Source organism: Papio anubis, chromosome 1, assembly GCF_008728515.1.
Source record: "Papio anubis isolate 15944 chromosome 1, Panubis1.0, whole genome shotgun sequence".
Taxonomy (NCBI): Eukaryota; Metazoa; Chordata; class Mammalia; order Primates; family Cercopithecidae; genus Papio; species Papio anubis.
This window is the reverse complement of record NC_044976.1, coordinates 169701941-169774029: the sequence shown is the minus strand read 5'-3', so window position 1 is coordinate 169774029 and position 72089 is coordinate 169701941. Positions and strand designations below refer to the sequence as shown.

At 34.1% G+C, this 72089-nt stretch overlaps 1 protein-coding gene across 1 annotated transcript; it reads left to right on the top strand.

Moving 5' to 3' along the window:
- The first annotated feature begins 32614 nt into the window (after positions 1-32614).
- On the top strand, positions 32615-61462 carry RGS18 (regulator of G protein signaling 18). The gene is made up of 5 exons (XM_003893380.5): positions 32615-32973; positions 33439-33540; positions 34595-34656; positions 54809-54975; positions 57925-61462. Exons 1-5 carry the CDS (start codon positions 32855-32857, stop codon positions 58180-58182), a joined length of 708 nt encoding a protein of 235 aa, XP_003893429.1. The 5' UTR covers positions 32615-32854; the 3' UTR covers positions 58183-61462.
- Positions 61463-72089: the final 10627 nt, after the last annotated feature.

Below are 72089 nucleotides of genomic sequence, written 5' to 3'. Positions count from 1 at the left end.
ATGAAAAATATACATTGAGACACACTAGGTGAGAAGAGCAAATCAATATCAGGAGTCATAATCCTTAAAGTATGTGTCAGGGACACTCTAATAGAAAATAGCATCCCGATGGTCAGCCCGAAATCTAAGAAATGACATCTTCATTTTGTAGAGAATGCTAGAGACATTCACTAGTATAGTGATGACATAAAGGACATTTTCCTAAAGACATTCAGCATCCAGTCATCTTTTTACGTGTTAAAGCTGAAAATAAGTTTGATAGATCATAATAATTGCTTTGGTTCTTTATACTACCAACTCTAATAGAGACAAAGTTTACTTACCATGAGTATATTTCAGGGGTGCTCTTAAAATCTAACACACATGCATATATTATTATAAGCAGCTTTTTAATATAATACCTGGGATAGATTATTAGCAATAATTAACATGGTAACAAATCAAGTAGCTGAAATTGTATAGGCAGAGCTAGCTTCCTAGGCATGGGGCTTATACAGTCGCACAGAGCCCAGTGCTTATGAGTACCAGCATTTGGTTTAATGCTCTGATGTCATCATCTTGAAATTTTTAATAATTTTTTAACAAGAAGTTCTGCCTTTTTATTTTGCACTGAGCTCCACAAATTATATTGTTGATCTTGCTTATGGTATGATGTAACTTGTGATCAACATTGTTCTAGGATGAGATAAGAAAGGTCACACTGTCAAACTGAAAGATTAACTAATTTGATGTCAAATATGTAGGTGTTAGAAATAGAGCCAAGTGCCTACCTGGGTATTGGCTATAGCAAATATTTCTTTGAAAGACAGTGAGAAATTTAGTCTTTAAAAAGTTACATGCTTAGTAAAGTAAATATTGTTATTTAAGATTTGTATACATCAGGGTATCAAACTTGTGCTTACATTTATGATTAAATTCCAAGGTGTTCTGAAGATTGCTTCAATAATTCCCTGATATTAAAAAAGAAACATTTTTTGAAGGATTAAAGTTAGCATAATCAGGAAATAAAGTAGAATTTTAAAAATTGGATGAGTTATTTGAGTAGACTTCGTCTATGTCAGGGTTTGTGAGCATCAAAAACTAGCTATTACAGGTAGCTCTTGGATCTTATGAGAGGAGTTAGAAGCAATTGAACAGTTTTACACTTATTCATTACATACAGGATTTACCCAGGTATTATTTCTGCTGCTTCAGCATTTTTTACAAAGCCTTTGGAAAGACAGGACGTGGGCTAACAATGGTAGTCTTTAAGTAGAGCATTTTCTTTTTTAATATAAAAAGCAGGTGAGAGAGGAAAGACTTTGTTTTGCTAATAAGAACAGAATCTAGCTTAGTAAATATGATACCCTCTCACAAATCCATAAAGAACTGAAAGTTTATGCAATTTTAAAATACCTCAGGAAATGTTTATGAATATCTTTTAATTCCAAGTCATTTAACTTGCATTTAAATATGCTAGCTTAGCAAAATCATATTGGTAATTTTGTTGGTACAAATGAAATAGAACTGAATGGTGTGGGATTTGGGGAAACGAAAGAAAATTAAAATTATTGCCTTTAGGAAAATACACTTAATAACATAAGAAACTTTGTATAAGTTTATCTCTCCAAAAAAATTGTTTTTGAAAGATTTGAATTCAAGCAATTAGTGGAGAGACCAGTGTGGGAATCCTTACTGCTTTACTTATCTGCAGACTTGGAGCAGGTTACATACCTCTCCCCGCATCACATTCTTCATTTGCAAGCTGGGGCTGGTTGTAGCACTTTTCTTTCAATCTTGCTTGAGGATCGCGTAAAAATATATGTAAAATGGGTGCCATGTGTATATGCACAACAGATGCCATCTCTCACCTTGATCTTGTATTTATTTTTATTTAATAAAATAATACATACATATTGTCACATGTATAAATATTTGCCTATCCTTTATGTCTGTCTACTAAATTGGCATAAAAGTGAACCCAGGGTACCACTCTTCCTCCTCTGTGCTCCCCTCAAGGAACTCTTAATCTCTGAACTCCTCCAATCTCCCCCAGGATCTGACTTTTTCTCAGGCTCTGGCCTAGGTCAGTTAAGGTGGGAAGAGAAATATATATATATATATCTTCCCAGTCCAAACTTAAAATCCAATTACTGCAAGGCAAACATATCTCATTATAACTAAGATTGTCTACCACTTAGCATTAACTTTGGTATGTTAATATGCTAAAAAGAGTCCCTGTTTTCCTTTATTAACTATCCCAGACATTCCCTTCTGTACTTCCATTTTGATAGGCCACGGCTTGCAGGTAATGTGACAGTGCCCTGCTCTGAGAAAAGAATAATCTTAGTGTCAGGAATCCTGGAAAAAAAAAAAAAACATATTGATAAAAGTGCATTTATAAATACAGAGTTTATGTCATACAACAAGTTAGTTGGTGAGATACATTTTGAACATTTAATGAAGAAATTGACTTTTCTGAGGGACATGGATGGTTTTACTGTAGAAAGGTAAGTAAATCAAAGCAAACTGTATAAACATTGGTCTGAGTGAAAGTAGACACATGTTTCATACGAGTCAATCTTTATGGGGTCCCAAACTCTCCTAAAAGTACAAATTACCTGCATTAGAATATTAGACCAAAAGCAGTAGAGTCTCATAGAAATGACTGAGGTGGTCTGAATGAATCAGAGAAAATGACAGTGGTAAAGAATCATTGGTTGAGCAGTAGTTTTTCTTTCTGAATCTAAGCATGTAAACACTAAGAGAAGTATTACAGAACAATTGTGTTCCATATGAAGTTTTCATTTATCCAACAATGACAAAAAAGGATAAGCAATGATATTGTGCTAAAAATTACTTGAACAATTTAAGACGGGTCTGTATGCTTTGTCATCAGAACAGCTCAGTTGAGATCATAAATTATATGGCTGAGAAGTGCTATAGCTTAGCGAGATTGATTTGTAATGTCATGCAACCCACTGCCATTGCACTGTGCATTTGTGTTTACTTAATGTTTATATAACAGAGGCCGAGAGAACCTATACTTGAACTTTGCTTATGTATTAATTTTCCTGAAGTGTCTGAAAGAGTAATTTTTATAAAGAAGCATATGTTTTGTTTTGATAGACACTACATTGAAGACCATGAGAAGCTACCTGTCTCCCATTTTGATAGCTCTCCATTTTACATCTTAGCAACATGCAGTGCCACTAATAAGTTGGAGACAGAGAGGGCTACATCCTCCTCCACAATATGGAAATTTAGGAAGTGTATTTCTTTACCGGTCAAAGTCTAATATTTAGATGGCTCTCAACAATTGGTCAATGAAAATAATATCTACTTAGAATTTTTAAAATACCATAAAAAATACTCCCAAAGTAAATTATCTTCCAAAATAATAATAGTGTATATCTCTCTATACATTCACATATAACACACACATTGATGCACACTCCAAGACACATATGTACGTGATACACTCATGAACATTTAAGCAAAATAACATTTTTTGCTAACAACTCAATAGCAAATATTTTAAATTTTAAATATAATGTACACAAATCTATAACTGGTCTGATATAACTGAATATATTTTAATGAATATGTTCTGCCTTATTCTGATTGATTTATATATGAATTCCCCAATTTAAATTATCCTCACCTTAAGAAATAGTTTATTGCAGTTAATGTGCATATTAAACAATGTCAATGGGGAAGGCACAGAGAGATCTCTTCCTCTGGCAAAGCATTTGCATTTAAGATTAAAAAGCAGTATACAGAAGTTTTATAAAATAGAAAACAAGCAGGGTTATTAAAAGGATTGTCTACAAAAGTTCAAAATACTGACTTCAAGTAACTTGGTCACATTGGTTACAAATCACTACTCCTTTGTTTAAAAATCATTTTTAAAGCAATTACTCCTTCATTTAACCTACAAAATTGTTGGCATAAAATCAATATTAAATCCTATAACTGATGCTAGATTGTCTAGAAATAAGTAATTTATGTTTTGTCTCTCAGTCATTTCTCTGGCGTGTCTCCACTGACTGAAGACTAATTGGAATACACCTAGAATTCATATTATAAAGCTATCTTATCCTATTGCTTGTATGCAAAATAGCATATGGTTATAGTAAAAATTAAAAAGGTAAATTGCTTGCATTCATCAGGTATTATGCATAAAACATGGCTCTAAATGCACTCGTTCATTAATATAGGCAGTGCATCTTTGCATTTTTATGCAGTATATGACATCATGATTGGTACTGATGAAATCCTATAATATGTAAATGTTACTCCATGCTTTTAAAAACACTATGGCTTACTTAGTCTTTAAACTCATTTAAAATATGTTAAAAAGTAAGTTCAGTTCTATAGAAATTATAATACAGAATTCAAATATTTTTTCTTTTGCTAAATCTAGATATTCATGTGTGGGCCAAGACCCATTTTTATATCATATTCAACCTAATAACTAAATTTATGTGATTTTCTAGTTAAGGATGATGTTTACAACCTAAGAAGACGATCCAAAATGCAAATTAAAACATTTCACATTCTGTTGAAATCATTTTAAAAGCCTTTCTTCAGGATACAAGATAAATTGCAAGTATTGCATGATCTGTGAAATGCTCAATGATCTCTTCTCTCCTTACTTATCCACCTGTATCTCAGTTCTCCAGTCAGCCCCTGCCTCCTTCCTTATTCCAGGGTCCACAGAACCAACGTATTTAGAAGACTGACAGTTCACTGAAATGTGTGCCCACAGTTAGTCCTTACAACCCTAACTCATAAGTCTACCTCTGAATTCATCTTCAACTGTAGAAAACAGCTGTGGCCATGCTGATAACATTCCACTCTAAACGCTGCATCTCTCTCCTTGTCTGCACGAGAGCAAATTCCGGTCCCGTGAAAGCTTGCTGGCTAAGACCAGGTGCAACTGGAGTTCAGAGGAGTAACTGCTTCAAGGCACAACATCCAACCAATGCTGTGTGTGTCAGGGGAATGAGGTGGGAGAGTGGAAGTTGTTCAATAGCCTAGCCTCTCCATCTTTCTGGGGAACAATTTGGAAGTATGTCCTACATGGTTCCTCATAAGGCCCCAACAGACCTACGCCCCGATGCCCAAAATAGACACCCATTTATTAACACATATCTTGTTTCCTTTTCTTCCTTACTGTTTCTTGTCCAGTGTTTTTTTACTTTTGTTTTCTGGACCAACTCTCACATAAAGTACCTGTCCCTAACTCTTTGTTCCTGGGTTTACTTAACTTTAAATGAGCAGTAGACACCCTGTTGGGTTGGAGCATCTATGTCCAATATAAAAACATTTGAGTTATCTCAGAGGAGGAGGCAGGGTGGGGGATTGGAGGGTGCTGTCATATCCAGGTATAGGCTCTTATGATTAATCTCTCTGGTATGGAATTGCTTGAAGTTCCTTGCATACGTCAGATTATTACATGCCTCTGTGTCTTCTATCATGCTGTTTTCTAATTGAGATGCTTGCTCTTCCTCTGCTTCTTCACTGAGATAACTTCTTATCTTCGAAAAAGCAGCTCAGATATTATCTTCCAGAAAGCTTTCTCTTATACCCAAAACAGAGTCAAGCTTCTTCCATAGCAACCAGCATGAATTTCATGTTAGAACCCTTAACACATTATATTGAGATGATCTATTAAGACGCATTCTCTTAGATTGCATTGTAAGCTCTGAGAAAAGGGGCCAGAACGCTTTGGCTTTGGGACTCCGGGGTAGCACACTACCTAATGTCCTAGACACTGAAAATAATAAATGGGTTAATACTTTTTTTCAAAAAGCAGTTATAAGATGTCAGGCAGTGTTTTAAGTGCTATACCTATATTAACTCATTCCATCATCATGAAAACTTTTTGAGGTAAATACTATTAGTATCTCGTGTAAAAAAAAAAAAAAAGAAACTGAAGCATAGTGAAGCTAACTGACCTGCAGTTCACTCAATTAGCAATTGAGCAGCCAAAGACAGGCTGAGGCTCAAATCTATGCTCTTTAAAGCTACCTGTCATTGCTTCTCTCGAGTTAATGTTAAACAATAACATCTAACCAGTAGAACACACAATTTTTTAACATTTTGGTATTTAATCTGGGCTAAACTCTGTTCTGTGTCTCTACATAGTTTTCAAAGGAAGAAACTAAAATTCACTCTCAAATCACGTGATATTTATAAAAGCCCTGGTAATAAAATACTTTCATCACAGCATTCCTAGAAAATTCATATGATTTTTAAGTAAGTAGTGTAGATTGCCTGGTGTACCAGAAATTTACTTAGAAAGTTTACTTGACGGTCTGAAAAACAAGATGCTCTGTTTACCTGTTACTGGTTTTTAGTGATTAATACTCTCTTGAGAAAAAATTCAATGATTGTTTATGAAAATATTTATGATCAATAATCAACTTTCAGTACATTGTTTAGTTTTGTAAATAAACCCAAAATGTGAGGCTGCTAGTACACATGCTGTTAATGGCAGTATACTCGGTGAATTTCAGAGAACAAGCCTCCAGTGGCACTGCAAGCCATGTTTCACACTGCGTGCATCCTGTTTCCTGTCGACAGTGCCTATAATAGGCACATAAACTAAAATTTACGCACTATTTAATCTGTAAATGTTCTGTGCCTTTAGCCCCTAGCAATGGAAATATGCCAGTAGCTTTCTCTTATATAATTCACTTTCTCCATCAGATTTCAGGAAATTTTAACTATTATAAAGTTATAAATTGTTAACATGATATCTGCATTTGTAGGCCCACAATAATCTTAAATCCAGGTAGTTATTTCAAAATAAAGTAATACCACTGTCACCTGACCAAAAAAGCCTACAGTCTACTTCCAAGATATATTTAAGTAAAATTAACTTTAAATGCACCATCTAAGTAAACTAGGAAAACTGTTTAAATATTTAGGAACTGCAGGCCAAACCTTAATGGAAAGAAAATACTTCTACAGGCATTATTTTTTAAAAAATGAATGGGATAAGTTGAAGTGATTTATTTTGCTAGCCAAACCATATAATTTAACATTGACCTTTACTTTTTACAAACCTAAATTTTTAACAATCTCTTTTATGTAATTATTTTAGTTACATTATTTACTCTCTACATTATTCTAAGTAAATCTCAATAAGCAAACAAGAAATATCTGTATTATGATGATTATTTAAAATTTTAACTCTGCATTTTTTCTAATAAATATTCTAGTAAATAGCAATTTTACCAGAAAATGAAAAGCAGAAAAAAAGAAAAATTAAATGAGAAGCCTATGAAAATGCACTATTTGTCCATTGATAATTATGAATTTATGAATCTCATCAAACAGATTATTTTTAAAAGTTATTTTCTAATTATGTTCCCATAAATCAAAGCAATCTCTCCAGTATAGAGAACTCAATGAAACAATATATTTCAGGTTTCAGGTGGAGAGTTTAATATTATTATAAATGCCTACAAAATACTCCTCACTTGCATGGAAGTTGGGTTTATCAAAAGTAAGGATCCTGTTTCTTGAAGGCTTCAGTCAGGTGTAAAATTTGGATGTGCATTTGACTCAACCATTTTTAAAGATTTGTTCTGAGAACTGGGCTAAACTATTAAGTATAATTTAATGAGAGTATCTTATTTAATTTTGTATATTAGTTTAAAATTACATCTTTTTTATGCAAGACAACTACTAGAAATAAGAATGAAAAATCGATTTACTTGCATACTTCTTTAGAATTTTCAACACTTTTTCCATGTAGGTTTAGGACCTTGCTTCTTCTATTTATGTGTCAAAAATAAGACAATGGCATTTTTGAACAAAAATATAATCATTGATGAGGATTGGAGAGATAGAGTTGAGCGGTTTTGGCTTTTAGGAAGTAGTTTATAATCTGGTATACCACGGATTTCTGAAGTGCAGAGTGATTACAAAGTGAAGGTGAATATTTTTGCGTATAAGTCATGGATGTAAAATAAATATGTAGTATTACATCATGCACTTATATATTCCATTATCTGAAACACATATATGCCATGATGAATAATGTACATACTTATTTAAAAGCATATTAAAATCACTGTAGTTTTTGTCATGGTGTATTTCTCAATCAACAGATGCTGAAAGTACCACAACAAGCATGGTGTATAATTATATTGATACTCAAATAGTTGGGAAAAACTGCTCTGAAAGGCTGTTGCTATCAGGCAAATTAGTCATATTTTCCTTTTCAGAGAATGTATCACTCATCTGTGACTCAGAGAATAACTTTAATATATCACTATATTAAAAGAACCACTTTGTACCAGGAGTAAAGAGGTAAAGAACGTAAATGACTTGTGAAGACAAAAAAAAAAAAAAAAAAATTCTTATTCTTTCCAAAGTTACATTTTTATTAGAGATCTGAATTCTAAAATGTAAGCATTAGTCAGAGAGACCGTAGCAGAAATCTGTCTGAACAGCAAAATGCATGTAGACTCCAAATCACTTCTACCTTGGATGTGGCACATTGTCATTCAACCAAAATCTCAACTATCAACATGATTTAATGTTACCCCCACCTTGTTCTCTGGATTTTTTTTTTTTTTTTTTTTTGCTATAAAAGGATATAAGAGGAAGAATCACCTTCCAAATACATCCAGGCCTCAATCTTCAAAATTTATGTGTATGTTAAGTTACAAGGCAAAGGGGAATTAAGGTAATGGATGAAATTAAGTTTGCTAGTTAGTTGACCTTAAAAGAGAGATTATCATGGTTTATTCATGTGCAATCAATGTAGTCACAGGCATCTCTAAACATGGAAGATAGAGGCAGAAAAGTCAGTATTAAAAGGATGCCATGGGAGAAAAACTGAAACTCCCATTGTAGGCTTTGGGAGGGAGCCATAAGCCAAGGGATGCAGGCAGCCTCTAGAAGATGGAAAAGGAAAGAAAATGCATTCTTGGCCAGGCACCGTGGCTCAACTGTAATCCCAGTATTTTGGGAGGCTGAGGCAGAAGACTGGCTTGAGCCCAGGAGTTTGAGACCAGCCATCTCTACAAAAATAAAAAGTAAAAAATCAGCAGAGCATGGTGACTTATATCTGTGGTCCCAGCTACTCAGGAGGCTGAGGCAGGTGGATCGCTTGAGCCTGGGAGGTTGAAGTTAGAGTGAGCCATGACTGCACTCCAGCCTGGGTTACAGAGTGATACCTGGTCTTAATAATAATAATAATAATAATAATAATAATAACAACAATAATAAAATAATAAAGAAAAATAGATTCTTCCCTAGAAGATTACAGTGGCTCACACCTGTAATCACTCTAGGAGGCTGAGGTGGCTGGATCACTTGAGGTCAGGAGTTCGAGACCAGCCTGACCAACATGGTGAAACCCTGTCTCCACTAAAAATGAAAAAAATTAGCCAGGTGTGGTGGTGCAAGCTTGTAGTACCAGTCACTAGGGAGGCTGAGGCAAATCAATAAATGTAATTCATCATATAAACAGAACCAAAGACAAAAACTACATGATTATCTAAACAGATGCAGAAAAGGCTTCCACAAAATTCAACAGCCCTTCATGCTAAAAACTCTCAATAAACTACGTATTGATTGGACATATCTCAAAATAATTAGAGCTATTTATGACAAACCCACAGCCAATATCTTACTGAATGGGAAAAAACTGGAAGCATTCCTTTTGAAAACTGGCACAAGACAGGGATGCCCTCTCTCACCACTCCTATTCAACACAGTGTTGGAAGTTCTGGCCAGGGCAATCAGGTAGGAGAAAGAAATAAAGGGTATTCAATTAGGAAAAGAGGAAGTCAAATTGTCCCTGTTTGCAGATGACATGGTTGTATATTGAGAAAACCCCATTGTCTCAGCCTAAAGTCTCCTTAAGCTGATAAGCCACTTCAGCAAAGTCTCAGAATACAAAAATCAATGTGCAAACATCACAAGCGTTCCTCTACACCAATAACAGACAAACACAGAGCGAAATCATGAGTGAACTCTCATTTACAATTGCTTCAAAGAGAATAAAATACCTAGGAATCCAACTTACAAGTGATGTAAAGGACCTCTTCAAGGAGAACTACAAACCACTGCTCAATGAAATAAAAGAGGACACAAACAAATGGAAGAATATTCCATGCTCATGGATAGGAAGAATCAGTATTGTGAAAATGGTCATACTGCCCAAAGTAATTTATAGATTCAATGTCATCCCTATTAAGCTACCAATGACTTTCTTCACAGAATTGGAAAAAACTACTTTAAAGTTCACATGGAACCAAAAGAGAGCCTGCATTGCCAAGACAATCCTAAGCTAAAAGAAGTAAGCTGGAGGCATCACGTTACCTGACTTCAAACTATACTACAAGGCTACAGTAACCAAAACAGCATGGTACTGGTACCAAAACAGAGATATAGACCAATGGAACAGAAAGTAGCCATCAGAAATAATACCACACATCTATAACCATCAGATCTTTGACAAACCTGACAAAAACAAGAAATGGGGAAAGGACTCACTATTTAATAAATGGTGCTGGGAAAACTGGCTAGCCATATGTAGAAAGCTGAAACTGAATCCCTTCCTTATATCTTATACAAAAATTAATTCAAGATGGATTAGAGACTTAAATGTTAGACATAAAACCATAAAAATCCTAGAAGGAAACCTAGGCAATATCATTCAGGACAGAGCCATGGGCAAGGACTTCATGACTAAAACACCAAAAGCAATGGCAACAAAAGCCAAAATTGACAAATGGGATCTAATTAAAGAGCTTCTGCACAGCAAAAGAAGCAACCATCAGAGTGAACAGGCAACCTACAGAATGGGAGAAAATTTTTACAATCTACCTATCTGACAAAGGGCTAATACCCAGACTCAACAAAGAACTTAAACAAATTAAAAAAAAAAAAAAAATCGAACAACCCCATCAAAAAGTGGGCAAAGTATATGAACAGACACTTCCGAAAAGAAGACATTTATGTAGCCAACAGACACATGAAAAAATGCTCATCATCACTGGACATCAGAGAAATGCAAATGAAAACCACAATGCGATACCATCTCACACCAGTTAGAATGGCAATCATTAAAAAGTCAAGAAACAAGAGGTGCTGGAAAGGATGTGGAGAAATAGGAACACTTTTACACTGTTGATGGGCCTGTAAACTAGTTCAACCATTGTGGTAGACAGTGTGGCGATTCCTCAAGGATCTAGAACTAGAAATACCATTTGACCCAGTCATCCCATTACTGGGTATATACCCAAATGATTACAAATCATGCTTCTATAAAGACACATGTACACGTATGTTTATTGTGGCACTATTCACAATAGCAAAGACTTGGAACTGACCCAAATGTCCATCAATGATAGACTGGATTAAGAAAATGTGGCACATATACACCATGGAATACTATGGAGCCATAAAAAAGGATGAGTTCATGTCCTTTGTAGGGACATGGATGAAGCTGGAAACCATCATTCTGAGCAAACTATCACAAGGACAGAATACCAAATACCACATTTTCTCAGTCATAGTTTGGAATTCAACCATGAGTACACTTGGACACAGGGTGGGGAACATCACACACCGGGGCCTATTGTGAGGTGAGGCCAAAGGGGAGGGACAGCATTAGGAGATATACCTAATGTAAATGACAAGTTAATGGGTGCAGCACACCAACATGGCACATGCATACATATGTAACAAACCTGCACGTTGTGCACATGTACCCAGAACTTAAAGTATAGTAATAATAATAAAGAAAATGTGATACATATACACCATAGAATACTGTGCAGCCATAAAAAAGAACAAGATCATGTTCTTTGCAAGGATGTGGACGGAGCTGGAGGCATTATCCTTAGCAAACTAACTCAGGAACAGAAAATTAAATACTACACGTTCTCACTTATAAGTGAGAGTTATGCGATGTGAACACATGGACGCATAGAGGTAACAACACATACTGGGACCTATCAGAGGGTGGAGGATGTGAGGAGGGAGTAGGTTAGGAAAAATGATGGATACTAGGTTTAATACCTGGGTAATGTAATAATGCATACGATAAACCCCCATGACACACAGTTACCTATGTAACAATCCCGCACATGTACGCCAGAAGTTAAAATAAATGTATAAACAAAAAATTTAAAAATGTGCTGGATGTGGTAGTTCTCGCCTGTAGTCCCAGCTACTTGAGAGGCTGAGATGTGAGGATCTCTTGAGCCAGAGAGGAGGAAGTTACAGTGAGTGAGATCACGCCACTGCACTCCAGCCTGGGTGACAAAGCGAGACTCTATCTCAAAAAAAAAAAAAAAAAAAAAAATTCAACACATGAATTTTGGAGGACATTCAGACCATAGCAGCCTCAAAAATTATTTTATCCAGATTATGAAAATGCGTGATGAACTATGCTTGAAGAAAATCTAAATCTAACTTTCCAGTGAGCTGAGCTCTAATGTCACTTGAAATGCTATTTCTCTCCAGTTTTTGGACTAAATGAAAAGAAAAATATCAAATTTTAGTATTTAAATCATTTTTATGAACTTCATGTGAAACATTTAAATACAAAATTATGAAACAGGTTTCAAATACAAAACAATGCAATGTATTTTATATATATATACATATGTATATATATGTTATATATGTTATATATACATATATATGTATATATGCATATATGTGTGTGAATATGTATATATAAATGTGTATATATGTATATATATAAAACAATATATATGAAAATTTTAGTGTTATTTATGTCCCAAGGATAAAACTCAGTCATGTGGAATTTAAGGCTCTCCTGTGTTCCTTAGTAGTCCACTTATAAGCAATATTTTAAACAAAAGCATTTCTGAAGAAAATCTCTCTCTCTCTGGTTCTCTCTATCACACACACACACACACACACACACACACACATATACACACACACATATTTTGATTATTGATAGTTACCTTCCTTAATTTTGGCATCAGCACTGTAACTTAAATTACCTCCTTTTAGCTATGTATATTCTAGTATTTCTTAAAGCAAATAAACAAACAAAACCTTTTTGACTATCATTTAAGGAAAATAGGCATGAAAGTTGCCAGGTTCCACGAACAGAATAAAACCTATGACCAAAGAAGGTTTCAACTAAAACTTTTCTCAAAAGTCATTTCTTGCAGACACTTCCTAAGAATAATCAGTAACTCATCACTGAAGGAAACTTGGAGTCATAGGTAATTACTGATAAATGTCAGAAAGTTCAATCAAGACCAGAAGGGAAATGTACAAACCTCAACAAAACAGCAACCATCTTTATCTTTAAAAAAGAGTGGTGTGAATGAACATGTGCCTGTGGAGATGGGAGGGAATTTCATTATCAAACACTCCAGGACTCTGTGTGAAATGTTTGTAAAATTAAAAATAACAAAATTATGAAAAACTTTCCAACAGAGATGCCAGCTACAATGCACACTTAGTCATTACTGGCCTCCTCTGATTTACCCGCTCATCTATAGTAAATGTAAACCATGTGTACAGGAAGAAATATCAACATTTGCAAATGGATATTTTGGATGCAATAATAAATATGCTAGAATCAGGATTTTAAGTCTCTGGGTTTTCTATAATTCCTGTATAAATTCTCAAAATATGAAATCATGAGTGTTTTATTTACCCATATTCCCACTTTTAAAAGCTACGCTGACAGCCTATTCTTTCTTAGAACAGAAGATGACGAGATGATACAATATGGTCTCTGCCCACGAAGAGCTTTTATTCTATAGAGTAGAAAGTCATATCCGGCATCTCACATGATGAGACAACATGAGAGAGTTTTAAAATCAAGTTCTTCTACTGTCCTTGTTTTTGTCTCCTCACTTGACTTTGGGCTTCCCTAAGTACTCTTGTTCGAAAGTCTGGATCCTGCAGCTCTTTCAGGAAGAATTCATTTTTATGATTATTTTATACCCTGTTGATGAGGTAGCTAGGTGGTCTTGGGGCTGTGACCTTCACAAACATTACACGTGTTTCTCAGACTGGGAACTGTGGCTCATGCCCATAATCCCAGCACTTTGGGAGGCTGAAGCAGGAGGATTGCTGGAGCCCAGAAGTTTCAGATCAGATGGGGCAACATGGTGAGACTTACCCTCTCTAAAAAAAAGAAAAAAAAAAAATCAAAAAATTATCCAGGAGTGGTGGTGTGCATCCATGGTCCCAGCTACATGGGAGAATGAAGAGGGTGGATAGCTTGAGCCCAAGAGATCTAAGCTGCAGTGAGCCATGATCGTGCCACTGCACTTCAGGCTGGGTGACAGAGTGAGACCCTATCTCAAAAAATAAAATAAAATAAAAACAAGTGATTCTTCAGTGGTAGAGGTGTTGTGTGTTCATTTGTTTTTGTTTTGTTTTGTTTTTATCTTCAGCCCCCTACTCCTTTCTCTGGCTACACCATTCTGAGTCTATTTCTGTGAAACTTTGATTCCTGATGTTTCTGTTTTTCCACCACATAGGTGAGACAGGAAAGCAGAAGGAAGTTCTCTTCCTTCAGCTGAGATAGTTTCAGAATTGAACACTGGCAAAATCCTTTTCTTTGGAAAATAAGCATTCATTATGGAGAAGGCTATGATCATGCCCAGAGCGGTTAGTCTTCTCCTTCCCTAGCCAGAGCCAAGAAGGGATATTTCTTGGACCTTCGTCATAAAAATCTGGTGGCATTTCTGGAATGAAAGGCCACAGAAACATGAGGGCTCCTAAGACTGTAGCCCCAAGGAGGCTCTCATCCTCACACTAGTCTTCACTTGACCTCAAGCAGTTCATTAAAATTACCACGTAAGTACTCCTATCAGTTCATAGTTCCAGCAGCTTTTGTTCCAGGTAAGAAGATTTCAGTTTCTATCCCTCTCTAGATGCACTTGTCTCTGCAGATTTTCAGGTGGTGGTTTGCCCTGTGACCCCAGTTCTCTGATGAGTCCAAGACATCATGGTTCAGTTATTTTACTGTTGCTGTAAAAATGGAAATGATGACTTCTAAGTATTTTATTTGTTGGGGCTGAAACTGGAAGGCACAAGTCATTTTTTATGTACAAGATTTATACATGCATTACTACAGTAACACAATTTCCAACATTCCCATTTAGAGATGATTTTTAAGAAAAATATCTCAGATCCTTATTTTTCCCTTTGAAAGGATAACAAAATCACAAAAATATGTAAAATACATCTGAGTCAAAACTTTAAAACACACCTGAAATACACACAGGACAATTTTAAATAGGACAATATTAAATAAAATTAGACACAATATAAATGAAATCAAAGTAAAGATACAATGTCTGCCACGCTCCTGCCACAGAATCCAGTACCAGACATTGACCTAAACAATAACATTAACAAAATAAACAAATATAGCCATGAAAATCCTGACACAAAAGGAAGAAGACTGAGTTTTTTAAGTGTGTAACATGTTATAGTCTCCACAACTTGAAACATACCATTCCTGCATTTTTATAGACCAATAAGATAAATACAAAGTTTAGAAATCGATTTAAATATGTAGAGAAATTTGATATCAAAGAAAAGAAAGTTGAATTCAAATCAGTGGGGAAAGATGGAATTTTGAAATTAATTATGGTGTGACACATGAATAATCATTAAAAAAAAATTAATCTAGATTCTTACCCTGTATTTAGGAGATAATAAATTCCAAATGCTCCAAAGATTTAAATATTTTTTTTTTTTTTTAATTTATTTATTATTATTATACTTTAAGTTGTAGGGTACATGTGCATAACATGCAGGTTTGTTACATATGTATACTTGTGCCATGTTAGTCTGCTGCACCCATCAACTCGTCATTTACATCAGGTATAACTCCCAATGCAATCCCTCCCCCCTCCCCCCTCCCCATGATAGGCCCCGGTGTGTGATGTTCCCTTTCCTGAGTCCAAGTGATCTCGTTGTTCAGTTCCCACCTATGAGTGAGAACATGCGGTGTTTGGTTTTCTGTTCTTGTGATAGTTTGCTAAGAATGATGGTTTCCAGCTGCATCCATGTCCCTACAAAGGATGCAAAGTCATCCTTTTTTATGGCGGCATAGTATTCCATGGTGTATATGTGCCACATTTTCTTAATCCAATCTGTCACTGATGGACATTTGGGTTGATTCCAAGTCTTTGCTATTGTGAATAGTGCTGCAATAAACATACGTGTGCATGTGTCTTTATAGCAGCATAATTTATAATCCTTTGGGTATATCCCCAGTAATGGGATGGCTGGGTCATATGGTACATCTAGTTCTAAATCCTTGAGGAATCGCCATACTGTTTTCCATAATGGTTGAACTAGTTTACAATCCCACCAACAGTGTAAAAGTGTTCCTATTTCTCCACATCCTCTCCAGCACCTGTTGTTTCCTGACTTTTTAATGATCGCCATTCTAACTGGTGTGAGATGGTATCTCATTGTGGTTTTGATTTGCATTTCTCTGATGGCCAGTGATGATGAGCATTTTTTCATGTGTCTGTTGGCTGTATGAATGTCTTCTTTTGAGAAATGTCTGTTCATATCCTTTGCCCACTTTTTGATGGGGTTGTTTGTTTTTTTCTTGTAAATTTGTTGGAGTTCTTTGTAGGTTCTGGATATTAGCCCTTTGTCAGATGAGTAGATTGCAAAAATTTTCTCCCATTCTGTAGGTTGCCTGTTCACTCTGATGGTAGTTTCTTTTGCTGTGCAGAAGCTCTTTAGTTTAATTAGATCCCATTTGTCAATTTTAGCTTTTGCTGCCGTTGCTTTTGGTGTTTTAGACATGAAGTCTTTGCCCATGCCTATGTCCTGAATGGTACTACCTAGGTTTTCCTCTAGGATTTTTATGGTATTAGGTCTAACATTTAAGTCTCTAATCCATCTTGAATTAATTTTCGTATAAGGAGTAAGGAAAGGATCCAGTTTCAGCTTTCTACTGATGGCTAGCCAATTTTCCCAGCACCATTTATTAAATAGGGAATCCTTTCCCCATTTCTTGTTTTTCTCAGGTTTGTCAAAGATCAGATGGCTGTAGATGTGTGGTATTATTTCTGAGGACTCTGTTCTGTTCCATTGGTCTATATCTCTGTTTTGGTACCAGTACCATGCTGTTTTGGTTAATAAATTCCAAATGCTCCAAAGATTTAAATATTAAAAATGAAACTATACAAGCGCTAACAGGACCCTTGGGCATGTTTCATTCAGCTTCATAGAGGATAGAAATCTCCCTAAATATAACTCAAAATCCAAAAGTAATAAACTCAAACATTTGATAAATCTAACTATATTAAAGAGAGAATTTTATTAAAACATACACTAGAAAACCATAAGCAAAAGCCAAAAGACAAACCGTGAGACAAATAGAACACAGAACATATAAAAAGTGTTAGCATCTCCAGCATTTAAAGAGATTTTACAAATCAAAGGAGACAGATCAAAACCTCACGGACAAATGGGCAAAAGCTATACAAGAGTTCACAGAAAAAAAAATACAATGGACTTTAAATATATGAAACTATACTCACCCTCGGTTATAAGAAACAGTGAAATTAAATACACAGTTAGAGACATTATAGGACACGAATTCTTGGAAATACTGGTGAAATCTGAATGGAGCCTATCATTTAGTGAATAGTATTCTACCAACATGAATTTCCTTGTATTGATAATTGTGCCACGATTATTTGACATATAAACTTTACAGATAGCGAGGTGAAAGGTTTATATAAATTCACTTTATTATGTTTTCAACCTTTCTTCATATGTATAATAATTTCCAAATAAAAGGTTATTTTTTAAACAAAAATCAAGCGTAAAACACTAAAACAAAACAAAAGAAAATGATGAAGAATCACTTCATATTTATTACATGGTAAAAATCCAAAAGCTCGACAATGCAATTTGTTGGTGAAGCCCTGGGGTAACAAACACTCTCCTTCATTACTGGTGAGAACACAAAATAGGTTACCTTTAGAGAGACAGATTTTCAGCACAGTATTTATCACTTAGCATTAAATTCATCAAACCTGCCTCTATCCCCAAAATACACAGGCACAAAAATTAAATGACATAGCACAGGGTTATTGACTACAGCCTATTTATACTGGCAATGTTTCAGAGCAACCTATATAATCTTGGACTATAAAATACTCATATAATTTAGTAGAAAAATAAGGGAGATTTGTATTTTCTGATATGCAATGATCTCCTGCATATATCTGTTAAGTAAAAGCAGCAAGGTAAATAAAAATGTTTACAGAACAGTTTGTGTATGGAAAATTTTCAATGGTAAGGTGAGAAATACAGATAGTATGTTGCATTTGTATTTTATGGTGGGAAACTTTAAATATTTGTGGTGTATTTATACTTATAAAAAGAAACACTAAAAAATACATATACTTATTATTCTTTGGTTTATTTTTATAAACCAGAGTTTTACATATATCTATATTTATACATAGATATAGAAGAAATATATACTTGCATCTGTATGAAGTGATACACATATATCTGTATGAAAAAAAAATATATAGTATGTATGTATGCATGTATGTATGAAGAGAATGGAAAGAGAAGGATGACATGGATAGAAGTAATATTATTATATATTTTGAAAAACACCAAGTCACATAATAATATAGGGAAAAAATAGAACCTCATATTTTGAATACATATCCTCGGTGGAATATATTGTAAGAACAAAAGGAAAAACAAAGAAAATTTAAATGTTATTCAGTAGCCTTATTTTGGTGGTAATATTGATACCGGTAATGCTAAATCATTTTATGTGTGTTGTACAACATAGAAAATAATAAGGGTTTTAGGAAATAATTTTCCAGGTAAAAAAAAGTCGTAAAATCAAAGTGTGAACTTTTTATTTCTTTTGAAAATACACTTTTTATTCTAGAAGCAATGACAACAACTCTACAGCAAAGAACACCCATAGTGCCCTCATTTTGGATTGTAAATATTATTCCCAAGTTAAATGGATTAGAGCTCCTTGGAAATATGACTGATTTTAGGACTGGGACAAGAAATATACAGATGAGCTTGAACATCTGGTTGTGCCAGAAATAAATGAAACAATAAAAAAGCTAATGGGTTAGTTCCTTAATGACCCAGGAGCCACCTTGAAGTTGCTCGCTTGGGCCAGGATAAGACGATTTGAGTATTAAGAAGAGAAATAACTGAAATTGATACCTAACACATTGACTATATAATAACCTATGAAGTCATAATGATAGTCAAAAAGCAAGAGAGCAAATAAAAACAAATAGAGACAAAATACCCTGAGTACTAGAGAAACAACTCAATACCATGAAAATTAGTAATTACGGGAGACAAATTATTTGTCTAGCCCTTCAAATGAACTGTATGTCAGAATAAACAAAAAGTCCTGGTTAATGAGGAAGTTATTCTTTTTATTTTATTTTATTCTTTTGAGATGGGGTCTTACTATGTCTCACAGACTGACCTCAAACTCCTGATGTCAAGGAATCCTCCCAACTCAGCCTCCTGAGTAGCTGAGACTGTAGGTATAAGCCACCACTCCCAGCTTGGAAAAGTTATTTTAAAAATCCATGTAAATCAAACAGAAGATACAGAATTAGAAAAGATGATTTTGTGATTGCTATCTAAATAATAGACTTGGGCAACGATCATCAATATATTTGGTAAAGGATAACAGTATTCATATACCACCAAAGCATTACATGCTGACCAGTGGGGAAACAAGCACAATGTTACAATGAAGGAACTGTGCTATTGCCTGCTGAAATCAATTAACTATCTTAGGTTCTCCAGTCATTATATTCTTCTTGATGTGACACATTATGAGGTGAACATCACCATCTGTGAGACATTCTTACCTAAAAGGGGGTAAACAATGCAATTAAGCCTTTAGATCTAACTTTCATTTATATGAACACAGGTGATGGACACAAATCTGTATGTCACCCAGTTACTTCAACTGATTAATGACATGAAAAAAAAATGGGAGGAGGTGAGGGAACAAAGTATGTTCTATTTAGAAATGGTTTAAGAAGCATAACAATGGCAATGTGTGGACATATTTTAAGATTCTGTCAAACTATATGAAGACATTTTTGAGTAATCAAATAAATTTGAATATGGACTGGGTGTCAGAATATTAAAGTTTTTTGTATGATAATGGCATTGTAGTTATCTAAGAAAATATCTTTCACAAATATATATTAAAGTTGTTTTAGTTGTTTTTTTTTTTTTTTAGACGGAGTCTTGCTCTGTCGCCAGGATGGAGTGCAGTGGTATGATCTTGGCTCACTGCAACCTCTGCCCCCCAGGTTCAAGCAATTCCTCTGCCTCAGCCTCCCAAGTAGCTGGGACTGCAGGCACGAGCCACCATGCCGGCTAATTTTTTTGTATTTTAGTAGAGACGGGGTTTTACCATGGTGGCCAGGATGGTCTCAATCTCCTGACCTCGTGATCCACCCGCCTCAGCCTCCCAAAGTGCTGGGATTACAGGCGTGAGCCACCACAACCGGCCTAAAGTTTTAAAATATAAATATTAATGTCTAGATTTTTATTTGAAATATTTCATCAAAAAAGTATAAAAGGAATAATAAAACATTGCTAATTTTAAAGCCAGGAGTTAATTGTATGGAGACTCAATATACTATTCTACCTACTTTCAAAATGCAGTGAAAATTGTATCATAGACTGGGCATTGTGGCTCACACCTATGATTCCAGCACGTTGGAGGCCAAGACAAGGGGATGACTTGAGCCCAGGAGTTTTAGACCAGCCTAGGCAATATGGCAAAACCCCTTCTCTACAAAAAAAAAAAAAAAAAAAATTATCTGAGAGTGGTAGCATGCACCTAAGGTCCCAGCTACTTGGGAGGCTGAGGTGTAAGAATCTTTTGAAACTGGGAGGAGGAGGTTACAATGAACAGAGATGGTGCCACTGGACTCCAGCCTGGGCAACAGAGTGAGACACTACCTCCAAAAAAAAAAAAAAAAAAAAACTGTATTACTTTTTTCTCAAGTTATTTTTTTTTAAATAAGTGAAATACATCAGAGTAAGTTAAAATTTTCTCTGTAGGACCTGTTGCTATCTAATAATTTTTGTTTTCCATGCTTTAATAGTTGCTGCAACAAAGAGTCAATCTGAATGAATTACCAAGGTCCAAAGCTGGAAGACGAAAATGAATAATGTGGTACTGGATTATAACTCAAAATATAAGTATACATGAGTCTCTACTGATAAAGTATTGAATAAATAGAGGAAAAAAGATAACTACCTTATGAAAATTAGAAATAATATGCGTAGATACGCTCCCTTTAAAGGTGAACCTTAATTCTGCCCTCTTCGCCTTTGAGTGTGGGTTGAACTTGGTGACTTGCTTCCCATGAATATAGTATGTAAAGGTCAGAAAAGTAACTTCCCAGGGGAGAAACCTATCAAACACAATTGCAGCCAGGTGATCCGGGTCAACTTCAGAGGAAAAGGAACCCCACAGAGGTCTAGTAAAGTCACAAGCAATGAGAGAGATGCTGAACATGGGAAACCACTAAAACATTTTCTCAGCCAAAAGTTTTAAGCCACTTGCAGATAAGCTTAGGAAAGGACTGGAGTTATGAAAATATTCTAGTTTCAACCATGCTAATAATATGCTGACAGTGAGCAAGTCATTTAATTTTTCACATTCTTAACTCTCTGAACTGTGGGATGACGTTCATTCACAGCTGCGATTGAAACTGCCTTTCTGAAAATTATGAATGTGAAAGAAATCTGACATAACTCCATCTTGCTTCTGACCTCCAAGCTGCCCTTGTTTATTCCTGGGCACAGGCCAAGCTTACTTTGGGAGGAATTTAGTTTACAGTTTAAAATCAAGATGATGACAGTCCCTTTCCAAAACTAACCCACTACTTACTCAGGAACTGAAACTGTCTTTGTAAAATTAACCCAATTTGCCACAAGGTTAAAATTAATCATGAAGCCAGAGGTCACAAGATTTGTAATCTCCCCAATTGCTCCTATAGATAACATCACTATTATAAAACTTAAGATTTGTGTTTGAGGTATTTTTCAGACCCTGTATTCTGATGAACCAGGTGGCACCACTTGCAGTAGTAACTCATACTAAGAAACTTCCTTCGCTGGTCTTGTGACCCCACCCAGGAACTGACTCAGTGAAAAAAAAGACAGCTTTGACTCGCTAGGATTTCATCCCTGGTGCAACAAATGAGCATTCTCCATTACCTAGGCTCCTGCCTGCCAAACTGTCCTTGAAAAACCCTAGCCTCTGAATTTTCCAGGAGGCTGAGTTGAGTAATAAACTCCCATTCTTCTTCTTGGCTAGCCCTGCAGTTGTTAAACTTTATTACTACTAGAATTACCACTGTCCCATTGAATTAACTTTATCTGTGCATTGGGCAAGAAGAACCCATCAGGTAATTACATAATTCTATGAATTTACAAAGGTAAGCTTTTCAATCTTTTTGGATATATTCAATGAAGTATCAAATTTGACAACTACATAAATAATTAAAATATGTTGTAATGTAAAAAGGACGTAAGAATAGTTTTGGGTATTACATATGCTTTAAATTTTCATTTTGGCAAGTCATTGCATGTGGTAGGAAATAAGTTATCATACAACTACAATGTATGTACATATAGTCAATTGCAATGACCACAAATAGTTATTCCTTTAATTCCTGAAATATTCACCACACCAATAGGCTATTACTTGCAAGTATCATTCAGACGAATCACTCAGAGAAATATGTTGCACTGTACCATTAATGTACAATCACCAAGATCCAGACTGCACAGGAAACTACAGCCTTGTTCACCAACAGTTAATTTGTAAGAAAAAGAAAGAAACTGGGCCGATGCAGTGGCTCACGCTTGTAATCCCAGCACTTTGGGAGGCTGAGGTGGGTGGATCACCTGAGGTCAGGAGTTCGAGACCAGCCTGACCAACATGGTGAAAACCCATCTCCACTAAAAATAGAAAAGTTAGCTGGGCGTGGTGGCATGTGCCTATAATCCCAGATATTCAGGAGGCTGAGACAGGAGAATCCCTTGAACCCGGGAGGTGGAGGTTGCATCATTGAGCCAAGATGGCACCATTGCACTCCAGCCTGGGCAATAAGAGTAAGACTGTCAACAACAACAACAACAACAACAAAAAAGAAAAATGAAAAAAAAAAGAAATTGATAGGGCACCATTAAAAGAGACTTAAAAGTCATATCGAGTTAAAAAAAGGAAAAGAGAAACATATCAAAGGATATATACCTGGGTTACAATCTGTAATAATGAAGTGATCATTATAAAATTCAAGATAATAGTTACCCATGGAGAGATGGAAGATTTGTCATTGTAGTGGGACACATGGCTTCTGGGTGGCTGGCAAAGTACTATTTTTTTTTAACCTGGGTAATAATTACAAGGGTGCTAGTCTTATAATAATTATTTATAGCAAACATTTGTGTGGTTTTCAACATTTTTTGTATTACAATGTGTACTAAATATTCCTGTGCTGCAGAGTGCTATATACTCCATTTACAAAAATGAATATGAAAAAAATTTCCCATAGCCAGAAGTTAGAATCAAGTACGATATAATATAGGTGATAAAATGATTGCAACAGAATCTGGCAATTGTTACGATAAAATTACATTGGATAAAGTGGGGTCCCGTGGATGGGGTGGTCAGTTTTGCCTAGCTAAGTCATAAATAGCTTTGAAAAGAAATAATGCTGCATAGTATTCCATGGTGTATATGTGCCACATTTTATTAATCCAGTCTGTCATTGATGGACATTTGGGTTGGTTCCAAGTCTTTGTTATTATGAATAGTGCCGCAATAAACATACCTGTGCACGTGTCATTATAGCAGCATGATTTATAATCCTTTGGGTGTATACCCAGTAATGGGATGGCTGAGTCAAATTGTATTTCTAGTTGTAGATCCTTGAGAAAAAAAGGATGAGTTCATGTCCTTTGTAGGGACATGGATGAAGCTTGGAAACCATCATTCTGAGCAGACTATCACAAGGACAGAAAAGCAAACACCACATGTTCTCACTCATTGGTGGGAATTCAACAATGAGAACACTTGGACACAGGAAGGGGAGCATCACACACTGGGGCCTGTCGTGGGATGGTAGGAGGGAGGAGGGATAGTATTAGGAGATACACCTAATGTAAATGATGAGTTAATGGGTGCAGCACACCAACATGGCACATGTATACATATGTAACAAATCTGCACGTTGTGCACATGTACCCTAGAACTTAAAGTATAAAAAAAAAAAAAGAAAAAAAAAGAAAAGAAATAATGCAATGTCTAAGCTTAATATTTAAAGAGTAACCACTGTATCCAATGGACAAGAAGGTAAATCAATGGAGAACAAATGGGTTATTTTGTTAAAGTATATCTTTACAGGCAAAATCATGACTCCCTTGCAGATATTAAGTATTTAAAATTTTATTTGGGCCAGGAACGGTGGTTCACGCCTGTAATCCCAGCACTTTGGGAGGCCAAGGCGGGCGGATCACCTGAGGTCAGGATTTCGAGCCCAGCTTGGCCAACATAGTGAAACCCCACCTCTACCAAAAATACAAAAATTAGCGGGTGTGGTGTCAGCTGCCTGTAATTCCAGCTACTCGCGAGGCTAAGGCAGGAGAATCGCTTGAACCCAGGAGGCGGAGGTTTCAGTGAGCCAAGATTGCGCCATTGCACTTCAGCCTGGGCAACAAGAACGAAACTCCATCTCAAAAAATAAAATGAAATAACATAAAATTGTATTTAACTCACTAATTAATGAGAGAATCAGTAAGATGTTATAGCTAATTCGCCAGGCACGGTGGCTCACGACTGTAATCCCAGCACTTTGGGAGGCTGGGGCGGGCAGATCACTTGAGGTCAGGAGTTCAAGACCAGTCTGGCCAACATGAGGAAACCCTGTCTCTACTAAAAATACAAAAATTAGCTGAGCATGGTGGTGGGTGCCTTTAGTCCCAGCTACTCGGAGGTTGAGGCAGGAGAATCACTTGAACCCGGGAGGCGGAGGTTGTGGTGAGCCGAGATGGCACCACTGCACTACAGCCTGGCCACAGAGCAAGACTCTGTCACTCAGTCTAAAAAAATAAAAATGAAAAAAGCATGCTCATTATTATTGGTGTTCAATGATTTATAGAACTATAAAATACCTAAACGACAATGAAAGGGGAAAATAACTTCAAAGGACATACTGGATAGGACACTCAGTAATCTTTTTTTCCCTTTCAAAGTATTTGAATAGTTTTTTCTGACAGCATAAAGACTAGGTGTTGCAAAGCAGCATGACCCATCCTAAGAAGGGTAAGAATGAGGAATAGCTGGAGTTAAAGTGATAGAAGGGATGAGGTGAGAAAAGAGGTTGAAAAGATGGTTAGGGGCCACATCAGGAAGCTGAGTGAAGCTTTTTATTTTGTTTGTCATTAGGGAATGAGCAGAGGCAAATCTGAATGACCCTGATGATCATTTCCTCTTCTTTAACTGTAGTTTAGGAAGAATTTTGCCTAACAGTTTGTGAAATAGCTCAGTAGAAGAATGTATTAGGTTGGTGCTAAAGTAATGACAAAAACCGCAATTTCTTTTGCACCAACTTAATAATGAACTCTGGAGTTCTCCCTTTCTTAATCCAGGACACTCTCGTTACACAGATGCTATCTATCCTTCTTTCCTTATAAATATTTTGAATGGATGAGATGAGGTCTCCCACCTATAGCCCTTTTACAATGTGTCATGCACACCTGTGCCCGTGACAAGTCTTTTATGTGGAATGATGCAAGTGTGAAAGAAAAAGTATGTGCTTTGCTGCTTCTCTGCCTGTGAGCTACCTTAAGAAATCATATTTAACATTTTCACTGTGTGATGTTAGGACTGTGTATGTCCCTTTCACCTTTGCATTACAGAAAGACAATGAATTTGTTTTTTGTTATATTTTATTCATTACTATTACTCTTAGTAGTAGTAGTATTTTTATTTTAACACGATCAGATTTATATTTTAAAAAGATATGGCCACGCGCAGTGACTCATGCCTGTAATCCCAGCACTTCGGGAGGCCAAGGCGGGCCGATCATTTGAGGTTAGGGGTTCAAGACCAGCCTGACCAACATGGTGAAACTCCACTGGGGTATTATAAATTTCAGAAGACAAGTGTGATCCAGGATTTGCAGTGTTGCTGTGTTAAAAAAAGAAAAAAAAGTTAAGTTACTATGATTGAGAATAGTTTGGGGATAACTGTGAAAAGGGAAACTTGGTTGGTTTCTGGTATACAAATTCTTTTCATATTATCTTACCTCATGCTCTTTATCAAATTTATTCTCAAAATAGCTAGTAAAATATTATGTTGATTTTGACTGCTTGATAAGTATAGGAACATGGGTGTTTCCTACATAAAAACAAACATTCACACTTTCAGGCAGAACTCATTAGGCAATTAGTCCTTTATTTGTAAAGCTATATTTATTTGGTTCACAAGTTTATGGTTTTTCACTTGATCCACAGAGACAATTCTATTTCCCTCTTATTTTAATCTGCTTCTCTTTCTTACAATTTATCTGTTGAAGAACTGTGCTGTAGCTGCCCCCAGGGTCTGGATTCTGGTGATTGCATATTTATGGTGCAGTTCGACATGTTCTTCCATCTTCTGTCCTCTGTCATTTCTACTCATTGACAGCTGGGTCCAGAGAATGAATCAGACTTAAGTTTGGTCTTTTTAAAAACCTATAAGTTTAAAAAAAACTTTTTATAGCAAGGCTATAAAAAGCACAAAATTTTGCCATGTCTTTATATGATCTTAACAACCATTGAATCACAATACCTAAGTTTAATCATTTGTTAGGGGTTAAAATGATGAGATTCTAATGTAATTATTTTATTTTTATTTTTATGTGTTTGTTAGAGTATTTTTATTAAAAAATTTATCTCATCTAGTATTTTGTTACCCATGATAGAGTTAATAAAAATTGCAGGCTACCTGCTTAATTTTTTCCCTTTCTTAAACAATTTTAATAACAATGGATTAGTTTCTATTGATAATCTGAAAGTAGGCAATTCTTTTTTAATATCATTATGAACTCATAGATATAAATAAGTTTGATCTGTTTAATCCGTTGCACTTATTAAAATTATTGCAGTTCAAATGGTGTCATCTTGGTTAGTAGAAAACCCACAAAATTCTTGAAGAATTTTAAATTGATCAGTCTTTGATGGCTTATTTGCTAACTGATATGACAATATTTGCTAGGCTCAACTTTGCTATGTCCTGTCTGAGACCTGGAATCAGCGATGTCTTTAGCAAACCTAGTTTTCTTGGAGTGAGAAGTGACATTTCAAGACCATAATCTAGGTCTCATTGCTATGGCATTAGTCACTGTTTCTAAGTATTTATAGTGGAAAAGACTAGAAAACATTTACAGGCAGGAATTATATATATCCTAGATCTGTCCACTATAAAAGATTAGAAACAATGACCAACACAGTAGCAATTTTCTGTTTACATTGATGCTTGCAATCAAATTTCCAAGACTAAAGTGCTTTTAACTAAACTATTCTCTATTGCATTTGCATGTCCCTTATTCTATATTAAGAATTCTTTTTTCTCAAGGACACAGAATATGATAATTAGAACTGCCACTAATTATTCATTTTTAAATTGTTTTTAGATTACTAGTACTACCACCATTGTGATTACTAAAATTAAATAAATTAAACCAAATAAACTTTCTTGAAATCTACCTCATTCAAAAAAAACACAGAGAAATTAATTTCACATGAAAATAATAGAAATGTACAAAGGCCAATTTCTATGCAATGTTATAAGAGAATAAGGAACATAACTATATAAATGTACACATACACAAAATATAAATCTGAAGCCTAGCCTCATTTAAGTTAGCCTTATTTTCTCCTAATGCCAAGGAAAATAAGACAAGGATTCCAACTATTAATTTACTGTACTCAAGTTATAAACCAATGATATTAGGCTGGAAAATAAAGTTATGATACCTGAAAAAGGGTTGTTAAAATTAATAATATTTATAATAAATCTATTGAGACATATAGGAAAATTAATTTTAAAACTACGATAAATTTGTTGAACAGTAACAGTATTAATGGAATTCAGGCAACAGGGTATAATACTGTATATGCATATTATATATATGTTTAAAGATGACGATGATTATTATGATCAACTGACACATCCCTTCCTGCCATAAACAGCTTGAAAACTGTAAAAAGACACAATACACTGGTTTTTAGCTACTGAAAATAAGAGATAGAAAACTCTCTCTATCTCTCTAAGAGAGGCATAGAGAACTGTGATCCGTAACAGAAGAGAGCCAGAGACAGTAAGCCCCTGCCTTCCTTTAAAGACTGCAGTGCAGGGAAGGAACACAAATCTCAAATTTAGAATTTAGAAATTGAGAAGTTTATAGGGGTACTCCTTAAATAGAGCAAAAACACTAATTTGAGTTGAGGAAATAGTGATCTAAATTCAAGGAGAGTGAGAGGACTGAAATTTACAAGACAAATACTAGAAAAAGTCTAAAAATACTATATAAGAGTACTTTTGAGTCTAGCTGAATACCAAGCAGCTTAGATGAAAAACAAAACTGCATAAGTACTGACAAAGGATTCCTGCCAGGGATGTGGGTTAATTTACAGAGCTCATACCACGTTCAGGTACGTTTAAGTTCTTATCCTCCAAAGTAGAAAAACCTTATTGAACACCCTGGGAATGCATTAGAGATTTAAGAATCATTATGCCTTAGTAATTAAATCTACGGTAGATCTAGTATAACAAATTTAAACACAGGTCTTTAAGACAGAGGTGATACATAAATGATTGTTGGCCAAGAGCAACTTCATCATCATTAAATGGAGAATAAAAGAATCCTGAATATTTAACATCATAAAATTCAAAACGCCCAGCATCCAATAAAAAGTTACAAGAGATCTGAAGAAGCAGGAAAATACGCCATCATTAGCAGAAAAATCAGTCAATAATAGCAGATCCAGAATTACAGAGATGCATTTTTGGAACAGGCTTCAAAACAGCTATTATGAATATTTTTAAGTATTTGAATATAAAACCAACAATAGTATAATAAGGAAGGAAATGCAAACTATAAAAATGGAACTTATGTAGCTGAAATGAATATTTTACCGCACAAGTTTAACAGGAGACTAGCTATTGGAGAAGAAAAGATTAATGAACTTGAAGACATAGCAATTGAAGCTGTCTAACCTGAGAAAGAGACAGAAAAGAGGCTGAAACAATGGTCCTTAGTGACCAGAGGAACAGTGTTAAGGAGCCAAACATACTGTAACTGGAATATCTGAAGATAGGAGAAAGAGAAACAAAAAAAGCGACAACTAGTGCCTAAAAGTTTTCAACTGCTGTAAAAACTAAAGCCCACAAGACCAGGAAGCTCAACAAATTTCAAGTAGAAAAAACACCATTTCTATCTTAACCAAAGTTTTAAAAATAGTTATAAAAGCATTTGAAAAGTGGTCACAGGAGAAGAAAGACATATTAGAACATAGGAAACTGGCACTGATTTCTCAACAGAAATAATGGAGTTCAGAAGACAAAAGTGTAACATCCTTTAAAGTCCTAAAGAAAAGAAAAATCATCCTAGGATTCTTTCTGGTGAAAATATCGTCCACCTGAAGATGGGGAAAAAGACACTTTTTTCATATGTTATATATTTGAAAATTGTTCATAAAATATTTTGTGTTCTCACCGTAAAACAATAAGTATGTGAGATAATACATATGTTAAATTGCTTGATTTAGCCACTTCATAATATAAACAAAACTTTTTTTTTCAGAAAATCAAAACTTGAATATATTTGTTGTTAGCAGACCTGCACTACAGAAAATTTGAAGACAGGTCTTTATGCTAATGGAAAAGGATTCCAGGCCTGCACAAAGGAGTGAAGAGAGCTAGAAAAGGGAAACACATGGGTAGATACACACACACACACACACACACACACATGCACAAAACCTTAACATTAAAAGTAAAAATGTTTAAATAATAACTGACCATGCCCAAAAGAATGATGTTTACTCACATACTTATTGTTTTATGGTGAGAATACAAAATATATTATTTTATAAGCAATTCTAAAATATGTAACATACGAAAAAATATACATATTAAATATATATATATATATATTTTTTTTTTTTTTGAGACAGAGTCTCACTCTGTCACCCAGGCTGGCATGATCTCGGCTCACTGCAAGCTCCAACTCCCGGATTCAAGCAATTCTCTGCCTCAGCCACCCAAGTTGCTGGGATTACAGGTGCCTGCCACCATACCTAGACAATTTTTGTATTTTTAGTAGAAATGGGGTTTCATCATCTTGGCCAGGCTGTTCTTGAACTTCTGACCTCGTGATTCACCCACCTCAGCCTCCCAAAGTGCTGGGGTTACAGCCATGCGCCACTGCACCCGGCAACTTGTGCCCGTATTTTCACAATTTCTTTCTCCACAGTTCTATGAGCATTGTGTATAACACACTTCACACACAAATTTAACTTTTTTTTTTTTTTTTTTTTGAGGCGGAGTCTCACTTTGTCGCCCAGACTGAAGTGCAGGGGCGCGATCTCAGCTCACTGCAAGCTCCGTCTCCTGGGTTCACGCCATTCTCCTGCCTATTCTCCTGTCTCAGCCTCCCTAGTAGCTGGGACTACAGGCGTCCGCCACCACTCCCGGCTAATTTGTTTGTGGTTTTTTTAGTAGAGACGGGGTTTCACCGTGTTAGCCAGGATGGTCTCAATCTCCTGACCTCGTGATCCACCCGCCTCAGCCTCTCAAAGTGCCGGGATTACAGGCGTGAGCCACCATGCCCAGCCAAATTTAACATATCGTATGAAAAATAAATATATTAATTTTACGTCTTTAACTTCTCTGAGTTAACAGTTAGGTTATAGTCCTAGTGACCGGCTGATGTCCATGCTCCTATGATTTTCTCTTGGTCTCATTCACCTTCACAGGATTAAACTGATATAAACATAGTGGATACTAACCATTACTAGGGCACAGCAGGGTGGAAGCATAATCTGCATTATCAGCATCCAGTTCCAGCATAAACTCGATGCAAAATGCCATCATACATAATATTTTTCAATTATCAGCCAAGTTGAGAGATTTAAAATATGCTCGAAGTACAAGTCATGGAATCAGGGGGTATACGTATAAATGTATACTAGATATTCTTTAAATTCATATAAATAAATGTTTTGAGCTTTTAGCAGGTATCCCCGATAAATTATCTTGGTAAAGCAATACTTCAAAAAGACTGAAAATAAAATTTTCTTTTAGATTTGTATAACTTAGCTTTCAATATATACCATTTTAGATGAAAGCATTCACTACTGGAGATTAAAGATTCTTGGAAGGGCTAAAGAACATAGTAGGTGATCAAAGGCTCTGATAACTCCAGATTTTCCACTGGCCTGTCTCTGAAACTTTGTAAGATTAAATTACCTAATACCTGTGAACTTTGGTTTATTTTTCAATAAAATTTGAATTATGGACTATAACTGCATTTGTAAGACTTTTGGATTCTATTAAACAGTGAAAGAAGTGGAGGCTAAACCAATTTGAAGTTGTCGACATTTTTTTAAATAAAGACATTAGAAAACATAAAAACTACCATCTCTACTTAATCCATGTCATTATAAAGAACATTTTTACATTATAAGGAACATTTTAACAACAAAAGAGTCAGGACAGCAAATTCAAAATAGCAAAGTCCTTTATATCAAAGGAATTAAAATAAAGCTTTAAGAAAAAAACCTTTTCATATTATTTTTCTCCATTTCATCACAGACTGATAAAAATTTCAAAAATGTCTAAAATCATTCTATAGATCTGTGCTTAAAACTTTTTTTATTTATTTGAGACAGAGTCTTGCTCTGTTGCCCAGGCTGGAGTGAAGTAGCCGGCATGATCTCAGCTCACTGCAACCTCTGCCTCCCAGGTTCAAGGGATTCTCGTGGTTCTGCCTCCTGAGTAGCTGGGACTATAGGTGCGCACCACCATGCCTCGGTAATTTTTTGTATTTTTAGTAGAGACGGGGTCTTACCATGTTGCCCAGGCTGGTCTTGAAACTCCTGAGCTCAGGCAGTCTGCTCACCTTTGCCTCCTAAAGTGCTAGGATTACAGGCGTGAGTTACTGTGCCCGGCCCAACACTACTAAATTAAATGCTTTCTGTGATCTTTTTTAACCATAAAATTCCGATCTATTGTCTTATTTTGTTACAATATGTTAAGCCAATGTGATTAACATTACATAATCTTATGTCAGTTAAATGTGATTTACTTAACTCATGTAACAACAGTAAGAAAAATACTTTTTTAAGAACTGGGGAAAATATCTCCTAGTGTTTGATATAATACTTTGTCATAACACATTTTAACACACAGTCCACACACTTAACTGTTTGAAAAGTTCCTGTGGGAAATGACAGTGTTTTTGAGTCTATTAAAGAACCATTCTGGTTGCGCAAACTTGAACGAGAAGTTGCACTGTGGTAATACTAGTCTTTATCTTGGAGACCAAGAGTCATTTTGCAAATTTGTGGTATCATTTCCCTAAACAACTTAGGACCAAACTGTACTTCATTTCCTCAGTTCTGCATTTCTGCAGAGGCAGAAAGAAACACAGCTCTTGTAAGAGTTGTGATAACTTTTTATTATACTATGTATACGTATGGAATAGCATTAACAAACGAACTAGAGAAGGATGTAATAAATTAGACATCTCTTCATTTTAGAGGGAAGATGGAAACAACATTGCTTTTCTTTTCTCAAATAAATATGTGTGAATCAAAAGAAAAAACTTTTTTCAAGTTAATACATGGTTCAGGAAAAGAAGAAACAAGCAAAGAAGCCAAAATCAGGTAAAATTATACAATTTTAAGTCAGTCTTATACTCTTAAAAGTATAATTGAGGTTGAAGATTCATTACCACTTGTTTTTGAACTATTGGGTGGAAAATATATTGATTGCATTGTTTTAATTGGGGAAAAAACACCTTTTTATTTCTTAGGTGTAAACAACTAACTGTGAAATCTAGTGTTCTCATTAAAAAAAAAAAAAAAAAAAAAGTGTAACAATTTTAGCCACACAGAGGAACTAGTACAATCTTTATTGAAATATAATCTCAAATACTTGATTATCGGTGAACAAAAGGAGAAACATTTCCATATGTTAGCCTAATTCCTCCACAAATACAGTATTTAAGTGTGTGGGAGTGGGTTTGGGTAGGCGTGGGTATTCACCAATTACAACATTTTCTGGTAGTCAACAGAAGAGATTTTAACTGTCGTCTACATTGTCCTGACACGAAGGCCTCTTTATTACAGAGCTAAGGAAAAAAGAAATAGACTAAGTCTTCTTGTGCAGAAACCTGAGTTTCATGAAGACACCTGCTCCAGTAGATCTGGGCACTTGGCCAAAGAAACAAGGTGAATAAATTTTCAGTATTTTGAGGAACATTTTGCTGATTCTATCATTAAAGATTTAAGAAAAATGCAATTAGGGATTTCTGTTTTATTGAAAATTACATAGTAGTATAAGGAAAGTTAGAAATTTCATTTGAAGAGACTAGAAATATGTCATAAAATTAAACCACTTGAATTAAATCCCTTGCATTGAATAATCACGTGAACACTTAAAGCTGCTCTTTTAAAATTATATACCTGTCAGTTTTAAATGATATATTTTACTTCTTATAACCTGATAAAATGCTCATTAATTTAAGAGTTTTCACAATGCAATGTTGTCATAGTAGAGATCTATTCATCTCTTTCTTCAGTAGTTTGAAAAAACCCTCATTATAGCAAGTAAAGCACAAATAATGTCTTTTAATACTTAGCATTTATTTAATTCAAAAAGAAAATGCAAAAACCGTATAAACTAGTTTCATACAAATTCTTCCAAATTTGAGTATAATAAAAAAAATCCAAGAAAATATATTCAATTTTCCACATTATCAGCATCTCTAGAATATTTCTTGTAGTCAAATATCTTATATTTCTTATCCCTTTGACACTTTATTAGTCAAACTTCCTGTATCCGTTAAAAAAAATTTGCAGCCTAGTGTGGTTACAACTTCAAGGAAATTGCAGTATAATCTTTTTTTTTTTTAACTGAAAGATACTGTCACTTTAGTTTCTTCTACTTGCTGAATTTAAACAGATAGTAGACCTGATTTCTTTATATTTGTTCTCTGTGCCTTTTAACCTAACAAAGGATTAATTTTTAATTAAAAAATAAAACAACTCACATATCCGTGAGAAAAAAATTAATGTTATTTTAACACATTATTCAACAAATTCTAAACGAAAATTGAACAATGTTTTAAAAGTTTCTAATGTAAATACAAGTTTCCTTATATTATCATCAAAGGAGAAACTGTGAAATAAAATTGAAAAGAGCAGTACAATAGCATATGTTAGAACAGATTCATAAACAGACTTTCTGCACACTCCATTATAAAACATTTTGTTTCTTGTACAGAGTCTCCCCTGAAGAGGCAGTGAAATGGGGTGAATCATTTGACAAACTGCTTTCCCATAGAGGTTAGTGGTACTTTCACCAAATACTTTATTGCTTAATGGAAAATGACACAAACTGTGCATGTAATTATATGAAACAATAAGTCACAAAATTTTTGCCTGATTGTTAATTTTCAATAATTCAATTTTCTGATCAACAGAAGTAACTAAATAATAGAAAATTCAAATAATGGAAAATTTTAAGGTTCTCTTTTTGTTTAGAATTACCTACTGTGGATGAAATATTAGTTATTTATACTGTAGCTAGTTTCAATTTTTAAATAATTCCGATTTTTGAATGAAACCCTCGGTTTCATTAAATTCATGATTAACAAACTATTCATGTTAGTTTCATTGTTCAGGGATTAAAAATATAAAGTAATTCTTTTGATGGACATTCAGGAAACCCACAAAAACACAGTTTTAAAAAATTTTATAAATTCTTCATTCTGTATTTCACATCAATTGTCTACTTTTAAAGCAAAATTTTGTAGAAATGCTGAGAATCGAGTGTGTATTTAAGGTGGAGCTTTGTCTATGAGATGGAGGGTGAGGACAAGCATCAAGACTTCATTTGACTCTGGAACACTATGATAATATAGCATGGCTTAGGAGGCAGGCCCCCTGGACTATCACTCTTTAGGATCAATTTACATAAGGTAGCAAATGAGTGAACTTTGTTATCTTTATTCACGCTATGTTTTCTTTCAGATAGAAAGACTGAACTGAGCAGGTGATGTGGCTAGGCAATCACAGATTTATTATTCTCCACCCTGAACTTGTCAGAGTCTGCTAAAAAAAAAAGCAATGCTTTATCATTGACAAACATCCACCTCAAGCCCAGAGCTTTTGTTTTTTTATACCTTCAACTTGTCCAGTTTCTTACCTTAGTCTTTGTCTAAAATACAATCATTTCCCAGTTCTTCCAAGACCCTTCCAAGATGAGGTTAGCCAGACTACTCTAACTACTCCTTGTAACATTGCCCGTGCCTTTCACAATTTTAAGGTGTCTACTGGAAGAAAGGATTCCTGTTGCCAGATCAGTTGGGAGTGGAATATCTGTATTTCAGCCTCAAATACTGTGCTCCATTTAATGTAACAACAACTTTTCTTTTCTGACGTAATTTTTTTTTTGTTTTGTTCCCTTCCTTAATTGTTCAACTCTTTATAAGGTCTTGGTGACCTTTTCATGTTCTCCTGAATTTAATGATATAAAAATTCTGTATCAGTAGATGATACCTGAAAATGTTCCCTCTGCCAATGAAAGCAGATGTCTGCCTCTGACTTGTAATATTTATAGGTAGAGAAATCAAGGCTTAAACTTAGGTAAGGATGTGATCAATGAGAATGGAGAGTAGTGATAAGAAAGTTCGTGCTGACACAGTTTAACATTTATTCCTTGTATTTCACTCTAATGCTAGCTACTATCACTTCCTATTTTTGGGAAAAGTAACTTTAACAGCCTTCCTCAACTTCTGTATTCACTTGTCTTCATTTCCAGTATACAATTCTTTTGGGGTGTTTTTTGTTTGTTTTGTTTTCTTTTTTGTTTTTTTTTTGGTTTGTTTGTTTTGTTCTGTTTTTGTTTTTTGAGACAAGAGTCTTGCTCTGTAGCCTAGGCTGGAGTGCACTGGCATGATCTTGGCTCATTGCAACCTCCACCTCTTGGGTTCAAGGGATTCTCCTGCCTCAGCCTCTGCAGTAGCTGAGATTACAGGCATGCGCCACCACACCTGGCTAATTTTTGTATTTTTAGCATGCTGGTCTCGAACACCTGACCTCAAGTGATCCGCCCATCTAGGCCTCCTAAAGTGCTGGGATTACAGGTGTGAGCCATTGTGCCCAGCCTCCATATACAACAATTTCTAAACTGTTGTTAAAATTCTTGCCAAATCTATGTCAAACTTCCCCCGTACTCACTTTCTTGCTCCCACTGTCTTGGTTCAGTTTCAGATATGTTCTTTATAGATTAATTACAATAACTGGTGTGAAACTTGCTTCCATAATTCATGTCCCCAAATGTGTTTATTTTAAAATCTCCTCTTACATTCAACATTCTGGTACCACACTGCCCTTTAGACTCTTCACCAGTCAGAGACGGAGAAAACAAAACAAAACAACAAAAACAAATAGGACTGGGATTAATTTCTTTATAACGTAAGTATTTATTAGAAGGAAACATATGTCTTTTCATCTGTGGATTCCGAAACTTAGCACATCCCCTGGAAAATAATAGAACTGAATTTATTTCTAGAAGTTAGTCCAGAATTCCAGTGAAATTTGAGTTTTAGGTTTCTCCTAAAACATAAATGGTTGTATAATCTTAGTTAAGCTTCCTAATCACTCTGACTTTTAGCTTCCTCGACTGTAAATGAAGATAATGTTTTTAGCTCCAACAGAAATAGATTCCTGTCAGGATTAAATGAGATGATGAATAAGAAGCCAATAAATTTTGGACACTACATGAATGCCAATGATAACTGCTATTATAAAAAATAATAATTACTAACCAGCTTAATAATCTTTTTTTCTGTTTCCAGTCTACTTACAACTGGATGATGATCAATTAGAGGGTTAAAATTTCAATTTTTCAATTGACAATAACATATAGACAGGATTGTTTTCACTTAATAAATTGGTATATAATAATTTCATCATAGTTTCATTACTCATTCAAAGCATAGAAAGATTTAGCAGGGTAATTAGTCCTACAGAAAATCCTCATCTAGCATTCGGTAATCTTTCTTCTTTAAAAGTGGTAAAAAGCAAAAGGACAAAATCGAATCTGCTACTCTCTCTTTTCTCTACTGGTAATATTAAAGAGCGGCAAACTATCTGTAATTTAAATTAAGAAGAGACACATTTAAAGAAATCAGCACTAACCCACTGGATATTACCACCTGTCATGATTACAACGCTAAATATATTACATTGAATTCACAAAATTTATACTACCAGTATTATTTTACTCAATCTTTCCTAATCCAATTATTTTTTATTACAATGCTTATAATAATATTAAATTATAAAGCTTAAAATAGTCACGTGAAACAAGTCTTTTGGTTGCAATTGTTAAATTCAGTTTATTTCTATTTACTTGACTCTAGGAGAAGAGTGCGTGTGTGTGTGTGTGTGTGTGTGTGTGTATTTAAAGAGAAAGATCCTACACACACACACACTTCAAGAAAGACCTTGCTCTATCAAATTTTACAAAATTTTCTTTTATAAAATGCTATAAAATGCATACTTTTCTCAAATTCTGTATATCTATTAAAAGGAAACAAAATTTATTCAGTTTAGTCAAATGGGAAATGAAGTGATAAATCAAACCAAATACAATGGAAATTTGGGTGTTCAGTTTGACAAAAACAGTTAATACTAGAACCATCATAAACTGATTATTAGCAGTTTTAGGAATGAAACCACAGGATAGATGGTTTTTACCCTAGATTTTAGAGGATTAATCAAAATTCACTAGCTGAACAAGGAGAGGAGACCATCCATGCAGAGAATCAGTATAGGAATGGGGTGTTAAACAATGTAATTTAGTTAGGGAATTAAAACCAAAATAACTCTCTACTGAAAAATACAATTTGAAAAGGGATGGTAGCTTAGGGAGACAGTATATCCATGAGACCAAAACAGAAACGTCACCGATTTTTGATCTATTCCACAGAAATCAAATGATTGAGAAGGTGTTCTGATAATCCTATTTTATTCAAATTTTAGTCACATAGTTTAACTCTTTTAAAATTAAAAAAAATGAACAAAGTATAAACTTCAGTTAAAAATTATGTATCAGTGTTGGTTCAGTAATTGCAACAAATGTCCCATACCAACTTAAGATGTTAATAACAGGGGGAAATTGAATAGGGGGCATATTACCTTCTTCTAAATCTGTACTACATTCTGTACTACCTTCTGCAAAATATTTCTGTAAATCCAAATCTATTGTAGACTAAAATACTTTAGAAAATGATCTCAAGAATGTCATATAGTACATTTTAACACAATGAAGTCCATCAATAATTTAAATTCTGTTTCTTATTTGGTTCAATGGAGCTATAAGTCTATATTTTTTCTGCTATTTCTATTTATTGTCAAATTTGTTTGAAGTCTCAAAATGAAAAATAAAAATTTGTAGTTTAATACTACATATATATAAACCAGTAATTTCTAAGGGCTATTTAAATTTAAAAAGTAGTAATAAATCAAAAATGAAATATCAAACTATATCTGTCATTCATAATCATAAATTTGTAATTTAGTTTTATCAATCTTCTCACTTGATTGGCTTTATAAAAGTTAATTTTATCAATTTGAACTTATAAAATCAATTGATGCCAATAAAATATAGAGGTATATGATACACACATATGTGTTTTTATTTGTTTACATATATGTATATGGTTCTGTGTAAGGCACCCTTGAAAGTAAAATGACACTGCTGTATAATATGTAACTTCTAAAATAACTCGCTAAATAGTTTTTAAAATATTATATAGAACTTGCAGTATATCATGTAGGCTTTAGAAGATCACTAAAAGAGATCAAATAGATGTATGCAATAATTCAATTGGCAAAAGAAAAGGTAATTCCTGAGATAAAGGCCAGGAAACGCTTAGAGTACTAAGAGATTTTGACATGATCTGGAAAAGCAGTAAGTTTACTTTGAGGCAAAGAGTAATAAACACATTATATAATTAAGTTGGGAACAAACTTGGGAAGCCTTTGTTTGTTAAAAAGATTACTCTGATGGTTAGAAAGGTAAAATTCCATGCATGTAATATGGACTACCTACAAAGTTGTTATATAAAAGCTAAACTCAAAGTAAGGACCCTCTTAGGAAAAAAAAAATGGAGAAACTTATTGACTTAATCAATGTGTATGTATGTTATAGAGTGACAAGATGAAGGAATAGGAAACAAAAAAGGATGAGCCAAAGATTTTTATATTTCATTTTTATTGTAATAGGAAGATAATGATGCAAAACAGAGGAGAATGAACGAGACTTGTAAAAAGAGAAGAGAGTAGAGTTTGAACTTTTTTTTTTTTTTTTTTTTTGAGAGAGAGTCTCGCTCTGTCGCCCAGGCTGGAGTGCCGCGGCGCGATCTCGGCTCACTGCAAGCTCCGCCTCCCAGGTTCACGCCATTCTCCCGCCTCAGCCTCCCGGGTAGCGGGGAATACAGGTGTCCGCCACCACGCCACGCTAATTTTTTGTATTTTTATTAGAGCTGGGGTTTCACCGTGTTAGCCAGGATGGTCTCGATCTCCTGACCTCATGATCCGCCCGCCTCAGCCTCCCAAAGTGCTGGGATTACAGGCATGAGCCACCGCGCCCGGCCTTGAAAATTTTTTCTCAGCCCTAAACCTTATCAAAAGTTTTGCAGGCTTTTGTAAGTGCACACCTAGAATATGGAAGGCTGACTTATGGAAAGATGTTCTAACCAGCTCACATTGTTGATAAGTGCTTCTCTGAATGAAAATGTTATATCACATGAGGGGAATTTCAATCAATTAGAAAATCTTTCCACTACCACATAACTGTTCCTCTTCCGTGTGTACCCTTTTATCCAGTCATTGCTAAAAACTACAATAGTTTTAACCTTTTTATTAATAACTATTTACTTGAACTTTTTACACTCCGAATTGTGGTTCTAAGTAATTTCTGAAAATAATTTGTAACATGTAGGATGGAAGTAGAATATGTAAGTCATTGCACATCCTGGATTTAAAAATACAAACTGACTATACTTTGGAAAATACGTATTGCTAAGTTTGAGTAAAGACTAGAAGGAAATGTGTACTTCACTTTTGGGAAAGGAAATGAGTACTTTTTCTTACACTTTTTACCTTGTGGCTTTTCAAGTTACAGTTCCTAATTTTTGGTTACCAATTTTCTGCAAGATAAAGAATTCCAGTGCTCTAAAAATTTAAATTTCTGACTCAAGCTAAACCATAACGAGCACTCAACTTTTTTTTTTTTTTTTTCTCTTTGAGATTGAATCTCACCCTGTCACCCAGGCTGGAGTGCAATGACGCAATCTCAGGTTACGGCAACCTCTGCCTCCCAGGTTCAAGCTATTCTCCTGCCTCAGCCTCCCGAATAGCTGGAATTACAGGTGCCCACCACCATACCTGGCTAATTTTTTGTATCTTTAGTAGAGTCGGGGTTTCACCATGTTGTCCAGGCTGGTCTCGAACTCCTGACCTCGTGATCTGCCTGCCTTGACCTCCCAAAGTGCTGCAATTACAGGCGTGAGCCACCATGCCTGGCCAACAAGCACTCAACTTCTTAATTTATCTAAAGATTAAAAATAAATAAAATTCAGTCCAAATTATAACGGATCACATAAACCATTCATTATGGCAAAAGAAACCACATTCTATGGCAAATCAGACCTACAAAGTCTAATGTTACAGAAGAAACAATGCAACTTAGTACCTCGGATATTATACGGTACTTGGGTTTCCAACTTCAGATTTTCTTGACTTTTTGTTTCATTTGGTTTCTTGGCATCAGAAAAATACTCCAACAGATGCCAGAGTTTCAATTTAGAAACATGCAATTACAAGCATTTCATATTTGTATGACACATTGAGCCAGCTTCTTCCAGTGTGAATTCTAATCCCAGGTTCTATCAAGCACTTTTGGCAGCTGCATTCACCACTGCCGCCTTCTAAAGGACTGTTTAGTAAGTTACTGCCTCTGTATGAGAAATGGTTCCATTGTGAACTGACTTAATGCAGCTGCCCAAAGTACGTAAGAGAAACAGGAAGTAACTAACGTGCTGGGATAATCTTTCACAGCATTGCACATTACTTTTTAAAAAGTTATTTACCTAAAATGTTAATTAATAAACTTCTTTCTCATCCATCCTTTATTCATTTCTTGAATTCGTATTTTTCTTTTACTATTATATTCATATTATGCCAACAAAATCCATTCACTTTAGTTAATGCATCGTGAGCACTCGGAACATACATAGCACTTTTCTTGATATTAGTACGCTGACTTCACTTTGAGTATCTGTATCAAGCACAAGACTAACCATGGTAACAAAGGGCTTTTGCATAATATTTCAGAGCACAGCAGATGGCACAGAGTCGACACTCATGCTTGTGAATTAGTGAAGGACTCTATTTGAAATAATGTTTATGTTATTTTCTGGAAGACCTCTATTTGAATTTTATGCAAGCTGATTTTCCTCTGCTACTTTGGACAGAATAAGTCACTCTTTTAATTGTCCTTCCTCAGTCCTTGGTTCATACATGCCTGTCTTGCCTATTAATCTCCATATTCCTCAACAGTAGGGACTTTTTCTTTATGGCAGTTTACTTGTAAAGGTCCTGTAATTTTAAATAAGATGAACCTGGGTTCAAGAACTTGCACTACCTTTTACCATCTGTAAGATTTAATGCAAGTTAACTCTCTGAACGTCAACTTCTTCATCTATAAACATGAGTACAAGACTTACTCCATAGGGCTGATGTGAAAATTAAATGGAATTGTGCCAATAAAAAGCCTATAGCATGTGCTAAGACCTTAATGAACACTCAAAACTCCTAGCTTGTGTAAATACTGTTCAAATATATAACACAGTTCTCAGGTTCAGACTAAGTTTTTTTTTTTTTTAAATCAGTAATTAAAAGATAGGTTAAAAAGTTATTTTAATAAATAACAATTTCAGCTATCTGGCTTCTTGGCATTTTCTTTTAGCTGACAGTACAAAAAATTTATTATAATTCTGATTTGTTAATTATAGAAGTAATGGTCATATTCTTCTGAAATCATGAAGATTATTTAGTAACTCACCTTAGGAATAATTTGATATTTAAAAACTGATCAATCCATGTTTATGCATAACATACGGCTAGAGAGCAATAGATTAAAATTGAAAACGTTTATGCCTTCACTGGGTCAGTGCAACTCTAATAAAACATACTTTCTTTCCTCTTTGGAAATATGACCTTGAAACAGGTTGTTCTTTCCTTGTAATGTAACTGGCATTTTATTGTGCAAACTTTGCTTTAATTTCCATTTGAATAGTAACTGAGGAACAAGGAAGGACAAGATAAAAATGCCTCTTATTGTGAAATGGGGAAAGGCAGGACTCTATCATAAACAAACAGATCAATAACACCCAATGGTATGCTTTTTAATATCAGCAGAGGGCACATTTCCATATGACTACTTTTTGCTTTCTTTTTAATTAGGATTACCTGAAAATCTTCTCACAATTATTTTGCTATCCTGCTTCCAGTTATTTCTTAATATCTAGCCAAGAAATTCTCTTCAGAAATCTACTTTATAGCAACTCGCAAGCAAAGCATACTAAGATACTGACCCTGCAATAAGAAATAAGACATTTTAGAATTATATTTAAAAACTTAGAAAGAATCTGCCGGTTCTGAAGATAGTTATCAGATAAATTAAGAGAATGTTTTTTAGAGTTAAGTCTAGTAAAAAATGGATATTAATTTAGAAAAAGGACAAATACTTTAGCAACTTGAAAGATTAAGTAAGTATAGGTAGTAAATAGCTGGTTTCCATTATCTTAAATTTATTCATCAAGGGGAAAGTTCTCAAGAAGAATTTGTGTTAAGTAGTTCTGGGCAGAGGCTAAGGCTAACTGCCTAAAGTTTAGTTCAGGTCAGTTAGTGCATAAATTATTGTTTTTTGTTGTGGCTTTCTTTTACATACCTAAACATTGCCCTACGTTTCAAATTATACTTCAATTACAATTTAGGGTTTGAAAGGCATGTGATATGGTTTGGTTGTGTGTCCTATCCAGATGTCATGCTGAAATGTGACCTCTGAAGCTGAAGGTGAGCCCAGTGGGAGACATTTGGGTCACAGAGCAAATCCCTCATGAATGGCTTGTACTGTCTTCGCAGTAAAAAGCAAGTTCTCATTCTTTCAATTAACGTGTGAGCTGGTCGTTTACAAAAGCCTGCGACTTGCCTTTTTTCTCACTGCCTCATATCTTGTGATACACTGGCTTCCCCTTTGCCTTCCTCCATGAGTAAAAGCTTCCTGAGGCCTCATCAGAAGCTGAGCTGATGCTGGTGTCATGCGTGTACAGCCTGCAGAACCATGAGCTAAATAAATCTATGTTCTTTATAAATTACTCAGCCTCAGGTATTCCTTTATAGCAATGCAAAATGAACTAACACAGCATGTCAGCATGTTTTGTCTTTGTCTCCTTATTTTATTCCAAGATCATTATAGAAGACAGAGGAGGAGAAATTAGGGGGGGAAAAAAAAGACAAGTAAAACCATAGACTAAGTAGTAAAACCATCCCTCCAGTTACATAATGGAAAAGAAATAAATTCTCAAACTGCTGTCAATCAGCAGCCAAGCAATACTTATTCAACTTATTTCCTAAAGTCATCAGTCTAAGGCTCCAGGTTTACGTGAAGTCTTGAGAGGATATTGCAATTTCGTTTTTAAAAATTAAGGGAATATAGTCTTGGACAATTCATGGCACAAACTGTTTTTATACAAGCCCAAGTTCTCAAATACAGATGGTGAAAGGAATTATGGGAAGGAAAATCAAATAGGAACGTTCTAAGGAACAATAATCCCTATGGGTGCTTATGCGCTTATTAATAAGCCACAGTACAACCAGCAAATCTGATACCCTGCTGTTCACTTTGGCAATTATTTTGTAGCTAGACCATTAACTTTACTCTGAAAACCTATATATTTCTAGGTATTCGAAGGAAATGTACAATGTATCAAAATGCCTCAAAGAACCATTGTTCATTTATGTTTCCCTTTTACAGTCTGAGAAAAGCATATCACTCAGGGTGAGAAATCAATCTTGAAAATAATACACTAACTGAGCTAGAGAAAGAAGAGCAACTTGATCACTCTTGCTTCTCAGTGGTCAGAGTTTGCTGACTCATTCAGGAATCACTTAGCAATAAGGCCTTCATTGGAGAGTTGTGTTTGACTAGAAATTATCTTACCAGCATCTCACCACTGCAGACAAGTTCTGTAAGTTGCTTGTCAGTTTTACAATGCCTTGTCAAATTCTTTTTGACCCCAACCTTCCCTTGTCTCTCTAGTTTCTTAACTAATATGTAACTACTAACATCTGTTGCTCATGGTCAATTTACTGAGGAAAAGAAATGGATCTCCCTTTGTCCCGTTGAAAACATCCCAATGAAGAAGCCATGGTGCAGAAGAGACCCTATGTCATCCTTTTCTCGTGGTAGTGGCTGGAATCATTCCATATTATAAAGCTTAGGGATTTCTGTAGGTTGTCATGTCTTTGTCTAACTACTGATTTCCTAAACAGTAAGTTCCTGGAACTCTCATACATGAAAAAGATTGCTTACAACATTAAAAAATGATGCTTCATGACAAAGAAGATAAGGTCTATATAAAGGAGGAATAAATGGTGATGCAAAAAGAATAATTTCAGGATTGTATTGGTTTCCTGTTGCTGCTGTATCAACTTACCACAACTACAGTGATTAAAACAACACAATTTGATTATCTTACAGTTGTGTAAGAAGTCCAGCATGGATTTGATCAAAATAAATCAAGATGTCAGCAGGCTGTTCTTTTTTTGAAGGGTTTAAGGAAGAATCCCGTTTCTGCTCATTTGGATTGTTGGCAGAATTAAGCTGTTTGCAGTTATAGACCAGCTACTTCCTTCCCTTGCTGGCTACAGACAGAGGATCATTCCCACTGCTGTGGTTTGGATGTGATTTGTTTGTCCGCTGACCCCAAATCTCAGGTTGAAATTTGATCTTCAATGTGGTGATGTTGGAAGGGGGCACCTAGGGTACTTGTTTCTACCATGAGAGAAGTTCCCCCAGGATTGGCTTGGTGCAGTTTCAGCAATAGTGAGTTTTCACTCTTGAAAGACTGGATTAGTTCTCAGGGGAATGGATTCATTCCCTCGAGAGTAGGTTGTTATGAAGCCAGGATGCCCCGCGGGTTTGATCCCTCTCTGCACATGCCTACTTCTTCTTTGGTCTTCACCATGTTTTGACTCAAAACCCTCTCCAGAAGCCAAGAATATGCCAGCAGGCTTCTTATACCACCTGCAGAACTATGAGTAAAATAAACCTTTTCTCTATATAAACTACCCAGCCTCAGGTATTCCTTTATAGCAACACAAAGCAGACTAAGACACCCACCTTGTAGAATATACTACATTTCCTGGGTCATGTCCATCTTCTTCATACTCAAAGCCAGCAGCAGAGTCAAGTCCTTCTTAGGTCAAATCTCTCTGATGTACTCTTTTGCGTCTTCTACTTTTAAGGACTCATGTGATTAGATTGGATCTACGCTGATAATCTCCCCCATCTCAAGGTCCTGCACTATATTCAGTTCCTTTTTTTCACACAGGTCCTGCAGATTAGGGCATGAACAACTGGAGGGTTATTTCTCTGCCTACCAAAGGGGACAATGCTGTCCTGAGAAAAAATATGCACGCACACACACGTATGAAATCTGGGGCAATTGAACTTATCTGAATCTCAGTTTTCTCATCTAAGAAAATGAAAATAAGACATATTCCATGTATCTGTTATAAAAATTAAATGAGGTAATGTATATAAATAACACTTAACCTTCAAAACCTCTAAACATGTTATAAATGTAAAACCTCTTAGTTATTACCGTAATTCTACCAATAGAAATGTATTCTTCTTGTTTCATTTTATATGGAACTTTTTATATTAGTAATAGTCATTGACCATGAGGAATAGTTCTAGAGAGCTGTAAACATTAAAACAAAATGTGGCAATCTAAGTTAAAATGAGTTGAACAGACAAAGCTATATTTATTTCAACTTTTTTCAGCCATAATGCCAGAATATTTGCACCTTCTTTATAAATAGCTGGATTTTTAAAAAATATACTTGGTATAGAATCTTTGCAGCTATAGTCATGAGAGATATTGTGTAACTTTCTTCCTTTCTTTCTTAGTCTTTACTTATTTTGTTATGGGGGAGAGTGTCAAGTTTTGGTATTAGAGTTATCCTCATCTCATAAAATGAGGTGGAAAGTGTTCACCCCCTCTCAATTTTCTTGAAGCAAGTGTGTAAGATTAAAATACATTTTTTTTTTCTTAAATGTTTGATGGAATTTACTAAATTTGGTCCCAGATATTTTGGGGGGGAGAGAAATGTTTTCTTACAAAATCTATTAATTGAATTAGGGCTACCAGATCTTCTACTTCTTCAAGTGTCAGTTTGGGTATAGGTTTATTGTTTTTTTAAACAATTTCCCTATGTCATATAAATTATATTTACTGACATTAAGTCATTCATAATATTCATTTATTTGTTATATATGTAAGATCTATACTAATATTTATGGTTTGCTTCCTAATGTGAAAGACTCTTGCTAGGGGTTCTATTTTATTAATGTTTTTCAGAACCAACTTTGCCTTTGTTAATCTTCTCTGTAGTTTTCCTATTACGTATATTTTTCCTCTTGTTTTTATTTTTATTTTTTTCTTCTACTGACTGTGTATTTAATTTTCTCTTCTTTTCAAGTTTCTTAAGGTGGAAACTAGATCTTAATTTTTATACCCTTCTTGTTTTTTTTCTTTTTCTTTTTTTTTTTTTTACTAGACCACCATTTTGTGTAATAAAATTATCTCTGACCACTGTTTAAGCTGCATCTCACAAATTTTTGATCTGCTGTACTTTCACTATAATTCAAGTATAAATATTTTCCTAATTTTCCTTGTGATTTCTTTAACATGTAGGTTATTGTGTTTATTACATATTTATCACAAACACACTGGTTATTGTGTGCTTATTTTCAAATGTTTATTTTTGTTTTGTTTTTATCTATGTTACTAGTGTCAGTTATTAATTCAAACCCCTTGTGGGCAAAGGACATATCTGTAAGGTGTCAAGTTTTCTGAAATTTATTTAGGCTCATATTATGAGTGTAACACAGAGTTTATCTGGGATAATATTCCTTGTGCATTTGAAAAGATGTGTTTGGTAGATCATTTTGTAATTTTCAATTCAGTCGAATTAATGATGTTTAAGTTTTATATATTGTCACTGATATTCTGTCTCCTTTTTTCTATGAATTAATGAGTAAGCAGAATTAAAATCTATACCTAAATTGTGAATTTTTCTACTTCTCTTAGTTCTATTAGCTCGCTTCATATAATTTGAAGCTCTAAATTAAGTTCATATATGTTTAGGATTGTTATGTACTAGTAATAATTGGTCACATAAAAATTACAAAATAGAAATACTCCTTATTTTGAAGTTACTTTTTCAAGCCATGTGAAGATTTTTTATTCAGATTTCTTATGCTTAACCTCTGCACTGTGTAACATTTTTATCCATTTTCTTTGTCTTCCTGATGCTTTTCACTTAATGTGTCTCTTATTGCTAATATGTAGTCTGTTTTTACTTTTTAACCCAGTCAGATAATCTCTGACTTTTAATTGGAATGTTTAGCTCATTTAAATGTTATCTCATCATTGATATATATGGAATTGGATTTAGTATCTTATTATTTATTTTCTATTTGTTTCTTCATTTTGTGGTTCTTTTTCTTTTTCTCCTTTCTTACCTTATTTAGATTAAGTAAATCTATCTTCTATCCAACTGCCTGCTAGCATACCCATCCCTTCTGCAGTCTTTAATCTGTTGCCATGACCATCCAATATTTTTTTATTTTAAATACTTTACATTTTATTTCCTGAATTTCAACTCGATTATTTTTATAGTTTAAATTTTGTCTTAAGTCTTTTTTAACCTTTGTGCTTTTCAAAACATTTATATGAGCTTTTTTAAAGTTTTTGTCTGCTATTTCTAACATTTTAGATACCTCATGATCAGTTTTTATTGATATTTTATCAACAAACAAAATATTGATAATGAGTCATGAAAATCTCCTTACATGACTAATTTTTTTTTGCATGTGAGCATGGAGGAAGACATAGAAGTCTAAATTATGTGTTCTTCCCTTAAAGAGTATTGAATCATTTTTCTGGAAGTGAATTAAATCACTGTTGTATCCTCCTGATTTTTTTCTGATTAAGGCTGGTGTCTCTCAGAATTGTCTTAGCATGAGGACAAGACCTTTCTTAGTAGTAGGACAAGACATAGTATTTATACCAGAAACATGACCTTTCTTTGGTATCTCTTCTATGGCTGAGCCAGAAATCCAAAGTCATCCAGACTTATCAAAACTCTCCTATCTCCATTTGCCTCAGTCCCATAGCATCTATCCTCTTCTAGACTTCACAAAATTTGCCCTGCTCATGTGCAGCTTAGCCCTCAGTCAAGACTCTGCAGGAAAACTGCATGCAGGCTTCCGAGTCCCCTTATAAAGCAGATTCACTGTGCACTGGTTACCAATTAAGCCCCCTATATCTTGGGCTACAATTTTTGATTACTTGCACAAATCCACTATGATAGAACACTGATACAACTAGTTGGGCAAAGCAACTTTAGTACTTACAAATAGGCAGCAAGGGATAATAGAAGCCTAGTATTCATAATGAGCTGCTCCCTCAACACTCAGAAAAGCTGTTAAGAGTGAATTAAATCTTATCTATGATGTTCCAATTGCACTGCAGCTGAGGGATCCCAGAAAGCAGCCTGTCTTGGTTTTTGTGTCTGAGGGAATACAGGTATCCCTGGACTAAAGTGTTAAAGAAGATCCTCTTTTGGGGTGGCAAAGGAACAGGGCACGGTTATTCTGGTCAGTTTCTTCTTATCTCAGGATGTTGCATTGTCAGCGCATTGTACATTTATTTTTGAGAACTACAAGTGACAAAAAAGAGAGAAGAAGTTGGTACAAGGTCACTTAAACTGTCAAACTGTCCCACACCCTTCTGCATGTCTCCTTTTTTCAGTAACCTGACCCACAAATTCCAAATACATCATAATGCCCAAACTCGTATCTCTGCCTCCTCAATTCAGCAAGACTTCTTAGTTTGTTTAGACTCCGTCTTCATGCATTCCAGTCTTAAAAATGCCCCCAGGTAGAAAGCCAGAACAAACCTAGCACTCACTTTATGTGTTTTTCTTCTCACCTGTTGCCAGTTGTATGCTGCTTGAAAACTACTGCCTCAATATTTTTTCTAGTTTTATAGTTATTTGTGGTAGGAGGACAAGTCTGGTTCCCACTACTTTGTAATGACTCTCCTCTTCTTAATGGTGTAATAGTAATCTGTTTTTCTATTTAAGGTAGGGCTCTATAGATTAAATATCAAATCAAAGGCTTTGTCCACTTCTGGTACCTAGACCAGTGTCTGGAACATAGCATGTGATCAATATTGTTTAGATTAACTAATGAATTATTCAGTGGGGAGTTCAGGATGCAAACAAACATATTTAATAAAGTAGTTGAACAAAATAAGGAATACATTATATTTGAATAACTTATAGTGATATCCAACAGAGAGCAGTGTACCTCCAGAAATGTTTGTCAGCTTGTCCAAAGTCATATAAACTGGCATTCACCACAAACTCTGCTTTACAAGTTCTCAAAATTGATGCTGTCATCTTGTTGGCATGCCAGGAAGGACTCAGCTCTCAGTGGAAGGCTCACATTGGCAAAACTCATAAGGTTGAATTCCAAACTAATAATATAGATTCAGAAATAAAACTGTCACTGATAGCCATTTCTCTACCTTTTCATACGACCAAAGAAGCCGCCAAAGTGTATTAAAAATTTTGCTTGCCAAGCATGAAACTAGAATATTAATTGATTAACGTCATCAAGCTAAGAATTAACTTTTTTAATAAACTGGTCTATTTTTAATTACATATTTTTGTCCATATTCACAATAGGACAAAATTTTGTGGATTTTTATTTTATTTTTTGCTTTATGTTACTAGCTCTGATTGTCCATATCTCTTGTAAATATGATAGGTCTGATATTTCATTTAGTACACAAAATATTTCCTAGAACTGTTTCATGTTTTTAAATATAATTCTGTATTGTTATCATTAATTCAATTATTTGTTGATAATTTATTTTAGTATTATTAAATAATTATTGCGTTATTTCTCATGTTGGGTACTGGAAATTTGGTGACAAGGGTCACCAAATTAGACAAGGGTCTTCATCTTATGTATGTTACAGTGTAGCCTGGAAAACAAAAGTTAACAGGCAACTGCAGTACAATATTTTAAGTTTACTCAGCACAGTAAAAGGCCATATATGAAGGACACCCAACTCATTCTTTAGAGATTGGTGAAATCTTTCCAGACAAGATGAAATGTAATTTCAACCTCAATGAATATAGGCTGTATGGATTAGATTAATAAAATTGCTTTATGGATTTAGAATAGGAAGGGAAAAGTATTCTCAACAGGAGCTAAAACTAAGAGATTCAGGAACATGGCACATGAATGGAACTATACATGTTTCCCTGTGAGTGGAGCTTAAATCAGTGTAAAAACATGGTAGGAAGAGATGAATGCTATTGGGACATTTTAAACGGTGAAGAATCATAATAAAATTTGTACTGCAGAAAGATATTGCTGACTAGAATGTGGATAATACACTTGGAGATTGGAGGAAGAGACAAGGAAAACCTCAATTCAGGGTCACTAGTTAGGAGGTTTTTATAATAATTTGTGTGAGAGACAGTTCCCGTCTAAATAAAAGTAATTACAGATCGCACAAAAATAAAAAGACAGACGTAGGATATATGAAAGGGGAAATTTTACAAGATCTGATTATCAGCTATGCGTGAGATAAGAGGAAAATTAAAAATCCCTGAGAATAAATGCCAGGGTTCCCATTTATCTCCCTGAGTGGATAGAGTCAATAAATGGGAAATGTATGCAGGGAAGGTTTGGGGTAAAGATGATAAATGCACCATTCATATGACTAATTCAATGGCCAATTCAGTGATGTTTCTCACATGTTGCTTGATATGAACTTGGAGCTCAGGAAAAAGAGGCTTGAGATAAGTTCTAAGAATCATCTGCATATTGATTGTATTTGGGTGTTGAAGTAATTTTTCAGGAAATGAGTTTAAGGGAAAGATGAAGAAGGATAAACTGAGAAGGATTTGGGGATGCAATAGTCAGAGGTGTAATAGGAAACTCTGGAGTTTAGCTGCCATTGAAGAGAATTACAGGCAATTCTCTACCGTGCCTGCTGTTGTGGAGAGATGAAATAACATATGGACTGAAAACAAAATGTTCACTAACTATAACATTAAGTCAATTTGGCAAAAATAATTTGAGTAAAGTGTTGAATAGAAACCACATTTTTGTGTGTTGGAAAGTAAATGAGATAGAGGGGATTAAGGGACGAAGTGTAGAAAACTTAATCAAAGATTTTATATTTGTAAGGAGAAAAGATATGTTAGTAGCTAGAGGAATATTTGAAGTTAAGATTTTTTAAAAAAATTTCTTGTAAGAAGATTAAAATATTTTAATGATATCAACATGTAAAAGAAAAACTTTATTGTTTTTCAGAATTGTTTCTAATGCCTCATTTTGTCTGTAGGTGTTAACAATATGCATAAAGTACAGTTGGATGTCAGAAAGAAGGAGTTCAGGAAAATGTCAAGAGAGAAGATGGGCAAATAGGGAAGATAAAGGAAAGAAGAAGGAAAAGGAGAATGTAAAGGACAGAATTTTAGCAAATAGCACATTTAATGGAGAACAGAGGGAGTTAAACCTAAACAGACAACACACAAAGAAATGATCACAGAGTATGAACTAGGAGATATGGCATCCTACAATCCTATGTGGAAGAGTATTTGAAAAAGGAGGGGGTCAGTACTATCAGATGCTACCAAGTGGGAAGTCCAGATGGGACTCATGATATTTCCTTATGCAATAACTTACATAAGCACAGCAGAAAGAGAAATGGGCTATAACTAGAGAGTGAGAGTGAATCTAAAGAAAGATTGCTAAAACTCATTTAAATCCAACTCAAATGTGATTTATTCTGAGAAAGTTTATCTGAAAAATCCATTAGGAACATATTTCCCTTCCCTCAACATTTCTATGGTGCAGCTACCAAACACCCAAGCAATTTCACTCCTTGGAATTTATTCCAGATAAATAAAGACTTGTGTACATTTTTTAAAACTATACATAAATGTTCATAGCAGATTTATTTGTAATAACTAAAAAAAAAAAAAAAGAAATAACCCATGTTTCCTTCAATGGCAGAATGGTTAAACATATGATAGTATATTCATATCATGGAATATAATACAGCAACAAAGAGAAACAAACCATTGATACATCCATCAACCTGAATAAATCTCCACAGAATCATGCTGTGTGGAAAATAGAAACATCTAAAACAACATATACTATATGATTTAATTTATATAACATCCTTGAGTTGACAAAATTATAGCAATGGAGACCAGATTCGTGGTTACCTGGGGTTAAAAAGAGTTATATGTGCGGAGATGTATGGGTGGCTGTAAAAGGGCAACATGAGTTATACTTGTAACTTTCTGTATCTTGATTATATTAATTAATGTACTATCCTAGCTGTGATATTTCACTGTAGTTTTCCAAGTTGTTACATTGGTGAAAACTGGATAAAGAGTACATGGGGGTCTCTCTCATTACTTCCTACGAATTCATGTAAATCTATAATTTTCTCAAAATAAAAAAGTTTAACTTTTAAAAGGCTTAAAAATAAGTAGAGTGTTAAAAAGGATAGTTGAAAGAGCCCTAGTTTCGAAGTCACATTGTCTTATGGTTGAATCCAGTCTGCCACTTTTTTAGTTATATAAATGTCATATTCGTGAGCCTTAAATAAAAATTATCAAGATCACCATCATCATCACAGCCACCATTAGAGCCCATATGGAGTTCTTAATATGTCCCACTTACTGTTTCAAACACCTTGTGTATTTTAACACATTTAATTTTCTCAACAGCCCTATCAGGTGGGGATCATTATTATCTTAATTTTAAATCTTGAAAAACTAGGCCGGGCGCGGTGGCTCAAGCCTGTAATCCCAGCACTTTGGGAGGCCGAGATGGGCGGATCACGAGGTCCGGAGATCGAGACCACCCTGGCTAACCCGGTGAAACCCTATCTCTACTAAAAAATACAAAAAATTAGCCGGGCGAGGTGGCGGGCGCCTGTAGTCCCAGCTACTCAGGAAGCTGAGGCAGGAGAATGGCGTAAACCCAGGAGGCGGAGCTTGCAGTGACCAGAGATCCGGCCACTGCACTCCAGCCTGGGCCACAGAGGGAGACTCCGCTTCAAAAAATAAATAAATAAATAAATAAATATTGAAAAACTAAGACACAGAAAGAAAACGTAATACGCTAAGGGCCACAGAGTAACTAAATGAACACTAATTTGAGCCCAGACTGTCTTCCACAAGACTTGATAGCTGCCCCTAACATTTATGGGGCAAGACAAAATGTGAAAAAGAGGTCCCATGCTGTATGTCTAAATGTTTATGAGCTATGGAAACTAATAACTTTAAAATAAATATATATGTTATCCTTCTGCTTTGACAAATATACTTTGTAAGCCACTTGGAAGATGATGTTTGAATTTAAAATTTTCAGACACTTAACAATTCCACTCTATAAACATGACCTAGCACCTTTTTCTTTCCCCCCATGGTTTGGTTTCACACTGTGAGCAGCTCCTCGCACATTTGAGTACACACTCCAGCCTGCAAATTGAAGCCTCGTTCATAGTCAGGCCTAAGGGTATACCTACCAGTGAGTCAGTGTGTTTTTGGTAGATGGACTTGGAGAAAAGGCTGTGTAAATGCTGGAAGCATAGAGCTTTTAGTCAGGGAGTCTCAAGATCCTGAAATTCAAAGGCATGGTGTAGAAGTAGGTAGGATCCGTTCCAACTGTAATGGCTTCTTGACTCTGTGCAATCACCCCTCACACTCTGGAAGGGGAATGGATAAAAGAGACACAAAGTGAGGTCCACTGTAGGGGGTCCCTCTTAATCTTAGTCCTAAAGTCAAACTTAAGCCTGAGTGAGATACTGGCCTTATTTCAGTGGGAATAATACTTTCCTTTTATGGTTGTGAAAACTACATGAGGTCTCTCATGTGTATTGTGCAAGATGTGTCCTGCGGTGCTGCATTAGAGGGAGGATGTAGCTTTTCTGTTAATATTTCCAACTACGTTTTATTTATTATCAATCAGTAAATGTTTCCAACATTAATAATATTTTGTAGTTATATTATTTTCTCTTGATAGATGGACTAGAGGCTTTTACCAGATTTCTTAAAACTGAATTCAGTGAGGAAAATATTGAATTTTGGATAGCCTGTGAAGATTTCAAGAAAAGCAAAGGACCTCAACAAATTCACCTTAAAGCAAAAGCAATATATGAGAAATTTATAAAGACTGATGCTCCAAAAGAGGTACAGTAAAGATAACTGTAAAAATGCATAACTGCTTTCAAAATTTTTTAATAATTTTATTTTAAAATTGTGAATTATATTTTTCCCAACTTATTTTTATTAATTTTATTTATAATTGACATGTAATAATTATACATGTTAATGGAATACATGGTCATGTTTTAATATATATACTGCATTGTATAATGATAAAATCAGACAGCATGTTCATCAAATTAAACATTTATCATTTCTTTGTGGTGATAATATTCAGTATGTTTTTTTCTAGCACTCTTGAAATATACCATGTATTATTACTCACCATAATCACCTATTAGGTAATGTAACACCAGAACTTATTCTTCCTATCTATCTCTGTACCTGTTGATTCATCCTTTCTTCATCCTCCCATCCTTCCTACCTTACCTAGCCCTTGGTAACCACTATTCTGCTCTCTACTTCTATGTGAGCAACTTTATTAGATTCTACATACAGGTCAGATCATGTGGTACTTATTTTTGTGTGCCTGGCTTATTTCATTTAATATAATGTCCTCCAGGTTCACTCACGTTGCCACAGATGACTGAGTTTCTTTGTTTTTTTTTATACCTCAATAGTGTCCCCTATGTACCACATTTTCTTTATACATTCATCCTTTGATGGACATTTAGGTTGATTCCATCTCTTGTATACTGTGAATAGTGCTGCAATAAACATGGGAGTGTAGATATCTTTTTAACATGCGGATTTCAATTCCTTTAGATATATACCTAGAAGTAGAACGGCTGGATCATATGATAGTTTTATTTTTAATTTTTGAGGAATACTTATACTATTTTCTATAATGGCTGAACTACCTTACATGCCCGCCACCAGTGCACCAATGCATGAGTTTCCCTTTCTCCACATCCTCACCAACATTTGTTATTTTTTGTCTTTTTCATTAATAGCCGTTCTAACTGAAGTGAGTTGATATCTCATTACGGTTTCCACTTGCATATCCCTGATGGGTAATGATGTTGAACATTTTGTCCAAAATGGCACTTTATGTCTTTTTTGAGGAATGTCTATTCAGAGCTAAATGTTTTAGGTAATCTGCCTTTATCAAATTTGTACCCTCATACATTCTACCAGAATGTTCATGATGTTGCTGGAGTGAAGATATTTATACAGATTTATCCATACAAATGGAAGACATTGTAAAATACTATCATAGAAGAAAAAGTACAATTAAAGTCACTTCTCAGAGTTATTTTCTTTCTAGGCTAAGAGTGAATATGAGTAATTGAAACATTTAGATTCATTCACTTAATTAATCACTTTAGCACAAGCAACCTCTCATAGAAACTAAAGATTTCTATAAGTGATGAAGTCAAGAGACATCAAGAAGTTTGTATCATGTACCATTTTAATTTTGGCTCATCTATTTATACAGACTTTTGTTTGCTTTAGGGCTACTTTAAAGACAGGTTAAAGGAAAAATCTTACAACAGAGAGTTGAGGTAAACCTAACTAGGCAAGTTTTCAAGTGGAAAACAATTGAGATTTTCTTTTACTCCAAACTCAGTGTGAAGTAATTGTGTGAAACAATTGCTAAAATGGTTATAAGACCAGCAAATATGACTTGACTGCCCTCAAATATTAATTAGAGTTTCAAATTTTCTAATATGTGTTTTATAAATAGTGATTCTCCCAAAACCAACGTTTGACATCGTTTTTTTGTTTGTTTGTTTGTTTTTGTTTTTTTAAAAAGGCAACTAGTTGCACTGTGTTATGGACAAGGGGAAAGAAAGCCTCTACCTGAAAACCTACCACCATCAGAACCAGATATATATGCAGTGCTATGATATAAGACATTAAAGAATTTTATATCTTTAAAAGACATTCATACTGCAGCATATGTTTGCTTGGAGGAAAGCATCATAATGTAATGAAATAAGCACTGGAATAAGTAGAAGTCCCATATTAAAATCTCAAATATGCCCCAGCTCATTTTTTCCCATGACTCAAATAATTTAACCTCTGTGAGGTTTAGTTACCTATTTTGAAAATGAGTTATGCTTTAATTATTTAAATGATCTTTAGCGGTTCAATATGCCATTATTCTAAATTCGTAGAGAGTAAGAAGGACCAGGAATTCCAGGAGAGAAGAACCAGATGAAATGCTAGTCAAGAAATGTACCCTACAACTTAAAGTATAATAATAATAAATAAATTTAAAAAAAAAAACATATCAAAAAAAAAAAAAAAAAAAGAATAGAGGAAAACACCCAAGCATCTATATTAGGCCATTCTTGCACTGTAATAAACACCAGTGTTCACAACAGCATTGTTCACAATAACCAAAATGTGGAAACCACCCAATTGTTTAGCAACAAATGAATGGATAAATGAAACGTGGTATACCCATAGAATGGAATATTCAGCCACAGAAAGAATAAAGTTTTTGGTATATGCTAAAAAAAAATAGAAATACATGAGACTAGGTAATTTATAAGAAAATAACTTTAACTGGTTCATGGTTCTGCAGGCTATATAGGAAGCCTAACAGCATCTGCTTCTGAGAAGACCTCAGGAAGCTTCCAATCATGGCAAAAGGCAGAGGAGCGGCAGTTATCTCACATTTCAGGAGCAGGAGCAAAAGAGAGAGAGAGTGAGGTGCCACATACTTTTAAACAGCCAGATCTTGCAAGAAACCACTCACTATCCCGAGGACAGCACTAAGGGGATGGTTCTGAACCATTCATGAGAAATCCACTCCCATGATCCAATAACTGCCCACCAGGCTCCACCTCCAATGCTGCGGATTACAATTAAACCTGAGGTTTGGGCAGGCTACACACATCCAAACTATATCAGTTTCTAAGTCCACTATGCCCACTCCAACATTGCATCAGTCCTGTACTGTTTCTCAAAGTTGTTTACATAAGCATATTAACTATAATATCACTTTTTTTCCTGTTTATCCAGGTTAACCTTGATTTTCACACCAAAGAAGTCATTACAAAGAGCATCACTCAACCTACCCTCCACAGTTTTGATGCTGCACAAAGCAGAGTGTATCAGCTCATGGAACAAGACAGTTATACACGTTTTCTGAAATCTGACATCTATTTAGACTTGATTGAAGGAAGACCTCAGAGACCAACAAATCTTAGGAGACGATCACGCTCATTTACCTGCAATGAATTCCAAGATGTACAATCAGATGCTGCCATTTGGTTATAAAGAAAATTTATTTTGCTCATTTTTATGACAAACTTATACATCTGCTTCTAACATATCACATGTTTATGTTAAGATCTGGCCCCATCCTTTAAACTGAAATATGTCATGTGAAATGATTTTAAAAATGTAAAAACTAAACTTTTTGTTAACAAAATACATACAGTATCTGCCAGTATATTCTATAAAACCTTCTATTTGATGTCATTCCATTCATAATCAGAAAAAAACTTATTTCTTAATTAAAAGGCAGTAGAAAAAAGTAATAATGTTTTATAAGATTGTAGAGTTAAGTAAAAGTTAAGCTTTTGCAAAGTTGTCAACAGTTCAAACAAAAATCTAGTTGGGATTTTTTACAAGAGCGGCATAATATGTGTTATATAAACAAAATAATACTCAGGTATCCAAATGTTCATATAACATCTTCCATAATGAATGTTCTCTTTTATCGGTAATAGTGCAGAAGTGATCTGATTCTTACAATGGGAGAGGAAGAACATTTATTATTGGGTTACTACTAACCCTGTCCCAAGAATAGTAACATCACTTCTAGTTATAAAACAGCAACAGGAACTTTTGTGAAGACACATTCATCTCTACAGAACTTCAGTTTAAATATAATCTAGATTAATGACTGAGAATAAGATCCACATCTGAACTCATTCCTAAGTGAGCATTGACATACCCAGTTATAAAAAGCACTTCTGTTGGTCACAGAAACATGACTAGATTTTGCATATCTCCAGGTAGGGAACCGAGTAGACTACCTTATCACCTGCTAAGAAAACTTGCTACTAAACTATTAGGCCATCAATGGCTTGAATAAAAACCAGAGAAGGGTTTGCCCAGGAGGTCTCATGTTTGGCCCTTTGGAATTGTGGGTAGAAATCAGAAACGAGATGAGGAGAAGCAGCAAGGAGTCTAAGGCCCTGGCGATTTGGTCATCTACTGCATTGGTTCATATTCAGAAAGTGTTATCTCATTGATTATATTCTTGTTAAACAAATCTGCTTAAGTAATTATTATTCAAATAAGATTATACTAATGCATTTATATGTCACTGTTTTAAAGAGATATTTAATTTTAAATGTGTTACATGGTCTGTAAATATTTGTATTTAAAAATGCCGTGCATTAGGCTTTGGAAACATAATGTTAGTGGAAATGTAAAATGTAAAAACTTTAGATCGTTTGTAGTGATAAATATTTTTAACTTCATTCATACAGTTAAGTTTATCTGACAATAAAAGCTTTCACTGAATGTTGATTATCCTTCCTGTTATGTAATAAGGAATAAATATGTTTTCTTCTTTTAGAGTAATATTGGGATAGAAAGTATTGAGTTACGGTATCATTGATCTTAATGCTATATCAGTTGTTTAAACTGTTGTGAATATAAAAACAAAGTATCTTGCATTTCAGAAATCAACTAAAAAGGTGATTTTTATGTTTTCCTTGGTTAATTTCTGTTTTCTTTTTCTGTATAGAATTTAATTGTTTCATATACAGAGTTAAGACTTGATACAAACTTTGTGATCTCATCAGAAACATCATGGGCTGATTTTAATAGCATTGTTCAGGTACCACAAATATGTATCATGTAGCTTTTCCATATATAATGCTGTTCAAAATCATCTGATCTCTTTGTTAAATTATGAAATAGTCAATGAGATGCTTCAAAAGCATACCAGGACTTCTTCATAAAATTAATCACTGACTTCAAAAACTTTGCACTCTCTGAAGGAGAAAACATGGACAAATACAGAAACAAAATAAATAATTGGACAACTGAAAGTAGCCAAGCACAGATGCACAGAAAGCACTGAGTGTTGGCTGAATGATGACAGAATGCACAAGTTGAAACTAGACTTGAGAGCCTCAGTATGCGAGTTCCTCTAACTGGATGTGGGATCCTCAGAAGTTTATATAACTTCTAAGGACTCTCTCCATCCACATTCGTTTTAAGATAAAGACTCAGGATTTCTACTTTCTAGTGTTCTTTATGGTCCCCACACTCATTAATTCTAATTTGTTCACTTGATATTCTCCAAAGCAACTCTTGACGTGTATCCAAGGAAAAGAGGCAAATAAGTATAATTAATGAAGGAAAACTTAAGACTAAAAGTTAACATGGGATGTTTGTCTAGGAATAGGGCACAAGATTATAGAAAACCCAGAAATATATGAAGGAAAGAAGCCACAGGAAATAGAGCTTGAATTTTTTCTTCACCAGTCCAGTGTATGATAACAATGTATTTAAAGTATTGGATGATAAATAAAATTGGGTTGAATTAGATAATTTGGGGCATTTTTTGAAGTCCATAAGCAATAGTAAATACCTAGGCTGTCAAGTTATGAACATAATAAAAGATCAATAAGTGATTGCAAAGTCAGGTGAAATCAAAAGGAAGCACTATAAGGAAGTTAGAGTCGTATTTCACCAGAGTAAAGTCTTTAATTTGTGGTGCACTTTTATTTGGATTCTGTCTCTACTATCTACCAAGTGTACTATGTTGAGAAAGCTACCTAAATTCTTATCTTCAATTTTTTATTTGTAATATTGGAATAAAATTTTCACAATGTTTTTATGGTGATTCAACTGTAAGTATTTGCAAAGTGCCAACTACAGTATTAATTGACTTCAGTGTGTGGATGGATTTTAAAAATTATTCCCTGTGTTTAAGTGTCACATTTTAATTTTAACATAAATTTTTCTAATAATGTCTTGGTTGCAAATCAAAAAATATCTTTGAGAATAATGAGATTTTTCTTGACTAAAGTATGGGGATAACTATTGCTCTCCTCAAAAGTTTTATAATTTTACTTCATAAAAAATGATATTTCAGCTAAATTAAAATATGGGAACATTTTAAGCATAAGCATTTTTTTAAAGAAAAAGCTTTTTTTTAAAAAAAAAAAAAACCCTTAACTTTTTAGTTATGTGCAGTGCAGATCTTCGTTAAGAGGGGAAAAAAAAAAAGACAAAGCATGGTGAAGATGTATACCCTCCCCGACCCACCTCATCAGATGCTAAGTCTTAGCTATGGCATTAACTAAATTTAAAAAGATTAATTTATTTTCATTGTACCACATTGACTGTTCTTATATTTAATTTGCTGACTCTTTATCATCTGTCTAAAAAGGAAAAAAATTACCAACACAAATTTAACCATGTTTGTTTAGCTATGTCATCTGAAGCCTTTTCAGCAATGAAAATAAAAGTTGGTGCAACTTATCAAAACTCATATTCTGTAACTTGAATAAATGAACAAGTATTTATTGAACACTTGTGTTTGATTGCTACTGCTAGCTTCTGGGCATCCAAAAGTGAATTTAACAGTGGGAGTGACAGGGAAAGTGAGAGAAAGAAAAATTCTCTTCATGGTATATTCTCTGATAAAGTTTGCATTCTGCAATACGCAGCTGAGAGCCATGTTTTAAACTTTTCTTCATATGTATCCCAAATAGCAAATCCTTCTACAACCAATTGTGCAGATTACCACTTATCTTTTGAAGCTGGGAGTTAAGTAACTAATTTCCTCATTTAAGGACAATACAAAAGATTCACTAACTTGCATATCTTTGTGCATCTTTTATAAAACAAAAGCAGGATGGAAAGTATATGTACGTATAAATACATTTTATTAAGGGTTTGAAGATTTTGGTCATTTCATTTTATTGGTTTTGCCCTATAAATCAACCAATTACAGAGGGGTCCTTTGAAGATGAAAAAACAAAAAGTTTAAGAAACATTTAAAAAATTAAATAACTTGGGAAACAATACAAATTTAGCAGCACAGGTAGTAAAATATTACATTTGGAAAATTAAAAAAATGAGATTAAGCTGTGTTTTTAAAGATGTAATTATTTAACAGTAAATATATATATTTACCTGGAATCTTACCTACTAATTAAATTTTATAGAGTAGAAATGAAACTTTTAGAAGTAGTAAGCAAAGCAACTATTTTAAATGTCAGACATTTGCTAAAATAACAATATTAAATTTGATATTTTGTCTACAATCTTATTATTTCTGATTTTGTTATCTAACTGTAACAAACAGATAATAATTGTGAGAAAAATGAAGGCTGAATCAGTTATATTTTGATCCACTAAAAAATGTCAAAATTCTTTTTGTTAGATGCTATTTACTAGAGCAAGAAAGTGAATAAAAAACATTTGGAAAGATTGACATCAACATGTAAAACCCAGCAATCATTTTTTTCAATGTGGAATTGTTGTTACATGTAAAGAAACTGAAATATTGAAACACGGATCCAAGTGAGATCAAATCAGTATCAATGATAGCAGGAATAAATGTATTTAACAACCCATAGTTTGGAATATCTTATACTTCATTTATTGTTATTTAATCATAGAGTCCTGTAGTTCAACAAATGTTTGCCATGCTTCACCTCTGTCCCAGTCACTATATGGAACAGTAGCGATACAAAGAGAAATAAAATAATGTAAAGGCTATCAATGTAGTGTTACAATGAATGGTGTTCCTATGTAGGCAAACACAAAAATTAGTTGTTTCACTATGACGTGTGAAACATTCACATATATATCTTGACTCCTTATATCTAAAAAATGGCAAGACAATTTCATGCAATGTAGCTAAACAGCAGAGTCACGTCCCTGTGCCTTCACCATATGTCTGAGTATATTTTATAGTATGGGATTAGGTATTAAATTGCTATATTCATACTGAAATCTGCTTTAAAACCTCAATCTCTAGAAACCTAAACTGATCTCATAAATGGGCATCACTCACATTAGAATGTAAGCTCCCAGAAATGTATCCGAGCTATATTAATGGAAAATTATTTAACATAGAGGATTTGGAAGTAAATTTTTGATGGAATTGTGAAAGAATGTTAAGAGATACTGATAAATGAGTATCAACCAAAAGATCATACATGTATGATAACTGAGACAACTAAATAAGTTCACTGGAAAATCATGATTCAACCCATGAAATTCTATTTATTTGTATTATCCTTAAACACTTCTATTGAAAAATGTAATAAACACATTATCTAAAAAGTTCACATAATCATGAAGAGAACACTAATCTTACAGTTTGGTCCCATTACATATTTTTTTCTTTGGTAATAACCTCACCATATATTTTATTCTGTTGTTTTTTGTCTGTTCTATCCTTTCTCCAGGCAGCTACTTTGACAAAAATTTGTAAATAAAAGAAGTTTTCAGCGTGTTACACATGTAGTAACATGTGTACGCATGCACACACACACACTTTGATTTTTAAAAGGAAATGTATAATTATTACAATCATTTTTCAGTCAATTGGGTAGAGTGTATTTTCTCTGCTGTGGAATATCAGTATTTCCTCCTCATTGAAGAAATCTTTAGGGAAGTGTTTGGAGTGATGTAATAAGACAACACTTATATCATTCAGAAGACTTTTATGAGAAAACTGGGATTATAAATAACTGATAATAGTAATTGGAGAAATCAATGAAATAGTAGTTGTAGTGATTTTAAAATCACGTAAAAATAAGCATTATTTTGATCACTGAATATTGCAAATTATTGATGGAGTTCACTCTAGCAACTGCCATTATCTTTCTGAGGAAAAAAGAGAGTATTTCACATTCATTTTTCTCATTTTTCATACAGAGTCTCTGAGGCCTTAAGAAACTTAAAAATATTTTAGATAGAAAGTCCCATTTTTTTGAATGGCTGAGTCAACAAACATATCTCTAGAGACAGAGTTCAGTAATTATTATAGCATATTATAATATTTCAAACCTAATTTTTCAACAAATGATTGACACATGTCTAAATTATCTTTAACATAACAAAAAAAGGTTACATGGGGGAAATTCTTTCATTTCAAGGACATATATATTGGCAATAAAAACAATGTATATATTCTGGAAAAATGATTACAGAAAAGTGAAAATTATAATATTCTGAACCACCATCTCTACTTTAAAATCATACCATGGTTTCTATAAAGGGTTATAGAGTGTACATATTGAAGACTTAACATGATTAATTCTACATATCACTTAAAGATAAATTAAAACAACATGTGAGGAGCATAAGTTGACTAAAAAATAAGTCTAATTTTTCATTCCAAAAATGAACATTTTAACATTTATATTCTTCTAATATTTCAAAAATCTACAAATTGTCATTGAAATAATGGATTATGAATATGAATATCAATTTTTATAGAATATTAATTACAAAAATCAAGTTTTTAAGCTAGTATTAATGTGTGAAAAAATACTTAATTTTTCAAATGTACTGTATGGTATCAATATGAACTAGAACTAGATTGAAGTTAAGAATAAAATATATTCAAATCTCAAAATGGAAAAGTGATTATATATTTGACGTAAATCCTAGATAGAGTATATTAAAAACTTAGATTATAAAAGATATGAAGATAAAGAATGAGAAAAAATAGAGTCCAAAAACAGACAATATTGATACAGTAATGATTCTAAAATGCAGTGTTTAGTTAGTGAGCGGAGATCTGGCCACTGCACTCCAGCCTGGGCGACAGAGTGAGACTCCGTCTCAAAAAAAAAAAAAAAAAAAAAAAAAAAATAATGCACATTGTGATATATTTTGAATAATAAAACATTTGCAATATTTGAATTGTCTATTAAAAGCATGACACTGTTCTAATAAGGGAAATCTACTTCATTACTGGGAGTCTGAATAAGACACTCTGCAGATTTTTAAAATTTCATTTGATCTTTAAACACTGGTGCTGGAAATTAGAGCTCATGTCTCAACAAACCTTCACATTTTGTAGAGTAGAATAAGGAAGTCATTTCTAGACTAATTTAAAACATTAATAAAGAAGGAATTTTAGAAAAAATGTCACTCAGATATCAACCAATATCATTTATGTATTCCTCTCATCGACCATTAATTTATTAGTAACTACAAAGTATCAAGATTCTCTTCTAATAAAGCAAAATGTTAGGTATGTTCATTATTCTGCCACAAGAGTTATCTCATTTACTTTCATGGGAATTAAACATTAATCAAAACTCAATATAAAACTACATTATTTCCTTGAAATTTACTTTTGCTAATGTTATGCTTACATGTGTTCATAAACATGCACATACATAATGGTTGAAAGAAATGAAAGCTATATTAAAATCGATATTTTTAAACTTTATGTATAAAACACTAAGGACACTACCATTTAACTGAATGTTAATCTTTGGGAGAGTGAACATTTAGAGAATTTTATTTCACGAAAGAAATGAAGTACATTAATTATATTTATTAGCATAAATTTGAATGTAAGACATAATGCATGACACGTATCCATATTAAAATGTTAGTCATATATGTACACATATGTCCTGTGTATATAATTTCAGAGTTTCAGAGTTTTATAAGAACTTAGATACTTAATAATATGTTTTATGTTAAAATTGCGTGTTTAATTGAATAAATACTCAATTATTAAACACCAAGTTATTTCTGTCTTTGGCTTCAAAAGCCAAAGATATGTATTCCTATGTCTATTATGTTCATTTATAACTATAAGCTACCTTCATTTTTAGATATTAGGTTAAATATTTGTATAACAATGGGCACTGCTAATCTATTTTTTTGTTTTATAAAATGCCTCATTGCTTCTCTTTAATGTTTTATATATGCTACATATACTGAAATATTGAAAAATATCTAGTATTTGCTTGTTTCCAAGATTCTAGTTCATCTATAAAATAAATACTAGAATTACTAATACTGATTAAAATCGATAGTATAAAAGGTGAACATTTAAATTATATTAGTAAGTTTGAGCACAGAGGTTAATTTTTCCCTTCCATATTATATGGCTGACTCTTTGGCAAAGATACAGAATGGTTTGATTGATCAAGTTCCTTCAAAAGGTAAGCAATGATTTAGACCAGACTTGACATCAACAACAACAAAAAAGGTTGATATCAAATTTAAAATTATGATGACACGTTTACAGGTTTTTATAAACATTCTTTTTAAAGTTTAAATTGTGCTACATAAATAAAGAATTATTAAAATATAGCAAAACAGTGAATTATAGAGAAGAAAATTTAAGCTTTGACAGAAATACTACAGTGGGGGTGGGGTAGAATGGGAGGTTTTGGGAGAACCAGAGAGTTGGCATAGTATTTGAATGTAAGTCATAATCCCTATGAAAATGTGTTCAAATAAGAAAGAATTTTGTACGTGTCTTAGTACATTTTATGTAACTGACATCATAGACTTTATTAAACCATTATTAGATCTGTTTATATTTTGTATTTGACAGCTCTTCAAGTTAACAAGCTTAATAGTTTTACTACCTCAGACATTATTATTCTTTCTTTTACTTCTTTTAAAACTGAAATTTCTTAAAGAACTAATTAGGTCTTTGTTTTACTTTGGATTCAGTGAACAAGTCTGTGTTCATACTCGTGATTTTATGGATTTGGTTATTTTATCTCTCAGGCTTCATCTTCCCAAACTAATTGTTTATTGAGATTATTCTAAAGTCCATAGACTCTCTCTTTATAAATATATTCTCTTTAAATTTGTCTTATAAACAAAACTATTCTTTAGTGTAAGAATAAACACCAAAGTTCTATTTTTGATTCCATGCATAATGTTACATTGAAAAACACTTTAATATGAAAATTGAATCATAATGTTTAGATAAAGGAGGTAATGTCCATGTAATATGATTTTAGAGTTTTGAAAATAAAATGCAATGTGAATTTAAAATAAATGATGCATGGGAAGCTCAAAGTTTTTCCCCTTCTTTTGTATACAAAACATCAGTGTCACCAGCCATTGTAAGGTTACATTTGTGAATTTTTGGAGGTAGTTGAGATATTATGAAGAGAAAATACACAATCCTCAGTCTATTTTCTATCTGAGATCATCAAAGATGTAAAAAATTCTTCAAAGCCATCCTCAGATAAAACAAAAAACAGCTTATTGTGTATAACTACATGTAAAAAACGCATCTGCTTTGTTTCTAGGTGTTTAAGGTATATTTTAATTTCTTCATGGTAACTATATTATTGGACATACAAATTAAAGATTTTTAGATATTTATGGAATATCTATGTCTTAACATGTATTTTATCGATTTCAAACAGTCTGGAAAAACATCAAATAAACCACTATATGATGTGAAAATTACCCTCATATCCTAAAAATATTAGGAGGTAATTGTAACAGCTACAGTTCATTTCTGCTGTATTCCAACATTTTAAACATTAGCATTTTATTTTAAACTTTAAAAAAATAATTTTTATTAAATATCTAAATTTTTATTTCATTATATTATATAATAAGATCAATAACCTGGAATGCTAAAGGCTTCTTTTAAACCTCAACAAAATAGAGGAAGGGATATTTCCTGAAAAAGATTTTCCCAAGCAGATTCATTTTACAATTTAATTTCCTTCAATGAAGTAAAGGTCAGTATGAAGCTATAAGAAAATTAATTTGCATGAGCTATGCACATGGAATATGAAAATAACATAATATGAAATATTCATAATTCAAGCTTTTAAAGCCAACTCAGGACTTTAAAAGCAATTATTATAAGGAATGACTCAACGATTACAACAAACTTTTTCTTTGATGATGTCAACTAATATGCTCTCATTCTGAGAGACATGAAGAGACAGTTCTGCAGAATAATAACAAACTCTAAGAATTAGCAATCCTTTGTATTACCTCATTAATATGTTCATTGCCTTCAGAAAATGTATCAATGCAAGTTTTCAACTTCAAACACAGTTCCAATAGTTCTACTAATCCAGTAATTCCAAGTCAACTTTATAATTATGCTATCTCTTTGCATCTCATCAATTGTATAAGCAATATTTTTTAACTCTGGCAACCAATACATATTTCTCTATTGACTATGTCCCATGCTTACCTATTTGAACAAGATTAAAATTTCATTGTTATTCACAATAGTGTGGCAGACATCTGCTGAATCATTGTTTATCTTAAAATAAAATTATTTTAGTAAAATTGTCATAGAATTACAGTCTCAACGGATACCTGGCCTATTCTCTTGAAATCAAAATAAACAGTACTTCTCTACATTTCCTAACAAAGAAAGTCAGATTTTCTGAAACCATATTGAGCATGTAAAAGAGTGTCTTAAAATTTTATGATGAGTCCTACAAAATAATAATTCATGGACGTGAGCATGTTTCCCTGCTGATCTGAATTGCTGCAATGTATGAAAAACCACATTGCAAGTAATATTCTGCTCTCAGGTTTCTTCCTGTAGCATTGGGTCTCGGCATTAAATTTCTTACACCTCTGTCTGCTGCAGCTTCTTTTCTCCTTCCACAGCCACCTTCACCCCCTAGAGCAACTCTGATTCAGATTCCAAATCCTAGCTGTTTGCTGGGCTTTGTTACCTCTGCTTAAATGAACATAATATGTTGATACAATCGGTATTTGAGGGCAGAGGACAGCGAGGTAGAAGTCAAAGAAAAGAAACAGTACTGTGGCTATTTATTTTGGAAAAGCCAAAATCAAGCTTTGAGAGAAACAACACATCTCACGTTATTTTTGTTAGCTTTTTTCCATGAGGTCAAAGTCAGGTTATGCCACTGAATCAAACCTGGGCTGAATGCTCTTCATCGATCTTCTTTCTTCAATATAATGAAGATTCTACCCGGTGGTGGTTGGCCATTCTGTTTTAATTTTTATGATCATTATAAGATTTTGTCTTTTTTTTTTTTCCTGCATTTCCTTGGTCCATACACTGAGAAGGTGGGCAGTGCTGGAACTTCTAAACAGAAGTCATGGGCACTGCTAAACAGAAGTGATTTTGAATTAGAAGTTCTTTCAAATATGATTTTGTACTTCTCTGGCATGAGGATGGCTACAATCCTCCACTAGTTCTAATATGAAAGACCAACAGTGCTAGTTAGCAAAATGTATGCGTGCTTTAGGTTATTCTATACTATTTCCTTTTCTAATGATCCTAAATAATAGTCAATCAAATTAATAACTACATTTATTGAGCATATAATAAATATTTGGCATATTATCCTATCATTGCCACTCACCAGCATTCTGAACCTGATAAACAACTTAATCTTTTTGTGCCTCACATCTTTCAACTATGAACAAGGTTACAATAATGTTACCTTTTCTACACAGTTTTTGTAGGATTCAATGAGCTAATGTAGCTAAAATTTAAGAGTGTCTGGCACATAAGCATTCAATCCATGTTAGCTGTTATTTCATCAAACACGTCAGTTTTCAGATAGCTGAACTACAACTAGCAGAGAATGTTTAATCCTCTCCCTTAACTCTATTCCTAATAGGAGATAACAGTGAAGAAACAACAACAACAAAAAATTCAAATGAGGTTTTCCCTTGATGCTGCCTTCGTGTGTGTGTGTGAGTGTGTGTGTGTCCTTCTTACAGTAGGCCGAATTCCAAGATGGCGTCCAAGTTTCCCAGGATGCTCACTCCCTGGTTTATAGGACTTACAACCATGTATCTTTGAGTGTAGGCTTAACATGTTCATATTTCAGTAGTCACTCGCTTGCTTACTTAGGTCATATTACATAGCAAAGTGTGATGGGATATTAACTCCCATAGTTACACAACCCCGGCCAGTAACTTGATTTCAGCCTGATGAGACCCTGAGCAGAGAACCAAATTGAGCCCTCTCCAGAATTCTGGCCCACCTCTAAGTTTGTATTAATTTGTTACACAGCAATAAAAAGAAAACTAATACATTTTAAACCTCAAAACCTCTGCATCTTTCACTGCATGTATATAGTCAACATCTGATTTTAATTCAGGTATTAAACAACTCTTATATATCACGTGCATATAAGCAGTACTGAGAATACACAAACTGATAAATTAAACACAATCGACAACTCCTTTTCAAAATATTACACCCTAAATTGATCAAATATATCAAATGATTTCAGACTAATGCAAAGTTCAATGGGACCATTGATCTGACTACACACTTTGAGACAGATAAAGGTAGCAATAGATTTTTTTGGTTATTTATTCAATGTTAGGTCATTTATTCCCATAGAGAAAATTCTTTATGCAATGACATTTTTAGAGAGGAGATTTGTTTCATTTTTTACAGTTACTGTGAAGCAGTACAAAGATATTAAAAAAGCACTCTAAGCCTCTCGAAGGAAGCATACTTTGCAAATGCAAAAGAGCATTGGTATTAACAAAGCCACTTTAATGATCATACTTACAAAATCACTCCTCTCCAAATACACTGCCATGGTGTCCTATTTATTTAAAAACTGACAACTTTTAGTTACTTTACCAGATCAAATAGCTTCCCCCATCTTTTGAAACATGCTAGGCAATGGTTTGTGCTTAAAAATGGATAATAACGGCCGGGCGCGGTGGCTCAAGCCTGTAATCCCAGCACTTTGGGAGGCCGAGATGGGCGGATCACGAGGTCAGGAGATCGAGACCATCCTGGCTAACACGGTGAAACCCCGTCTCTACTAAGAAATACAAAAAATAGCCGGGCGAGGTGGCGGGCGCCTGTAGTCCCAGCTACTCGGGAGGCTGAGGCCGGAGAATGGCGTGAACCCGGGAGGCAGAGCTTGCGGTGAGCTGAGATCCGGCCACTGCACTCCAGCCTGGGCTACAGAGCCAGACTCCGTCTCAAAAAAAAAAAAAAAAATGGATAATAACGACATTTTATAAGCATTATTTTAACCTTAATTTCAATAGGTGTCACACTTATAGCTAATTATAGTTTTATAATTTCAAGTAGCATATGTAGTACATTAAAATACAAACTTTAATATTCAAATTTAGAATTCCCCTGACAGGTGACAGACTGGAGTATTGTTTAACCTAATCATTATTATTGCTTTACCACTAACTCCAATGGGCCTCCAAAAGAGATAATGTTTATATTGAAATTCTTATTTCTAATTGCTTTCTGCCATACTTCAAGACTGAAAGAAGCAAAACTCTTGAGTTATAGGGTAATTCAGAATGGAAAACATGTAAACAAGAAGTCACACACCTTTTCAAAAAGTTTAGTGAAACCTTACTATGACTTGATTTTAAAAAGAATATTGCTTTTCATATCACACATATAAAAAGCCATCTGTCTTTAGCTTGAAGCAGAATAGTAAAATGTCAATGAGGAGCTACTATTGGTGTTCTGGAGTGATTTTAAACCAGAAAGTATTTGACATTTCCAGAAACATTTACTGCCACTGTGATTTGCAGATTGATGCAGAGTAAAAACTGTTTTATAAGCAGTTTGTGTGACACTAAATACTTAAACTTCTGAACAACTCTTTAATACACATTAAAATTTTAAATAATTTTATGACCTCTGAGAATATAAACAAACATTAATTTAGAAAGAAAATATCTTTCATGTAATGCCCAAAGTTTTCTCTAGTTTTTCTTTTTAACATTTTCCTGCTTCGTGAAAAACATTTTCTCCCACATTCTAGGAGACACGTTCTAGGAGGATGAGTGCAGAGAGATCAAAAGGTAGTGGAAGGGCAAATTAATTCTGCCACGGTTAGCTCTCCAAAATCCAGGACACTGTCAAGAAGAATTACATGACATAAAGTGTTAATGAAGCTATACTTATTATTGTAGTGATATCCAAGCTACTATTACTTTAGCTGTTTATTGACCTTTCCATGAAATCCATGTGTTCCTTAAGGATATGAACCCAGACAGTTTTGGCAAAATAGGAAAAAAATACTGGCTTTGTAGTCACTAATACTCATGTTTTATCCTAGCCCTTAACTTCCTGTCTATGTGGTAATTTTATTAACCAAAAATTAACAGTGACTTTAAAAATTTACAGCATCACTTTTCTCACATAATAAGCAGGCCAGGGTTGCTCTGTTAGCATCATATGACATCAGTGG

Bases quoted from the DNA above. Each gene is read 5' to 3' on its own strand.
- RGS18 (XM_003893380.5), top strand. From the start codon at position 32,855: ATGGAAACAACATTGCTTTTCTTTTCTCAAATAAATATGTGTGAATCA. The intron at 32,974-33,438 runs GTAAAATTATAC...TCTTTATTACAG, and splicing joins AGCAAAGAAGCCAAAATCAG to AGCTAAGGAAAAAAGAAATA. The intron at 34,657-54,808 runs GTTAGTGGTACT...TTCTCTTGATAG, and splicing joins CAAACTGCTTTCCCATAGAG to ATGGACTAGAGGCTTTTACC.